The following is a 72,089-nucleotide window of genomic DNA, read 5'->3' as shown; positions in this document are numbered from 1 at the left end:
CCTATTTGGTTATAGAAAAAATGGGTACCTGTGATGCACTCTTGACCTTGGTGCATCAGGTTCAAGCCTGGCGGGCTTTTTTTATTTCGTTCCCTTCAACTCTTTCCCACACTGGAAAAAAAAGAAAAATAATATATATATATATATATATATATATATATATATATATATATATATATATATATATATATATATATATATATATATATATATAGCTTGTAGTGGGTGAAAATCCATTATCACGGGACACATGGCAAGCTCAATACCAGGGTTGCTAGACATTAACTTCCCCAGGTTTTCCTAGAGCCCCATTTATCGACCAGGCCGAAAAGGAGGATGACCATCTGGGTGGTCCACATGCTGACTGCCTAGGCCGGGATTCAAACCCAGGCCCGTAGATTCGTAGCTAGCCGTGTTAACCATTAGACCTCGAAGGCGCACCAGCCAACCAATTAAGCAGTTTTGTGATTAATTAAGATACGATAAAGTTTCATCTAGAAGTTATGTAAAAACTGCAGATTTGTGAATGAGTAGGGCGGATGGTGAATAACTGTAGTCTCGGGAGCTACTCTGAAGAGGCTGATTGACCTCTTGTATACACTATGCAGTCTGCTTATGTCCTTGGGAGTCCTTTATTCAGAACAGAGTATATTTCAAATGAAGATCCTAACAACGTCAGTTTCGCAGCCTTCCTCTGAGGGAAGTTTAAGAGTGCTCGTTTTAGTGAGCGAGAGCAGGATGGGTGGGCTGGATGGTGTGGGAGAAACAATTTGGTCGGAAGCGGCGGCTGGAGAGAGAGGCGGCCGCGTTCCGTAACTAACGTGATGAGGATGCTGAGCTGGCCAGCTGATGCCTCCCCTCCTTGTTCCCATTCGCTAACTTTTCCCTTCAAGCCTCTTCTTTGTGAGAGAAGGAAATAAATGGAGGTTTATAAGAATACGCGAAACGCAGCGATAGCATTTTGTGTTGTGTGTTGTGTTGTGCAGAACACAAGACATATGAGACATGGAACAGTAAGTATAGCAAATACATCATGGGAACAAAAGCAGAAAAATGCATAGCAAGAAGACTGGAGCAAAACTAAGAGACGGGTTCGTTTGGAAATACAAAATTGAAGCGGGTTTAACGAATTTCATTTTGCAGTTCATTCATTGTTGGCGAGGTAGTGGCATACAGGGGATGGAAATTCATAATAAGAATAACATTGTAATAAAAGTACTAGCCTTTTATAGTAATAACAGCACCGCTTCTGCAGCACCCAGGTTTCTCCCAAAACAAAAATAGGGGCTGTACTCGGCTTCATTCTGTCTATTCACGAGCGCAGATGTGGCACATGCTCATTACTAGCTCGTGATTGGGTGAAAATCAACGTGTTTTATATCGTTGGATACTTGAGCTAATTATTAGTTTTTTTGCTTCAATGATATAATACATTATTGAAGAAATATAAGACATGAATGAGATGAACCCTCACACCTTCTTATAATATACCCGAAAAATAATGATTTTCATCGGCGCTATCCCATACTAGGACACAAAAGACAAGCCTGTATCACAGCGTCTAATGGGCCGTATTGGCTTTCCGTGCAGCGCCGTACTCGGCGACTCGGAGAAACACAATGGAAGTATTGTTTTGACTTAACTCGGTTCCTCTTTTCTATTTCGGGAAAAAATAATATTGGTTACCGTTTGGAGCCAAATGTCCAAAGGTGGTACCTGCTGGTAGAAAAAAAATGTATTTACCCTTTGCTGGTAAGGTTAAGGTTTGCGTCTGTGTGTGGTGTGTGTGACCACTGAGGGGCGAATGTATCGCAGGCCGCAGCCTCCTCCTGAGCGGCTTAAAACAGGCAAAACACAGCTGGGAGGTTTCGTATTATCGCCCAGGGCTTTATCTTGCTCTCCTGCAGCTTAAGAATAATTTAACTTGCTGTTAAATAATTGTTAGTTAAAATACCCGCAGCTATTTTGACTTCTGGTCCTAAGATAAGTGATTTACAGACGCCCTCTCGCTGGAGGCAGCGCCGAACACCGAAACGGTTGTAAACAAAGTCTCCCCGGCCAGGCAGTGCACTTTGTCTCCCGACCTTCTAGAGTTGCCATCGGCGCCTTCAGATCCCCTCCCACCCTGGCTCGCCAGGCAGAGGCAGGTCTTCCTTCACTAGACCACAAGCGCAACACCAAGACGGTCACCACCTATCACAAAGTGACATCCTCTACTCACCCTCGCCGCTGTCCTATCCGAACACCGACGTGACCCGCTCCTTGCCACTCCAAACATAACGCCACACTGCCCGTGGTGCCCCATTCAGGCTGACACACCAGAATACTTCCTGCTGCACTGCCCAAGATTTCTCTCCCTCCGCACCAGCCTCAAAGTATCCCTAACCAGAATCCACATTTACAAACCAACTCTAGAGGACCTGCTGGGAAGCAACACCCTCAGGCCCAGTACTGCCTTCCAAGCTTTCAAGTGTACACAGACCTTCCTGCAGACGTCTGGCCAGCTTGACAGGGTGTAGCGCCTGTCCCAGGACATATTTTAACTACAGCGACACCCGCAAGCAACCTGTTTTGCTAGGGCTTTAGAAGCTGTGGTTCCATGGCCTTACCAACCCCCTCAACCATTGAAGAAGTTTGTTTTGCGACAATGCCTGTGCAGGTGTTCTTATTTAAGCTGCAGGCGGTTAATTCAGGTGCTTCAAGTCAGGAGAACCCTGTTGTCTACATACCCTTCCCAGCCAGCAAGTACTACCCAGACAAGCACTACCTGTGGGTGAGGCTGTGTGGTCTTGCAACCCGCGTGGCGGCTCCTATGTTTAAGCAAGCCCAAAAGTTTGTATGTAGAAAACACTTCGTTGGAGGTAATGAAAAGCGCTAAATTTAAGTATGGTAGCAACATAAATAAAATAAAGTTCGTGGTTACACATTGGAGCCCTTACTGTGTCTCACCACTTTTAAACAAGCATCAGCTAATCTTGAAATAAGGGAAGCCCATTGTCAACTCGGCCCATTGTCAACTCGGCCCATTGCCAACTCGGCCCACTGTCAACTCGGCCCATTGCCAACTCGCCCCATGACCAAGTCGGACCATTGCATACCAACTCGGCCCATTGCGTATTCAACACAACGAAACACCTGCTAGAAATTACAATATTTAATGAAATTTAATGTCTTCTCTTCAAATGCACAATGCCTATTTACACGGTACAGTAAGCTGCAGTCAGTTGCTAAAACCAAAAGTAATAAAAATAGAATAGAAGAGAATAGAATAGTTTATTGTTGAAAATTACAACATAGGAGGAGGACATATCATGCCTGTCCAACCCCTAGTCAATACAAGAGATATGTATAACACATACGCCATACCTTCCCATCTGAGAGGAGACACACTTGCAAAGTTACTAGTTTGGCCTCGTCACTGAGTAATTTTATGAGTAAGTAAAAGCTGAGTTGTCCTTTGCGCGCCTTCCTATTTAGCCTATTATGCCAACCTTCCAAATCGTTATTTGTACGGATGCTTCTACCAAATACGCACCACGCTCTGGGAGGCCAAATGTCAGAATGGATCCAGGTGTTTTTTTATATAGTCTAGAAGACTTATGAGGGCATGAGAGTCGTTTGCTTTAGTGTAAAATCTTATGAAGAGTTCTTCAATATGCTCTGAAGGGACATAAGGCAATGCCAGGACTTTCCTGAGATATTTATGCGTTCCAACATCATTTGTGTAAAGTACTTGTAGGCCTATTTCTTGAATTTTCCGCCACACTGCCTGCCCCCAATGAAAGCTGCATCCTCGAATTATAACATCTGGCAGGATTTCGGGAATCGCATTCCAAATGCTTGCCTCGAAATCAATAGTAATTACTGAGTCGGTAATCGTGAATGGTCCGAGTTGGCAATGGGCCGAGATGGACGCACACCTTATTAACGCGGCAATATCTCGTCCTCTACTCAACCAACTGCTCGTCTGTCATATCTGTATGCTAGTAACCTTCACACCTCCCAGAAGTCAATAGAAAAGAGTTTAGAAAGTGAAACAAATGTGAAAGACTATGGAATGTGCTTGGGAACCTGCATTGCCACGGGTGGTGCAAACCCGTGGCTCACCACTGTAGCTTACTCTGCTGCCGGTGATTCTAGAATGATGTACTGCATATTTATCATTGAAAATAAACTTGCCCGATCTAAACTAACCTAACCTGACCTAACATACCTACGGGCTTTGTTGCCCACGGCCACGTGGACACCCACACACTTTCCGTGGCTATTTTCAGTTATTTTGATCTCTACACTCTTTCCCAAATTTCTGGGAGGTTTGAAGATACATGTACAATACATATATGACAACAAAAGAGTAGTCTGTCAAGTAGGAGATGAGATATCAGCACATCAGGTTAGGTTAGTTTAGATCTAGTTGGGTTATATTAGTTTAGATTTATTTTGTTAACTTTAATTGATTACTATAAATATGTGTGATTCGCTTCACACTGAGCCTTTGTTATCATTGGAGGGGAATATGAAGTGCATCATATATATTTTTCATAAACAAACTTAACAAATCTATATTAATATAATTTTACCTAACTATATATAACCTGACAGTACCTAACCTAATCCCCCTCCCCAACTGCGAAATTAAGACGTGCCTTCCTACTCAACTTTTTAAGTGATGTTGAAATAATTACTGGAAGGGTTCTTCAAGACCCTCAAGGTTGGAGTATGTTACATGGGTATAAATTGTCAATACTGTCTGTTGATCGTGATGCTACCTAGGCTGATTTGAATATGATCCATGTTATAAACAAATTATCAAAACTTACATATAAGCACTTGCAGAGCCAGACGTCATTTTTTGTACCTACAATGAGATGAATTATAGTTATTTGAAAGGTTATAAATCGTTCGAGTATGATCTGACAATACAGTTTGATACAAGCTTGTCTTTCGTGTGCTTTTGTTTGGTATATTAAGTTCGCCGTCACCTGAACTCCTCTGTTCTCGAGATACAGTCTGAGTTCTGGAACCGAATACTGGGAACAAATATGATCCATAGGTATGTGCAAGACGCCGTGGGCGAGGCGTCCACGTGCGTGGCCTTTTTTTCTTCTTTCTATTGGGGTGTTTTAGAGGGCTAGTTATGCTGTGGGACCACGGCATCCAGAGCCCCCTCAGCCGTCTTCAGCATCTCACTCACACAGCTCTTCTGGACAGAGTGGAGTCTAAGGATGGTATTATAAGACACTTTCGCTTCTCACACCAACTATTTCTAAAGGTCAAAGAAGGGGTCAGTCGGGTTCTAATGAATGTTTCTTTAGGTTCACGGTACAGAGGAAGGGTCAAACTACCACCAGGGTCATAAAATTACTCCTGGAAATGCCCCAAACTCTTACGAAAGCCTTGTCAAATATGTGAACTTGGGCGCCGAAATGTCTAGTAATACGCCCCTAAGGCTCTTCGTCTCATCAGCTCTCCTCCTCTTACTGATAGTCTTCTACCTCTTAAATTCCACTGCCATGTTGCCTCTCTTTCTATCTTCTATCGATATTTTCACACTGACTGCTTTTCTGAACTTGCTAACTGCATGCCTTCCCCCCTCCCGCGGCCCCGCTGCACACGACTTTCTACTCAAGTTCACCCCTCTACTGTCCAAATCCCTTTTGCAAGAGTTTACCAGCATCTTCACTCTTTCATCCCTTACGTTGGTAAACTCTGGAACAATCTTCCTTCATCTGTATTTCCTCCTGCCTACGACTTGAACTCTTTCAAGAGGAGGGTTTCAGGACACCTCTCCTCCCGAAATTGACTTCTCTTTCGGCCACTCCTCTCTAATCTTTTTAGGAGCAGTGAGTAGCGGGCTTTTTTTTTCATTATTGTTTTCTTTTTTTGAGCCCTTGAACGGTTTCCTTTGCTGCAAAAAAAAAGTTTGTTTACATTCGTCGCTGCTTCTTGTTCTTTTGAACTGTATCGCACACGAGGGGCCTCTGGCGGCAAAGAGGCGAACTGATAGCCAATACGGTCCATTAAATCAAACGCGGACGAACAGGGGCTTAAAATGTATGCTTTATCTCATTTTAGGTATAAAACATTCATTTGGCTTTATAAGTAAAAATAAAAGATAGTTTAGTAAATTAGTGCATGTTATATTCGAAATGGCGCAAACTTTTGTTGAATATTGGTCTACGGTAGGCAATTGGCTTGTTCGCAGTATTACGTGTAAATGCCCATTAACACCAGAATTTAATCTTTTCTCAACTTCAATGGTTAGAAGGGGGCTTAGGTATTTTTATTTCAGCGCCATTCGACATCGATTGCCATAGCAATGTAAGATAATATTAAAGACATGTCCATATAATATGATTTGTACATACTTGGGCATAATGCAGCCACATTCTTATACTGATGAAAAAAAAATTGGTGTAACAATCATGAAATATCTGCACTGGTCGTTCGATCTCTACAGTGGCAGAGCGGGTAGAAGTACAAGTCAGGCAGATCATTCGTCACACGAGGTAGTGTCAGCAGGATCAGTGATTTGTCTGTTCAGCCAACAAACATGATGGAAGCCCTTTTAAGAAATGTTTTTTTTTTATTGATCTGTTGAAAACAAACATTCCACTATGAACGAAGTCTTAAATTTTAGGCACATAGTACTTCCATTCGACACCTTCAATATAACTTTTATCCGTAAGGCAGCCATTATGCCTATTTACTAGTTCATTATTCATTCCAGTGATACATGTGCATTTGAAATGACACTATATATCCCAGTATGTCGCAAAGAAAACTAAAATGAACAGGGGTTGAAGGATGGGATTCCTGCCACTAGGATTTTTTTTCTTCTCACAGAGCAAGAAGAAAAACAGGAATCCTTGCGTCACATAATTGCAGAAAATGTGAAGGGCGCCAACCGCAGAATCATACCTTATTTATTATATATTCTCATTTTCTCTCTCTTTACGGGTGACCCCTTCCAGATGGTACGTCTCCGTGGTCTAGTGTCGGCGTGCCTGGCTACTACTCCGCGGACCCGGGTTCGAATCCCGGCCCGGGTAGTCGGCGTGCAGCTCACCCAGCTATGAGGTACATTCATCTTTGGCAGGTGTGATCACCGCTATAGCCATAGAGCCCACGAAGCTTGAGCTATTCTTTCAATTATCGTAAATTACCTGTGTTTCTCTGGGACTTGGAACAATTACACTTCAATACAATAAGTGACATTATTGTTAATAAAAATGTAGCTGATCATTCTCGTTGTTTTATTTATCTGTGAACGAGAGAAAATATAAATGCTGTCCGGTAGGGACTGGGGCAACTGGCTGCGACCACCAAGGCAAGTATAGAGAGGTATCGTCACTCATAGAACGTGAAGAACCAAATTTTGAAATGAGCTTTTTTATTAGGACCTCTCGGATGCTTTGTGATGTTGTAAACTACCACAATAAAATAAAATATGATGTGGATTTTTTGTTATATACCCTATGAAGCAATTGTTGGCGAATAAAAAATATAAATAGAAATGTTCACGGCATCTCATCCTGGACGATGATTGGCTGGCGTCTCATAAGCTCCGCCCCTTCCTCGAGCTTAATTAAGCCCCGCCCCATCCTCGTTGTCTTCCCAAACCGACGACTTCACACACCTCACTCCCACCCTGTTTCCTGACCCCAACATTCATTTTTACGAAAAACTGAGACCACCATCATCTTCCTGAGAAAATTTTGCATCACACTAGCATAAAATTGTAACAATAATGTAAAATTACACATACGAAAATCAGAGTTAAATGAAGTAGGGAATAAATATTTTCTTGCACTTATTTCCCTTCAACTCCTTAGTACTCAGCTGGTTTTCGTCGCATCACTTTTTTAAGCACAGATCCTAAATCTGCATGCTTTTCTGCTTCTGATGGTGTGTGGTACGTCCCGAGGTAAAAATATACATAGGGTCAAAATCGCCTCCAAACATAAGCCGTGCCGTGACGGTGTTCAGTCGCATTGGCATTTGTTTAGTCAAGTCAGACTGACCGCCGCGGACACATCTGTGATTGTGTTAATAAGACACGAATCTCCTGACGACTGACTCAGGTCGGGTTCATAAGATACGACTCTCTTAATTTTTAATCATTATGCTATTTTGCACCTTAGGTACACCTCCCAGCACACCTCTACAGCTGCCCCCTCCCCACACACACACCACAGGCACCTCCTCAGCACCTTAGGCACACCTCTACAGCTGCCCCCTCCCCACACACACACCACAGGCACCTCCTCAGCACCTTAGGTACACCTCTACAGCTGCCCCCTCCCCATACACACCCCACAGGCACCCCCTCAGCACCTTAGGTACACCTCTACAGCTGCCCCCTCCCCATACACACACCACAGGCACCCCCTCAGCACCTTAGGCACACCTCTACAGCTGCCCCCTCCCCACACACACACCACAGGCACCCCCTCAGCACCTTAGGCACACCTCCCAGCACACCTTTATTTCAATGTGTTCCTATATTTCACATCAAGAAAGAGTTATAGGATATAGTTTTCAAAAAGGGAATGCATATATTTTTATAATGTGAAAAAAAATATTTTCCTTATGTTTCTGTGAGTTTTATTATTGTAAGCCAGAGTGGGGTAAAAAGCCTACCCAGTGGGCGTTCTACTCCACATGCGGGGTAAGAAGCCCCCTTTATTAATTTTTTTTAAATTGTCATTATAATAAGGTGTAAATCATAATGAGTGGATATAATATATACCATAGATAGGCCTTAGCCTAAGCTTTCAACAAAACTTTTTTTCAAAATTCTATTGCAAAAAATGTGGCTACAACAGCCAATCTCTCTTAAGGGGGACAACTTACCCCACCTTCCCTGTCTCTATTATCACATTTACTGACATACAAGGGGTACAAGCTATATCTCTTTTATCACATTTACTGACATACAAAGGGTGCAGGAAGAAAACTTTCATATTTCAAGCAATTTTCAAATTCAAAACATACGTCATCATTTAATTAAAAAAAAAAAAAAAAAAAAAAAAAATATATATATATATATATATATATATATATATATATATATATATATATATATATATATATATATATATATATATATATATATATATCTAGATATAAACTTAGGTGGGACGGATCACAATAGACAGTTGACAAAAAACACGGTACCGTGCCGAAATTCATCCACCTTTTTTTGTAAACAAAGCGTGCGCATGCGCAATCAGGATAGGATGTCTTAGGATACGTGGATGTCAGATGACACCACACCACACCGGCAGAGCTAAACTACAATTAATCATCATTGATCATGATATCAAATAACAACAACAATCCTAATGATAATGATAATAACATAACTAACTAGTTTTATTCATCTTCCTCCTCTTCTTCGCGTCTGTGTTCACGGTCGAGAACACCCAGTCCGTACCCGAGAGCCCTACCCCACCGATGGGAATCACTTCCCTAGAAATTGGCACAATCGACGAACGGGATGTGAAAAAGTACCTAGACAAACTCGAGACAAACAAGTCCACCGGACCCGACGACTTGTCACCCAGGCTGCTCAAGGAACTCAAGCAGCAAATCCTCAAGGCACTCGCCGCCATCTACAATCTGTCACTACAACAAAACAAAGTCCCAAAAGACTGGAAACAAGCGAACGTAACACCGATCTACAAAAAGGGAGACAAAAGCGTGGCCCTAAACTACAGACCAATCAGCTTGACCTCAGTGGCGGGAAAAATCCTCGAGAAGATCATCAGAGACAAACTCGTTGGGTTCCTTGAAGACAACAACATCATTTCCGATGCTCAGCACGGTTTCAGGATCAAGCGCTCATGCTTAACCAATTTATTGGACTTCTTCCAAGGTATCTATGGAAACTGGGATAATCATATCCCCAGTGATGTTATATATCTAGACTTTCAGAAAGCCTTTGACAAAGTGCCACACGAAAGACTCCTCAAGAAGCTTTAGTCGGCGGGGTTACGCGACAATCTGACAGCGTGGATCAAAGACTGGCTCACTGGAAGAAAACAACGAGTTGTACTCAACGGACAGGCCTCCGAGTGGCTCCCGGTTACAAGTGGAGTGCCACAGGGGTCAGTGCTGGGACCCATACTCTTCATCATATATATATCAACGACCTAGAACAAGGATTAAAATCCAGTCTTTCAAAATTTGCCGACGACACAAAGATGGGTGGGAAGGCCCTCACGACGGCAGACTGTGAAATTATCCAGAGAGACCTGGACCAGATCACTCGGTGGTCAGAAAAATGGCAAATGTCCTTCAACACTACCATATGTAAAGTAATGCATATCGGATCCAGAAACAGCAATCACACATGCCACATGGGTGGCGAACCACTACATGTAGTGCAAGAGGAAAGAGACCTCGGGGTCACCATCAGCAGTGACTTGAAACAAACAAAACACTGCAAGTCCGCCTGTAAGAAAGCCAATACAATGCTTGGGTTCATAGCGAGGAACTTCGAATACAAGACGCCGGGAGTTCTGTTATTCTTGTATAATTCGCTGGTAAGGCCCCACCTGGAATACGCCGTGCAGTTCGGGTCTCCTAATTACAGGAAAGACATTGAATTACTTGAGAGAGTACAGCGCTGCGCCACGAAGATGATACCATCACTGAGGACGAAGCCCTATGAAGAGCGACTCGAGCGACTCAACCTCTTCACGTTGGAAAAGAGACGACTGCGGGGAGACATGATACAAGTCTTTAAGTACCTGAACAAGCTCAGCAACGTTGATCACTCCAAACTCTTCACGCTACAAACTAACCTGAGAACAAGAAACAACGGAAAAACAATTCAAGCTAAGCGATGCAATACCGACATCGGCAGGAGTTATTTCTCGAATAGAGTTGTTCGCCATTGGAATAACCTTCCTGCAGAAGTGGTTAGCGCAGAGACCATCAACTCCTTCAAGAAACGCATTGATCGCCACTTTGCTGCATCGGGAGTGAACTGAACGTACCCAAGAGTAGATACACAAGTGCTTTAATCCTTCCCTGCAAGCCACTCCTATGGCAAACGGATTGATTAAAGCACTGAACGCAGGCAGCCTAGAAATGAGCCAACAGGCTTTCTGCTGCCTGCTAGTCCATGTTTCCATGTTTCTTCGTACTTAATTAAGCCGCGAATTTTGGAAAATCATCCGCTTTGGTGCGAATCGCCATAAATCCCTTATTTCTGGGGCTACAGAAATGTTTTTGGTATCAATTGACGGCAAAATGAAAGGGCTATATTTTGTAAGAAGCAACCGGCTCAAAAACCGACTCGAAAGGGTAAAAAATCGAATAAATTCGCAAAAAATGACTCGGAAAAAACCCTATTTTTGAGTTCCCAACCTTGAAACCCACTCATTTTTTGAGAATTTCAAAATCCATAATTAACAAATAATTTAGCCCTACCAATGTGCTTTCCAATATGATGCATAACATTTCCTTACTCCCAGTAGTTTCGTTGCTAGAGCTCGAAACGTAAACCCTTTTGAGAGCAATTTTGACGAACTCCAGACACTTTGCCGTTTTTGTCTAGTGTGGCATTGCTATTGCCTCTAGATGGCTGTAATTTGGCATGTAGCCCCTCTTGGCAATGTAGTTTGTCCAGCTCGAAGGATTTTTTGATAGCTTTCATTTGCCACCAAGCACGCCTTCCTAGCTTCAGTGTTTTTTGCTCGAGCTTGACCAGAAGTCGTGACGAAAATTCACCGAATCTGACTCATTTCACGCGCCGCGACGAAAAGCCTTCCTGACGCCACAATAATTAATATATCTGTATAAAAAATCACATATGAACACTTCAATATGTTGACTATCTTGTATTAAAATCATTTTAAGAGATTTATATAAAAAAAGTTACTATTTTTGTATAATCATTTCACTATATAAATCAACCTATATTAAGCGCCTTATTATACATGTTATATTCTATTTTATTTAGTATTCAACTCTATTTCTTCCCATTTATGAATAATACATTTAATTTGCTTTCTTTTGATATCAAATATGTATGTATATATATATATATATATATATATATATATATATATATATATATATATATATATATATATATATATATATATATATATATATATATATATATATCACACACACTGGGTATCAAAAGAAACCAAATCAACTGTATTATTCATAAATGGGAAGAAATAGGGTTGAATATTAAAAAAATATGTATTTTTTTTTTTTTTTTTTTACAAAGGAGACAGCTCAAGGGCACAAAAAGTAAACATTAATAAAAATAAAAAAATACTCACTGCGCTGCCTAAAAAAAATCCAAAAGAGGTGGCCGAAAGATAAGTCAGTTTCGGGAGGAAGGTGTCCTGATACCTCCTCTTGAAAGAGTTCAAGTCGTAGGCAGGAGGAAATACAGATGAAGGAAGATTGTTCCAGAGTTTACCAGCGTGAGGGATGAAAGAGTGAAGATGCTGGTTAACTCTTGCATAAGGGGTTTGGACAGTATAGGGATGAGCATGAGTAGAAAGTCGAGTGCAGCGGGGCCGCGGGAATATCGATAGAAGATAGAAAGAGAGGCAACATTGCGGCGGAATTTAAGAGGTAGAAGACTATCAGTATGAGGAGGAGAGCTGATGAGACGAAGAGCCTTTGCCTCCACTCTGTCCAGAAGAGCTGTGTGAGTGGAGCCCCCCCACACATGAGATGCATACTCCATACGAGGGCGGACAAGGCCCCTGTATATGGACAGCAACTGTGCAGGGGAGAAGAACTGGCGGAGACGGTACAGAACGCCCAGCCTCGAGGAAGCTGATTTAGTAAGAGATGAGATATGAAGTTTCCAGTTGAGATTTTGAGTTAAGGATAGACCGAGGATGTTTAGTGTTGAGGAAGGTGATAGCTGGGTGTTGTCAAAGAATAGGGGATAGTTGTTTGGAAGATTGTGTCGAGTGGATAGGTGGAGAAACTGTGTTTTTGAGGCGTTGAAGGACACCAGGTTCTTCTTGCCCCAATCGGAAATAATAGTAAGGTCTGAGGCTAAGCGTCCTGCAGCCTCCAGCCTTGAGTCGTTAAGTTCCTGAAGGGTGGGTCTTCTATTAAAAGAAGTTGAATAATGCAGAGTGGAATCATCGGCGTAGGAATGGATAGGACAGTTCGTTTTGGAAAGAAGATCATCAATGAACAACAGAAAAAGAAGTGAAATGATTATATAAAAATAGTAACTTTTTTATATAGACATCTTAAAATGATTTTAATACAAGATAGTCAACACATTGAAGTGTTCTTATATGAATGCTTATGCAGATATATTAATTTTTGTGGCGTCAGGAAGGTTTTTCGTCGCGGTGCGTGAAATGAGTCACAATCGGCGAATTTTCGTCGCGATTCTGGTCAAGCTCGATCAAAAACTACTGAAGCTAGGAAGGCGTGTTTGGTGGCAAATGAAACCTCTATTAATACTGATTAATAATCAGAAAAAAATGGAAAGTACTAAACAAATAAAAAAAGTTATAAACAACAAACTAGGACGTGTCCAAATCGCGGCAAAAGGGCCGAAAAACAGGCTATTTTGTGACGGCTCGACGACAAAATTTGAATCGAGCTATCAAAGAATCCTTCTACCTGGTCAAATTACACTGCCAAGAGGGGATACATGCCAAATTACACCCTTCTAGAGGCAATAGCAATGCCACACTAGACAAAAACGTCAAAGTGTCTGGAGTTCGTCAAAATCGCTCTCAAAAGGGTTTACGTTTCGAGCTCTAGCGACGAAACTACTGAAAGTAGGGAAATGTTATGCATCATATTGAAAAACACATTGGTAGGGCTAAAGTATTTGTTAATTATGGTTTTTTGAAATTCTAAAAAAATGAGTGGGTTTCAAGGTTGGGAACTCAAAAATAGTGTTTTCTCCGAGTCGTTTTTTGCGAATTTATTCGACTGTTTACCCTTTCGAGTCGTTTTTTTTTAGCCCGGTCGCATTATTCTGAACTGTATACTGGCTCGGTCCCATACCCACAACCAGCCAATCAACAGTCAGATGTGTCAGGCAGACCGAGCCAGTCACGACGCAGCAAAGGCTTTGAGAATGACGTCAAAAAGTTTCAATGTAACAAATACATGAAATTAATATATTGTTGCCTTATTATTAACAACATTGTCTGATTAGCAATAGTCCAAAAAGGAGTAGTTGAAAAATACTGTTTAAAGCATTTTCTTGAGCTTGAAGCCAAAGACATCTGTTATCATGATGAAGGATGTAAAGTTGCCATTTGCCACTTTTGCTGTGAGGTATGCAATGCGCCGCTACTCTACCAAAGAGGCAAAGACGATACAATTATCATTCTTGCTCTCTACTACTGTATATAATTAGTCAATGCAGTAGTACTTGTCGTGCTATGCAATGATTTTGGATCAACAACTCTACATTGACATTTTATATGGTTATGAGCATAGTAGCATGTATGATTTTGATGTAGACTGGAATGTCCACATGCAGCAAGGGAGAGAGAGAGAGAGAGAGAGAGAGAGAGAGAGAGAGAGAGAATCATGGAAACATACCACGCCACACTACAAGTTTTACTTTTATGCTTCGTAGCCAACTCATGTCACGTAAAACATACTTGTCTTTATTCATCATTGGACAGGAGAAAGATTGCAGATTATGACTGTGTTGAAAACAACTCAAACTGACTAGTAAAAATAAAGGAAACAATGCGAGTTGAAGTCAAAGACGAGTTATAAAGGTTTATACCCCTTTTTATTCCATGCCAATTTTCCATATAATTATTAAGGGTAGGCGGTGGCTGAGTGGTAGCGTGCTGGGCCCACATTCATCGCGTGATGGACGACGCGAGTTCGAATCCCCTCGCTACCACCTCGGATTTTTCAGTCACCGCCGAGTGGCTTAAAACTACCCACATGCTGTCCTGAAGACCAGCCATCAACCCGGACTCTAGAGGAAACGGTCCAAGTGAATCAAGAACGAGTTCTGGGGGCAAGAGCCAAGAGAAGATGGCGCCACTATAAAACACCTGCCTGCGCCAATACGGGCTGGGGCCGACTACCATCCAGGCCCCTTCAAGCAAGCCTACTGGCGCTGTAGGCGTAGACGTAAAAAAAAAAAAGCTACTGTAAAAACAAACTGTGCCACTTGATAAAGAAAATTCTCCTGAATATGATTGTGTTAACAGATTGGAATAGGCTTAGCAGTCACGTGGTGAGTGCCAATACAATTGTCACATTCAAAAATAGATTAGATAAATTCATGGACAGCGATATTAGGTGGGGTTAGATACATGGGAGCTTAGGTTCAAAGGAGCTGCCTCGTACAGGCCTACCGGCCTCTTGCAGACTCCTACGTTCTTATGTTCTTATGATTATCGATACATTAGGAAGGAAGGGAGGTAAGCCAGTTTTTATACGAACTTATTAAGTTGTAATATTAAGCTAGAATGTGCTTTTGCGCTACGAAGCCACTCGTCCATCGCCTACAATTTTGTATAAAAGCTTGCTTACCACCTTTCTCCTTTCTAACTTACCATAAATCTATTGATACCTTCATCTTCCGGAGAATTTTCTTTGTCAGGTAGCATCGTTTCTTTTCACAGTAGTTTAATAATTCTATGAAAAAATCGGCATGGAATATAAAGCTTTTGGTGGAGTGGGAGAGTGGAGGTGGGGGTGTCCGAAGCGGCCTAACTTCCTTGCTCAGCCTGGAGGTTACAGTATTATTGTGTCCGAGTGCACATGGCAACTTTGCATCCTTCATCATCATTTTAACAGTCATGTCTTTGGCTTCAAGCTTAAGGAAATGCATTAAAAAATATTTTTCAACTACTTCTTTTTAGACTATTGCTACGCACACCCTGTTGTTAATAATAAGGCAAAAATATATTGATTTCATATATTTGTTACATAGAAACTTTATGACGTCATTGTCCAAGCTTCTCCTGCGTCGTGACTGGCTCGGTCTGGCTGACACATCTGACTGTTGATTGGCTGGTTGTGGGTATGGGACCGAGCCAGTATACAGCTCAGAATAATGCAGCCCGGTCGCTTATTACAAAATATAGCCCTTTCATTTTGCCGTCGATTGATACCAAAAAACATTTCTTTAGCCCCAGAAATAAGGGAGTTATGGCGATTCGCACCAAAGCGGTTGATTTTCCAAAATTCGCGGCTTAATGACAGGGCTGGGGCAAGTTTTCGGCCCATTGTGTAGGGTTTACTGGAGTAGAAGATGTTCAAGTTGTGTTGTTATTGTTGTTGTCGCTATCAGTCATGGATGAGTTCGTACATGCATCGCACGTGTGTGTGTGTGAGAGTGTGTGCTCCCAAGGTGACGCAACGCATCATAACAGCACACGCACATCCGGCTGCTAGGTCCTCCCTGCCGCCTACCTGCGTTTGTTGCTGTGCCAGGCATGACAACGCGGTGGGAATCCTCCGGCGAGGACGGCTGCGCGGATCCTACTGTTATCTTAGGCGTTACAGAGGTGATGGTGGTAGTGGATGTAGTAGAAGTAGTAGTAGTAGTTGTAGTAGTAGTAATAGTAGTAGTAGTAGTAGTGTTTCGATTGTTTTTGCAGTATAGTAGTTTGCAGCAGTAGTATAAGTTGTAGTGGTAGTAGTAGTTGTAGTAGTTGTAGTATAATTATAGTAGCAGCAGCAGCAGCATTAGTAGTAGTAGCAGTCGTAGTAGTAGTAGTAGTAGTAGTAGTAGTAGTAGATGTTTAGTAAAGTTTGTAATATTAAATAAAGATGGTTGTCGGCCACAGTCATTGGCAGGGTGGGGCCAATGAATTGCTTTGTGAAAGGATATGAGAAAATATACCGCTCACAACGCAACTCTAATAGATGGAGGCCCGTAGTAGTAGTAGTAGTAATAGTAGTAGTAGTAGCAGTAGTAGTCGTAAAAATAGCAGTACTATCAGTGCTGGTAGAAGAATCGCTAGTTTTTGCAGCTGCAGTGATCATACAAGTCGAGCAAGTGATTGGAAGTAAAATAATTTATAATAATATTAATGATGATGATGGCAATAATAATGATAATAACAATATGAGAGTAATAATAATAATAATAATAATAATAATAAAAAGCATGATAATAATAATAATAATAATAATAATAATAATAATAATAATAATAATAATAATAATAATAACAATAATAACAATAAAATATAATCATAATAATAATTGAAAAATGAAATTAAGAAAACGTTAGAATTTGGTTATATAAACACTTCGTATCATTTTTTTTTTTTTTTTTTGTGTGTGTGTGTGTCCTTGACGAGACATGGTGTGTAGACGGACATCCTTGTTCGCTGAGGGTAAAGGAAATGCATCAGTCCTGTTTCTTATTTATATAGATTCTCTCAGTTTCATTGAAATAACATTCTACATTATACCGTACACACATGTAACGAAACTTATCTTACTATCACAGAGAACAGCCTTTAATCGTAAAGAGTTTGTCAAGTATTATATATATATATATATATATATATATATATATATATATATATATATATATATATATATATATATATATATATATATATATATGATGCATTTTTGGGGAAAATAGTGTGTGTGTGTGTGTGTGTGTGTGTGTGTGTGTGTGTGTGTGTGCTTTATACAAGTCTGAGTAAAGATTTTAATATCACGTATATTATTTGTGTATTACTTGTATACACTTTTCTGTAAAGCGAATTAATTTACGGAAGTATATCATTCACTAACTGTGTGTGTGTGTGTGTGTGTGTGTGTGTGTGTGTGTGTGTGTGTGTGTGTGTATTAGGGCCATGGGGGATGAGTGTGAACTCCTAAAGAACCTAGTAAACATAGTTGTTGATGCGCCGGCAAGCCCCTCCAGTGACGCTGAGGGTGCCTGCGTAGCAGCCAGCTGTGAGGCTCCGGGGCAGCGCAGTGACAGAGGGCACCACGAACTCGGACCGACAGCCACCCAAGTGGGAAAGGCCCGAACCGGAGGTGCAGGAACTAGTGACTGCCCGGGTAAAGATGGTCCTGATATCGAGGAGAAAACAGTCTACAATCGTGTTGTTTTCGTGGAACTGCAGTCTGTCCTCGGGACAGTAACCCACGTAGCCTTTGCGTACACACTTGCCGGTCGTCGGATTCTTCACGAAATCGTCCACTTGGCAGTAGTTTGGCATGCACTCCACACTGCCGTTTTCATTGAGATCCAGATAGAAACCAAAGTCACAGGGGCCTTTCCCCTGGCGCGCGTAGCACTGGCCGTCCCACGGGTAGAAGAAGTGGTCATTCTCGCAGTCACAGAACGTGGACCCTGTCTGGTCAACGTACAGGACCTGCCCCCCACCACACACGGTGGGGTCCGTCAGGTTGACGCATCGCCCTTGGTGCTCCAGCTGTCCCGACGGGCATGGTACTGGGCGGCACTCGGGCTGGCACTTTGCCACCATCACTACCCACTCCCCCACTGGACACCGCCCACGAGACAGGAGCTCCCAGGTACTTCCCTCGTAGGTATACGTTAAGTCGGGCTTCACCCCACAGTCGTTGGCATCCCCTGCTGGCATGACGTCGCGAGTCACTCTAGGAAACCACACGGCGCCTACATTCGTGATTTTGGAGGATGAGGCGTCTCCATGATCTTGGTCTCCTCCATCATCAGACGGTCCACGGACATCATGGCCAACGGCAGGGGCAGGTGGAGTCTCCCCCGGAAAGAAGATGCGTGAAGCACTCCTGGGGCTGGGCGGCGCGGGACCACTGCCTGGGAACACGAAGCGGGCGCTGCGGTGGTGTCCATATCGTCGGAAGGTGAGGGGTTTGCTAAGGGCACCTGTTTCAAGTCCAAATTCGTTTTGATTGTGTCCAAAATACAGCCTCCTGGCGGTGGGAGAAGCCTCGCCGTGCACTGCCAGGTAAGTGAGGACCAGCAGCAGGAGCGGAGACATGGTTGGCAGTTGGTTTTGGGCGGGACTGACGGTACACCTCACTACGCTCGCGTCGCCACACTAGTACACGGCCGTAGCCTGCTAGGCTTTTATGTATACCTGGACCTCTTCTTGCGTCAGATCCTGAGAGTTGCCAACAGTCATTAGAGGGCGGGTAGCAAACGCTGGCCATGACAGCACTTCTTAATCGTAATGAAGTTCAATTGAATATAATGAGATAGTGACTCACGATATGCCACCACGATGTGTACAGATGCCTCAAGCCTTTTGTTCCTTTCTCCTGGGAAGTTTGTTGGCGGCGATGCTCTTACTTGTGGCAGCACCACCGGGAGTCCCGACGTCCCGCTGCAAGAACTGGCTGGCCAGGTGTTATTTGTTGGCTGTTTCGGAAATGGTCGAGGGCGGACCGTTGCCTGGGGGGTCGCTGAGGGCGCGGCCTAGTCCTTTCCGTCGATGATAAAATTATAACATCACGCTAAGGCAACCAGCCAACATGGAATCCCCAGGAATAGTCCAAACATGTTGATGACACATCTTGACTGTTCGTGCTTGTGTGATGCGTCAGGCTTGAATGCGAGGCCTCGATGTGCTTATTGAGGTTGCTCACTTACTGGAAAGGATGCACACAAGTATCATCATCCTTCATTAGATGACTAGAACAAAGGCTTCTCCCACTGTTTCCCGTCTCTCTCTCTCTCTCTCTCTCTCTCTCTCTCTCTCTCTCTCTCTCTCTCTCTCTCTCTCTCTCTCTCTCTCTCGTGTTGGTTTACCTCTACCCCATCTAGTTCCGGCAAATGCACTAATTTCATTCTTAAGCCTGGTTCTGTGTCTGCCCTGGCCTCTACAAGGCTGGAACTTTGGTTGTGCGTCTGTCATCGGTTCTACCCAAACCAGTTCTTACTTTGCATTGTATTAAAGGCACAAAGCAAAGGGTGAAAGGAAGCAGCCTGTCGGGGAGGTAAGGATGCATGCCCGTTTTTTTCTATGGTAAACAGTTCAAGGGCAATACACAAAAAAATAACAAAAAAGAAAAAACCCGTAAATCCCTGCCCCTGCAAAGCAAACAGAAGGAGAGGCCAGAAGAGAGGTCAGTTTCGGATGGAAAGGTTCTCGATACTTCCCACTTGAAAGAGTTCGTCACAAAACCATAAACGAGTAAATGAAAATATAACAAATGACATGAAGAAGATATTCATTACACAACCTTACCGAAACCAAACCAACGTCGCTACCACCCATCACCATCCCTGCTACTGCCACCGCCGCCACCTGCTGCCATGGACCAAGACCGTCACTATGGAGGTAAATATATAATGTCCCCATGACCACCACACCACCTTCAGTGTCACCATCACCACAATAAATCACCAGCATCACCACTACCGCACACCCAGCCACCACCACCACCACCACTATGATATCAACAACAATGACTAATGGGACTACTACTACTACTACTACTACTACTACTACTACTACTACTACTACTACTACTACTACTACTACTACTACTCCCATTACTACTAGTCTACTACTACTACTACTACTACTACTACTACTACTACTACTCCCATTACTACTAGTCTACTACTACTACTACCACTACTACTACTAGTCTACTACTACTACATAAATGATACCTCCACCCATGTTTATTTTCCCGACACATAATCATGGAGGGCTCCATAGCTTGGGGGTCATTAGCCCCAACTCTGTTCGCCAATGACTGTGGCATCCAACCATATCACTACTACTACTACAAAAATATTGTTTCCTTTTTTGTGTGCCCTTGTGCTGTCTCCTTTGCTGTAAAAAAAAAAAAAAAAAAAAAAACCCTGCTGCATCACCACCGCCGCCGTCATCAGGCTGGGTGCGGGGCGAGGAGCAGCACACAGAGACAAGCGACACAAACACTCAGCTACAAGGCCACCCGGAAATATAACTCAAGGTCATTTCCTTCCTCCTCTTGCTGCCCGTCTTCCCTTGCATGGCATAACGCCCGCACAAAGTCCCTTCATAAAGAGCTCCATGTCAAGGCTGCTGCACCCCCGGACGTTCACTGCTGCCTTACTCTTGCGTGTGTAGTGGATGTTTAATTCACTACACTAGAGAGAGAGAGAGAGAGAGAGAGAGAGAGAGAGAGAGAGAGAGAGAGAGAGAGAGAGAGAGAAGCCTATCAGTTCATCTCACATTTCTAGGCCTTTTGGTTCGAACTGTGGTATGCTATGGCGAAAAATATACGTATGTGGAGAAGGATTTAGGCTTCCTCGAATCTAACCTATAACGCTTGAATTTGAAAGACACATTAGTTCAATGAAATGATATTAAAGTGTACCAAAATAAAGGCTTCACCCAAACAAGTGAAGAATATAAACTTCATTTCCCCTAAATTGTTAAATCTTCCTCTCTGATAGGTTTCTCTAGTTCAATCTGGTACCACTGTAAAAATTGACGTGGCAACCTTGAATTGAGACCTATATTGACCTTTGCTCTCTAAAACCCGAAAATCTGAGGTATGGTAGTAATAGATCATAGCGGTTAGTAATAGTCGGGTATGCCTATTATCAAAAGTGAATAATGTGGCAACAGAACAGGACCAGGTGAAATGGGTTCAGGCAAGCTCTGGGCAAGGGGCTGAGGCGACTATGAGCACTCCATTAGGTGAAGTCCAGCCCTGTCTCCGCTACATCCATGGGCGACAAAACCCATGAAATTGTCTCCTCATCGTCGGGCATGTTTCGAGGTTTCAAACAATCAGAATACGTACACTGTTAACGTCATGAGATTGAGGGGAGCCACAATGTCTATCCTAAGTTATCAACACGGTCAGAAATATGCTTCAAAGTAGAAAATATAGAGAACAGCGCTAGACGACCGCAGCGCTCAGTTGTGGTATTATTGTTATTATTATTATTATTATTACTATTATTATTATTATTACTATTATTATTATTATTATTATTATTATTATTATTATTATTATTATTGTCTTTATTATTTGTAGTAGTAGTAGTAGTAGTAGTAGTAGTAGTAGTAGTAGTAGTACCGTATAGTGGGGTAACTGGGCATAATTTTTTTAACTTTATTGTTGTAAATAAAAGATTTGATGAAGAAGTATCGAAATAGTGAGACATCTTTTTAATATTTATTGCTTGGGCTACATTTCGTACATGATAGAAATTAATTTTGAAATCATCGAGTGGAAACAGTTAGACAAAACACGCACTTGCCCGTTTACCCTAAGCCCATTTCCTTAGGGCCTAAGGAAATTGGGAAATGGCAAATTACTTTTTTTTTCAGCATATCTATTGCGCTTCAACCAATAAGTGTTGTAGAACATAACTGAAAATACTTTTTTGTGTTTTATTCATGATACTAAATTGACATTGTAAGAAATATTCAATAAAATGTACTGGTGTTGAAAATTACAAAAAATGATGTTCGTATATATCATAAATGAGCCTCTTTGAATATTCTTGACTTAATTCTCATTGGAAAAGTCCTGTTAGCATGCCTGTTAATATACTCACCGTGTGATCATAGCAGACACTTCAGAAACATGGAAACACAGTATATCACTAAATACCACAGGGTTGTGTCAACACGACAATACAGTTCACTTTCGTTTGAAAGATGTCTTCATTCCGTGGTTCCTTGAAATAAAAGTACTCAGTTCCGGAGACATTATTGTCGCGCCTAAAATATCTGACAGTGTACTCCCCGTTCTCCTCATCACTTTCCCCTTTCCCAACGTAATGAAAAATCAGAAAGAGCTCTCCTGCCAGGAAATATGACGAGAACAAGTTACTCTCCTCTATTCTCAATGTTTTGCATTCTTCTGGTTCTTCCAGTCTGTGGCCAAACGCAAATAAATAAATAAATAAATAAAATAAAATAAAAATAAACAAATAAATAAATAAAATAAATGAAAATAAATAAATAAATAAATAAATTTCTAAGCAGCTTGGCGTCATCTGCAAACATTCATGTAACTTTTTACTTTTTCTGGCATATCATTTATATATATTAAAAACATTATTATGCGCTAATATTGCACCCTGTGGAACTTCACTTGTGACCGTTCTCCATTCTGATATTTCATCTTTCAACACGGTTCTCATTTTTGTTTGTTCGGTAATTTTTCATCCATCCTGTAATTTTTCTCCCCAATCCTCCTCTATTTTCTAATTTCCGCAGCAGTCTTTTGTGTGGAACTTTATCAAATACCTTTCTTAGGTCAAAAAATATTCAGTCCGCCCATCCGTCTCTCTCCTGCACTATATCTATTACACTGGGGAACACAGAAATTGGTGCCTTAGATATCATATCATTTTTTAGATAAAGTCTGGTCGCTGATTCTAAATATGTCATCATTTTTTCTCCATGAGCTCTAGTTTCTGAGATATGAAACACCTCTAACTGTTACGCATGCAGCCGTTAGGGCACTAGGGTTAGGGTCTACAGATTATTACACTTCCATTTTTGATTAATAAAATACATTCTTATATATAAAATTAATTTATTTTTGATCAAATTACATCAACGAATCACATAATAGTGAATCAAGCATAGAAAATCATGTACTCAGACATGTCACAAAAGTGGCGTTTCAAAGATTTCTTGCGGTGGTCTGCCCCATGACAATCACGTTGAATAGACCAGCAGTAATCTGCCATTATGTGGATATCCCAGTGTCCCCGGTATCTTTCTCCCATTGTTCTTAAATCTTGGTGGAATCGTTCACCCTGTTCCTCACTTAGGTCACCAAGGTTTTCCAGAAATCGATGCAAGTGACTGTGGAGGTAATGCAATTTGATGCTCATTTTACAGCCAAGTTGACGGAAGAATGTTAACATGCTCTCCACTAGTTCAGAGTAGTTATCTGCTTTATAGTTCCTAATAAAATTCTCTACAACCTGAGTGAATGAAGAGCATGCATGCATCTGCTTCAGCATTGTTCATTGAAGCTTTGAAAATTGGATCTTTATAAGTGTCCTGATTTGTGGTCCGTCAAAAATACCTGCCTTTAGCTTCTCCATGCTCAGTGCTGGAAATTTTCTGCATATGTAGTCAAAACAGCTTCCTTCTTTCTTCAGAGCTTTTATAAACTGTTTCATTAAACCTAGTTTAATGTGCAACGGTGGTAAAATTTTCCTATTTCTATCAACCAGTGTTTCTGTGATTACATTATTTTCTCCGACCACCATGCTTTCTCTTTGAGGCCATTGTTTTCTCAGCCAATGCTCATCTTTAGCCCTGCTGTCCCAGAGACAGATAAAGCAAGGATACTTGGTGTACCCACTTTGATGACCCCCCAAAAAAAATTCACCATCTTCAGATCAACACAGATTAACCAATTGTGATCGTGGTGTGATATCTTCTGTAGGACCATGGTGATTGTTTTTTGCTCTTCAGCCAACTTAGCCTCAAATACACTGCCGAATTTTGCTTCACGAATGTGCGCGAATATGCAAGTCATCCTGTGTCGTGGACAAGTCCGGCATCTTTCTTTCACGACCGCCACGAAAGTTTCATGTTGCATGAAAAATTCGCGGCCGTTCGCCGAATGTGCACGAATGCTAAATGGACGCCGAATTGTCGCCGAAATGTCGTCGACATGTCCCAGATAATTCGGCGTCCAATTCGCGGTGTTCGGCGAATTGTCGCCGAATTTTGACCGTTGAAATTTTAATTTTGTTGGCGAATTTGTCGCCGACATGTCGCCGACTATTCGGGGACATGTCTCCGACATGTCGCCGAATGGCCAAGACTATTCGGGGACATGTCCCCGAATATTCGGCGAACATTCGGCGAATTAATCAAGACACGGCAATCGGGTCGCGGTGGGAGGTGTACTGTACACGGGGGTCTATCTATCTACACTGTCTGTCTGTCTGTCTATCTATCTATCTATCTATCTATCTATCTATCTATCTATCTATCTATCTATCTATCTATCTATATATATATATATATATATATATATATATATATATATATATATATATATATATATATATATATATATATATATATATGAAATAAAATAATATAATAATAAATAGTAAACAAGAAAATATGAAAAACAAGAAGAATCATGAATTTATAAAATAGGTATGAAACTAACATTTTCATTTATTTTATAATTTATTTATTATTCATTACTTTATTTATTTCTTAATATCATTATTCTACCATTATTTAACCTTTGTTTCATTTTAAGTTATTTAAATTCATTTCTTCTTTCAGTTACTGGTTTGTTTATTAATATTACGTAAACATTCATTCATTCTAAAATATTTATAGGAGGGCAAAACAAAAACAAGTCTCATTTATAAATTTTATTACACATACTATCATACATATTACCACATATTATCACACACGGTATTTACTCGCCCACAACAAGTTGCGAGAGACGAGGTGGGCTCTTCAGCTGCCGGTGAAGAAGTGTGTTGCACCCCGGATTTCCGTGCTTTTATATGCCACATGGGCATCAGATGATCAGCTGTCAGAAATCTTGGCACTGTCGAGGAATCGTCCCCAACATGTCGCCGACACTTCGGGGACATACGAAGACAATTCGAAGACTTGTCGCCAATTATTCCGCGACAAAAAAGCCGTTAGAATTTCAGATTTTGAACTCGGCGACATGTACGCCGAATAGTCGGCGACATGTTTCCGAATTGTCCTCGAATTGTCTTGAGCATACGCCGACATGTCGCCGTGGTCACAAACTGTAAGAATCTTGGTCATGTCGGCGAACTGGTCGCCGAATTTTTTCACGAACTGATTCGGCGACAAGTTCGTGGCCAAAATTCGGCAGTGTATTTGGGTCTTTAGTTGAGTGACCAATTGGAATTGATCCATATTTGTTGCCATTGTGCAACAGCACACACTTTAGGCTCCGTTTCGAAGTGTCTATGAACAGCCGCCGTTGAATTATAACATATTTTGATAGACCCATTTTCATTAGCAGGCCTTGAACATTGTTACAAAAAACAAAATAATTTTCCTCAGAGAAGAAGGGGAGTAAATCTTTCTCTGTTGCGACAGTATGTTATTTTGGTTCCCTGTTGCAATAAGTTCTTTTCTGCTAATCTTGGTGCCATAAATTCTGCTGACTTCTTTGAGAGATTTAGTTCCCTAATGAGGTCATTAAGCTCAAACTGACTAAATAGTTGTGCACCTGATGAGGTTCCTTCAAAATCACTGTCACAATGCCTATGAGTACTGTCTACAGCTGAAGTTGAAGACTCATCTTCGGAGAGCTCTTCCATAAAGGAACGATGGGATAGGTGTTAGATCTGAGTGTGCAACGGGCCGTTTTGCTGAGTCTAGGTCAGGAATCAGGATACGTCCATTTACTTCGATTACGTCCATTAATGCCCTTTATGTTAACCCGACAGAAGTAAGTCTTTATTGTGGTTCCTCTGTTCTCTCCAGACCACAGTGATGCCAAACTTGAGGCAATTCCTTTTACCATTTGTCCACTGTCGAAGGTGTTCGACACAAGTTTTACAAACAGTGTGTGGCGCCCATGTCTTATCTCGATCCCCTAGTTTTATTATGAAATAGCTTGAGTAAGTCCTTTTCACAAAGTCAGATATGGAAAGTAAAGAGGCGTCACCATCCTGTACATAGCATTATTAATGTAAGTGTTGGTAATGCCACAGTGCGTTATCATCACTAGTTTGATAAAATAAAATAAAAGAACCAATTCTTTTATATGCACTGTGCTAATACCTCTATACGATAACGCACACTGACATGCCCACGAGAGGTCCTCTTTTTTTTTTTTTTTACGTTGTTGCCTATTGCGCCGGTAGGCATCTTCCCGGTGGGGCCTGATGGTCGGCCCAAGGCTTCTTCCAGGTGGGGCCTGATGGTCGGCCCAGCCCGTTCTGGCGCAGGCGAGTGTTTATAGTGGCGCCATCTTGTATTGGCTCATGCTGCCCCCCCGGAACTCGTACTTGATTCGCTTGGACGGCTTCCTCTAGAGTCCGGGTTGATGGGTGGTCTTCAGGACAGCATGTGGGTAGTTTTAAGCCACTCGGCGGTGACCGAAAAATCCGAGTGGTAGCGTGAGGATTCGAACCCGCGTCGTCCATCACGCGGCGAATGTGGGTCCAGTACGCTATCACTTCGGCCACCGCCTACCCATTTACTAATAAGTGATTAAATAAAAAAAAAACTAGAGCTGCTACAAAGAAATGGATGTTATATTCGTATTCAGTGAACTGAATACACCCCAAATAAGGTCTAACATCTGAGGCACCAAAATTTTTCTTTTAATTTGTTCCCCAGTGTTACTCTTGAGTAAAAACATATTAGATTTGTGACAAGATTTGCCTTGTCTGAATCCAAATAGATTTTCATTGATTATTTTCTCTCTTTCTAGATGGTCCTCCCACTGTCTTTTAATTACCTTCTCACACAGCTTGCACATGACGCTTGTTAGAGAAGCCGATTTATAGTTCAGAGGCTTTTTTTTGTTTCCGCTCTTATATAATGGGACCACATGTGCCCTTTTCCACTGTGCTGGGGCTTCCCCGGTCTTGATTGAACAACTTATAATATCTTGAATTGGTTCTATTAACTGTTCACTGCACTCTTTCAATATTTGACCTAATATTTCGTCTGGACCGATCGCCTTCTTACCATCTAGTGATTTCAATAGCCCAGCATCTACTCCTCTCTATCCACTTTCATGTTATCCATTCTCTTGAGACTTCCCTCTTCGTTCTTCTTCAAATTCCGTACGTGTGTTTGTGTGTGTGTGTGTGTGTGTGTGTGTGTGTGTGTGTGTGTGTGTGTGTGTGTGTGTGTGTGTGTGTGTAGTAATGTTAATAATAATCAACGGTTTGTTGAGAATAAAGAGGCAGCCTTGCGGATGAAAATATACAAACATACAGAGCAAAGGTAACAAATCACAAGGTAACAATCAACAAAAGAGCTGACACACACAAGGGGCAATATGTACTGTGAGGTACAGATTGGGAAACCATCTAAGTTTGCGATGGGGAGGGCGTTTTGATGATGTTGACTATGGTGGGGATGGTACTATTCTTGTATCTCTCTGTTCTTCCCCTTACGAGAATTAAGCGGTTGACATGCCTCATTGACCTTTGAGGAAGAGGGGCTGGGGGAGGGAGGAGGGTGCGGTGGGAGGGGTGGGCGAGGAGCCGCTGTCCAAACCTCTCAACTGTCTTGACAAATTGGTCACCTAACTTGGGCAGGCCCAGGGCTTGAAGTGCCTCCTCGTAGGTAGTGCAGGTTGTGCCGGTATTGTCTTGCATGCCCTCTTCTGCACTCTCTCTGGGTTGTCGTGAGATTGGGTGACCAGGCAGGTGAGGCGTACGTGAGCTTTGGGAGGATGAAGGCTTTGTAGATATGAATGAGCTCACAGGGAGGAACGCCCAGAGATTTTAGTCGCCTGAGGAGGCAGAGGCGGTAAGTAGCAGCTCTGGTGACAGTGGTGACGTGAGCCTTCCAGTTGAGTTCGTTGATAATGGTTACGCCAAGGAGCTTGGTTGTCTGCACCACCTGGCTGTTCTTGGCCGAGGGTGATTGTGGTTATTGTGTGTGTGCGTGCCTGCGTGTGTGTGTGTGTGTGTGTGTGTGTGTGTGTGTGTGTGTGTGTGTGTGTTTGGGCCACAGGGTGCGGCGTTAACAACCTCCATATACTCTGTAGGCGCCAATATATTTCAGGCTCTGAAGCTGGGCATCACGTACTCTTCTCGAAATCTTCCGAAGCGGTCACGGCCCGAACCGGGGCGGCAGGGGCGAGTGACTGCCGGGCCAAAGATGGTCCTGACATCGACGAGAACACATTTTGAAATCTCTTTGTTTTCGTGGAACTGCAGTCTGTCCTCGGGGCAGTAACCCACGTAGCCTTTGCGTACACACCCTCCAGTCGTTCGATTCTTCACGAAATCGTCCACTTGGCAGAAGTTTGGCACGCAATCCACACTGCCGTTTTCGTCGAGATCCAGGTAGAAGCCAAAGTCACAGGGGCCTCTCTCCTGGCGCGCGTAGCACTGGCCGTCCCACGGGTAGTAGAAGTAGTCATTAACGCAGTCACAGAACGTGGAGCCTGTCTGGTCAACGTACAGGACTTGCCCCCCGTCACACACGGTGCGGTCCGTCAGGTTGACGCATTGCCCTTGGTGCTCCAGCATTCCCAGCGGGCATGTTAGTGGGCGGCACTCGGGCTGGTACTCTGCCACCATCACTACCCACTCCCCCACTGGACACCGCCCACGAGACAGGATCGTCGTAGGTATACTTTAAGTCGGGCCCCACCCCACAAGTGCTGGCATCCCCTGCTGGTATGATGTCGAGTGGCACGCCAGCCCTCCGTGGGCGAGCAGCCGGGTGGCCCTTCCGCAGCGGCGAGGTTGACCCGCCTGGTCATCCTCGCTTTGGGCTCCCCCGCTGCGGTCAAGTTGACTGGTCGGTTGCTCGCCCGTGTACTGCTACGGTCTGCTATTGGGCGCCTGCCAGGGGGGCCCGTGCCTCCGTCGCTGCTCGACGGCTGTTACTCGTGTCTGTGGCGGGGGCGGGGGCGTCCCCACCCCCGTCACGAGTTTTTAATTGCTCGTTCCCCCTCACAGGGCCGCCTTTAGGCCAAAGGCCCTGTCCCCTATTAGGGGGTAAATCTTTAAAAGGAAAGGCATGATGTCGCGTGTCTCTCCAGGAAACATCACGGCGCCTATATTCGTGATATTGGAGGACGAGGCGTCTCCATGACCTTGGTTTCCTCCATCATCAGTCGGTGCAGGGACATCATGGCCAGCGGCAGGGGCAGGTGGAGTCTTCCCGGAAAGAAGATGCGAGAAGCACCCCTTGGGCTGAGCGAACCAAGTTTGTGTTGATTGAGTCCAAAATACAGCCTCCTGGGAGAAGGCGGGAGAAGCCTCGCCATGCACAGCCATATAAGTGAGGAACAGCAGCAGGAGCGGAGACATGATTGGTGGATTTGCTTTTGGGCGGGACTGACGGTACACATCACCACGCGCGCGTCGCCACACTAGTACTGTGCCATACCCTGTTTAGCTTTTATGTACACCTGGATCTCTTCTTTAGCTAAATCCTGAGAGTTGCCAACGGTGCGTAGTCATGTTTCCTGCACAACTACAACAATTGGAGTACTGCCACATTTCCCACACATAGTTCGTCATATTTCCTGCACAAAAACAAATATCCAGCACACTTCCTAAAATATGAGTACTCAGTATATATCCTATACAAAACGGTGTGTCCGGCGTAACTCTTACATTTATACGGTCATTTCTGCTATAATTCTGCGATCACGTGGAATGTACAAAAAGTGAAGTGCAAACAAATGCCATTTTTTTTTTTTAGAGTAAACAGCTGCCTTACACAAGGCAGAGTACAAAACGTTGGAAATTATGAATGTTGGATTTTTCTTTTTTTTAAAACGTAAGTATATGAAATGAAAGTGTAAAACAAGTTAAAATTGAATTTAGAGAGCACATACATTTTAAAGGAACTTTTTCAGTGCCTACTTCAAGCCAGTCATGACAGCCCGGGAAGCGAGACATTTTACAGGGTTGTAATCTGCTGCTGCCACAGGAGTAACTATGCAATCTGCAATCGCGAGGGCAGCAGAACCACTGTCCTGTGCAGGATAACTGAAGTGGAGTAGGACCCCAAAATGCCATCCCTCCTTAGTTAGGGATATGTTAGTGTCGCCCTTCCTTGCCTCAAACGCAGTGGTTCCCAACCAGGGCTCCGTGGAGGAGTTTCAAGGGGTCCATAGTGATTCTAATTATTTTTAAATTTATTATATTAAAAAAAAACCTACTGAACGGAACGTCTTCTGCTTTAATATTAATAGGCCTACAGCTTAATCAGCATAACAATGCAAGGCATTTTACATGAATGTATTAAACTTTGCAGAAAAATCTATTTTTTTCTGGGTTATCCTATTTCGTTGTAGGGGTCCACAGGTGAAAAAGTGACCGTCAGGGGGAACGGGACAAGAAAGGTTGGGAACCACTGCTCTAGACCATGTGCAGGACTGTAACAAAACCAGATGAAGTTATCAGAAGGTTAGCGAATGGAGGGTTAACGGATGGCTGTGGCAGCAGGGGAGGGCAAGCTGTGTCGACTCGGAGACCCGCGCGAATATAATTATGGGGTTAAGACGGGAGGGAGCGCAGGGGATTAGGTACTCGAATTTTTGGGGGGGATTCCGAAATTTGTCTCTGGTCCATCCGGGAGATTCAGCTGCCGGTCATGGCATGGTCAGGGGTGCGGGTGTGGCTGTGATACTACTTCAAACTAGGAAATTATTAATAAGTAACACGGTAATAGTTTAGTACTGATGTTATGTGAGTGTGTCTGTGGTATACAGTCTACGTTAAATAATTACAAATATAGGAGGAATCATATTGAAAAATCCGTTCTGTGAAGCACTAGCCGATCTACATCCATGCTGACGGGCTTTAACACCCAAAAAGTGGAGCTGGAGAGAGGAACGCGTTAACACAACACACGCAACACAACAGCTCGGCGAAACACAGGAACGTCTTAACACAGCCAACCCTGAACACAGCAGGAACGGGCAGCGAGCAGTGCGGCAGGGGTGGTGGTGGTTCAAGTGTTGACCTGACCGGGTGACGTTGCGTTGAAGTGAGCCGCTGCAGAAGCAATTAATACGTGTTCTCATTCTGAACTGAACGGACGATAAGCGGTTGATAAAAAAGGAGGAAAGGAAAATAAATGGAAAGAGGAGGAGGAGAAAGAGAAGAAGGAGAAGGAACAGAGGAAGGGAGAAGAACAAAAACAAGAAAAAAAGATGAGAAAGTTCAAAGGCACAGGAACTCGCTAGATAATGTGGGAAGCTTCACACACACACACACACACACACATTAATTAAGAACATAAGAACATACGAACATAGGGAAACTGCAAGAGGCTGAGTGGCCTACACAGGGCAGCTCCAGAATCCCCCCCCACTACTCACGATGGATGAGGTGTAGTTTCAGGGGTTACAGGTAGAGGCGGAATCCTCGTTTTACCTTCGGTTCGGGCGTACGTTCCTTGTCTCCTAACTGCACCCACACCTCACTACCACCTGTCATCCTCGTCCATGTAGCTATCCAGTCTACTCTTAAAACAAGCCATCGTCCCTGCACTAACTATATGTGATTGCTGATTCTATTCCATTCCCCCACCACCCTATTACTAAACCAATACTTGTCTATTTCTCTCCTAAATCTATACTTTTTCTATAAATCCATTACTGCGTGTTTTATCCTGCTGGCTATTTCTCAGTACTTTACTTATATCGCCTTTGTTATAACCCTTGACCCATTTGAATACTTCTATCAGATCTCCCCGCACTCCTCGTTTTTCTAGTGAACGTAAGTCGAGATGTTTCAGCTATCTTGATATGGGAGGTTCCTCAGCCCCTGAATCATCTTGGTCATCCTCCTCTGAACTGATTCTAGCAAGTTGATGTCCATTCTGTAGTGTGGGCACCAAAACTGGACAGCATACTCCAAGTGTGGCCTAACTAACGCTATAAATAGAGTCTGAGGCTGACCTTTGCACTCCTGTTGGTTACCGTCCTGTTAATAAAGCCTAAGCCGTGTCCACACTATCGAGCATGCTCGACGGGCAAACAGTGATACCAGATCCCGTTCCAATACATAAGCAAGGAGGGTGAGTGGCAGGCACGAAGGTGACGTCAGAAGCGAGGAGACTGCGGGCAAACGAGCGGGCAACTGTCTGTGAGTGAGTTTGAAGGAAACACCAGAAACTGTTTCGACTGGTATGATGCGAAACACAAAGTTTCCTCGGAATTAAGTAGGAATCTATCTCACATTCAAAGTGTTATGTGCATATCAGCATGTCTAGCGGTCCTTCTACAAGTGTACCTGAAGCAGTTGTATGACTTCCCAACTCTCCTCTTCTCCTCAACCAGTCCTTGCACCACACACGCCTCTGAGCTCTGGCTTGTTTTTGCTTTTTCATACACACGCCAAGAATTATCCCACAAGGCTATTTTCTTCCTCTCGACGGTGTTCGGCATGGTGAGACAGATCCCGCACCCCACTCTTCAGCAGGGTCAGAGTGAAACTGAACCATGAACCTGTATTTGACACCACTCATCAGTTTACAACTTTGCCCGCCAGTCTAGATAGGAGTAGATATTGTAGGCTAAACTACATCTGGTAGCACAGTTTGTTGCCAGATCCCTGCCTGTAGTTTTCCCGCTTCTGACGTAATCAACCCTCATTCTCACTACCTATTGTGATCTGGTATCACTGTTTGCCCGTCGAGCATGCTCGATAGTGTGGACACTGCTTAATACCCTGTTAGCCCTATTCTTCGCACTAATATATTGCTTCCTTAATTTTAGGTCAGTTCACTAACACCCCCAAATCCCTTTCACACACTGATCTGCCTATCGCTGTAGTGAGAGTCTATACTATACCCGTGTAATGGGTTGCGTGATCCTACACTAAATACGCTACACATGTTAAAATTAATCTGCCATTTCTCTGACCAATCTGACAGTTTGTCGAGATCCTCCTGCAGTGCTCTAGCATCCTCCCGTCCTAATAGTGCGTCCTATTTTGGTGTCATCTGCAAATTTACCAATGTCACTATGTCAAGGTTCCAGAGTTGGGTGCTGTAATCGGAAGGGATAACAAACAAGATAAATGGTTAGACACCAGTTTACTTTAAATAAAGTAGAAACCCCAAAACGGCCACACAATCTGAAGTCTCCAACACGAAGGCTTCAGCACGCCGGACTCAGCAATGGCCTGTTGCACGGCTGCTTCCTCTTCTAGGCGTCAATATTAGTATTGGGACCATACCATCATATTGACAGATATAATCCATCCACGAGGCTCATGGGTTTATTAAAGGAAAGTCGTCCAGAGTGGCAATGACGAGGCAGCACAGCTTCGTCCTTGAAGTGGTGTAGACGTGGTAGAGAGGGGAGAACGGGCGTCAGGTTCACAACAGTAACACGGGAGTCCAAGGCGTGGAGGGGTAAGGCACCCAGAACAAGCCCACGGTATCCGAGTTAACCCGAGTTAGAGCAGGGCTTGGAACCGAAGTAGAATCAAGTGTTCAGAGCGAGGCCCGGCCGCTGTCTGACGAGTAAGGCGTTGGCCCCCACCAAGTCGCCTCCCTTGCGGGTTGAGAAGCCTCGGTGGTTCAGTCGACCGAGGCTTCGATCGGCGTCAGGCGAACGAGTAGCGCGAGTGTAGCAGGTGGTTCGCTGCGCCTCGGTAGTTGAACGGCTTCGAACGGCAAGATGCAGGCGGGCGGCAGGAGTGCCCCGGTCGTTCGCCTGCTAAGTTGGTAGTTGCCCTCACACACTAGTTATCCCATTGTCTATGTCATTGATGTAAATAATGAATAAAAGCGGGCCTAAAACTGAACCTTGAGGAACCCCACTGGTAACATTACCCCATTCGGATTTTTTACCGTTAATGGTAGCCATCTGTTTCCTGTCGCTAATCCACACCTTAATCCAATCAAATACCTTCCCTCTTATTCCATGAGCCCTGACTTTATTTAACAGTCTCTAGTGAGGCACCTTATCGAAGGCTTTACTAAAATCAAGATAAACTACATCATAGCTCTCATCATTGTCAGCTGCCTCGTATACTCTATTGTAAAAGGATAAAAGATTAGTGAGGCATGACTTTCCTTTAATAAACCCATGCTGTGAGTCGTGATCAAATTATGTCTGTCAATATGGTCCCTAATACTATCAGCTATTACTGACTCAAGCATTTTACCTATAACTGACGTCAAACTAATCGGCCTATAGTTTTGCATTGAAGATTTGTCACCCTTCTTAAATATTGGAATAACGTGTGCCGGCCTCCATGAAACAGGCACCACCCCTGTGTCTAGTGACTTCCTAAATACTTCTGTTAACTGCCCACTGATTTCAGTTTTACATTCCTTTAATACCCTGGGGAAAAGTTCATCTGGCCCTGGCGCCTTAGTGACTAAGTCTATCTATCTGTCTAATCACGAGCTCCCTACTTATGTTGATGTCGGTTAATCCTTCTACCTCTTCTCCCCTGTAGATCTGTTCTCCCTGAGGTATATCATCTAATCTTTCTTTGGTAAATACAGTTAAGAAATATCTATTTAACGCCTCGCTCATTTCCTCATCTCTATCAATCAGTGATTCTCCTGACTTAAGCGGCCCTATCTTATCCCTAACCTTGGTCTTATAAAGCTGAAAGAAGCCCTTTGGATTGGTCTTTGCTTCCCTGGCAATTCTAATCTCATAATTACGTTTTGCCATTCGCGTGTTCTTTACTGTTCAAGCTAAATCGTTGTAACTATCCCTTAGGTGAGTTTCCCCCCTTTTGATTCTAACATATAGTCCTCTTTTCCTTCCTATTTCAGTTTTTAGCCTGTCTGTCATCCATCGCGGGTAATTACCTGTTGACCTGACTTCCCTGTGAGGTATAAACTGTTGCTGCCCTAGTTTAATCTCCCTGACCAGACTATTGTACTCACCCTCCAAGCTACTGACCTGACTAGTGACCTCACCAGAGATTAACGCCCCTCCCTGCTCTGGGTCCTGACCTACTTCTGATCTTACTCCCCTAAGCCTTTGCAGCTGCTTTCTTAACCCCTCGTAGTCCGCCTTCCTGAAGTCAGGTATTAATGTGTTGTTACTGCAGACTCTGTCCTTCCATTTAATATTAAATCTAATTTCCTTATGATCACTGTTACCTAATGAATCCCCAACCTCAATGTTGCTTATTATGCCCTCTTTATTAGTTAACAACAAACCCAAAGTATTTTCTTCCCTCGTTGGTGTTCTAATTAACTGCTAAAGGAAAATATCCTGTATCACATCTAACAAATCCTGTGCCTCTTGGTCTCCGGATAAAGTATCCCACTCTATGTTCCTATAATTGAAATCCCCAATTACACACACATTTCTATATCTTGACGCCCTACTAATTTCCTGTAAAAGGGGTTGGCTACTGTCCCTGGTAAGGTTGGGCGGTCTGTAAAGTACTCCTATGACAAGCTTCTCCTTCCTACCTATTGTTTCTACCCAGAGGGATTCTGTATTGCTATCTACCTTGATTGAGTTGTTAATGACACACTTAAGATTGTCCCTGACGAAGAGTGCGACCCCACCCCCCTTCCTGCCTATTCGATCTTGGTGGAATAACTTATACCCTTCAATCTCTAATTATGGGAGAAAGTGTCTGTCTGCAGTGTTTATCCATGACTGTGATCGCTATCATATCAAATTTCCCTACGTAAACCTTTCCCCTCAATAAATCTATTTTATTCCTAATACTTCTACTGTTTGTATAGTACACATTTAGATCTACCCCTTGCCTTACCCTGCAGCTGCTATTATTATTACTACATTTAATGCTCCCACTAGGTATTGCCATCTTAGGCCCCTTCTTACTTACCCTAAAAAACCCTGCAGGGCCCCCAATCCACGTTGAAGGGCATCAGACAAGATCTGAACCCCCTCCCATGAAAGGTGAACCCCGTCCCTCTGGTATAGGTGGTTCTTGCCAAAGAAACGGTCCCAGGCGTCGACAAATGTCCATCCATTGGCTTTGCAATAATCTGCCAACCTGCAGTTTAATGCAATAGCCCTGGACAGCCAAATGCCACCAACCCGCCGCCTTGGCAGAACCCCACACACCACAGGAACCCCGCCCTTGGACGTAACTCTTCGGAGAGCCTCCCTATAGCGACGCAGAAGCTGCTCGCTGCTTAACCTGCCTATGTCGTTCCCTCCCACGCTCAGACAGACGATGGGTTTGACTCCCTTGCCTGACATGCACGTCTCTACCCTATCGCTAACATCCCTAATCCCCTCCCCTGGAAAACACACCCTGGTCCTACGCTTCCTATCTTTAGCACAGAAGGCCCTATCTAAAAACCTGACCTGGCTATCCCCAACAACCAAAATGTTAAATCTGGGCAGGAATTTGTCAACTGCCCTCCTCTCCTTCACCTGCTCCTCCACTCCTTCCTCCACCCTCGGCTCAGAGAGAGCCTGGAAGGAGTTGCGGCACTCCACACCCACAGGATTGGACCTCTTCAACCTTAGGCGGCTGCCATGGCTCTGAACTACCTGGCAGCCCCCATCTTGTGGCGGTGTACTATGTACAGTCGCGATATGAAGTGATGTCGCCGCTCTCAGAATGTTTCGTACGGGAGCATTTGAAGGTAACGGAAGTGATGTGTATTTATTGTTTATGTTATAATGTTCCCTTTTAATGATAATCTATAATACGTTGTGATGTAAAACACGGTAAAATAACGTAGTAGTACCTGAATTACGATTATACATTCATTTGTTTTAAAAAATGCGACTGCGAATGTCATGTGTTGTCTTCAGTACTGAAGACAACCTTGAAATGATTTAGTTCACGTCGTGTGCTTATCTTTGCAAAACAGTTGCTATACGTCGTTCAGATTTAGGCGATATATATATATATATATATATATATATATATATATATATATATATATATATATATATATATATATATATATATATATATATATATTCTTCTGGGTCATTCCATGAACTATCTTCTGCAGTTATTAATACAGTTGCGATACACACGCACAGTAGGACACGAAGCGAATGGACAGTTACTGGCATTGCGTTTTATTGATTAAGAAACGATCAAATAATATGGTTTCACATTAAACACCTTTTATTCACTATTCACACAGCTTCTTGTCATAAGCATGGGCACTGAAATATATAGTTGCTAGCATTGCTCAGTAACAATGATGAATGAAGAATGCCTTCATAGGTAGGGTTGCCATATCTGAACTATCAAAATTCCGGACGCCTCTACGAACACTCGACCAAAGCCTAATGTTTGGCAACGCTGCGATTACCCGCCCGCAGCCACGGCCACCACCTCCATTTCAAAGCCATATATTCTTATTTCCCCACCTTCCTCGATTATTCTATGGCACTTATAAGCTGAGGACATGTTCCATTGATCACCTCCAAGCATTAGAAGTTTACATGAAGCTTTTGTCATCGTTATATTGACCAAGAAAGGCAATGATGTTTGCGATCGGCGGCAAAGAGTGAGCTTGGAGTTACAAAACACGACTATTCTGTAGCTATTTATTCTTATTTTTCCATCTCCGACTATCCATCGGTAGTTATAGGCTGTGGGCATCTTTCTTTGATCACTATCATGCATTAGAAGTCCACGGAAAGCTTTTGTTATCGTTATGTTGACCACGAAAGGCAAAGAGTGAGTCAGGGGTTTAGTAAAGTGGTGCGCGGGGGATGACGTCACCATCAAACGAGAGTATAAATGAAATAAATTACGCCATCCTAGTTTAGGATATCGACTAATTATGCATGTCTTATATATTGGGCATATGTTAGATTTATTGTTGTCAACAATGATCATGAAAAGATAATTTTACTTTCTGTTTGAGTAATATGTCGATATTTGGACTTCATTTGACTTGTTCCTTGGTGAACGAAAACACTTTGTGTCAAAATATTTCGACAACTCTTCGTAAGATATCATTGAATATTTTTTTCTATCTTTTTTTCTAGCTTGTAAAATGTATTTATTTAAATTATGATGAAGATACAGGAAAATAATGGTACTCTTGATAATATATAACGATACTTGCGTGATCGAAAATAAACGTACACGACGACATCGCTTCATATCGCGACTGTACAGTCGCGGACAAAAGTCCTGCAGAGCTTCCAACCCCAGCGTGAGTCCGAGACACCTACAGCTGAGGTTCGAATAAACGTGTGCCATCTCTTGGATTGGTGCTCCGTTTGTTCGAACCTCAGGTGTCTCGGACCCACGCTGGGGTTGGAAGCGACGCAGGACTTTCGTCCGCGACTGTACATCGCCTGTCTGAGGACCTGATGAACGAAGGACTCGATTTTCCTTCCTCATGGCCTCCACAGTCCTCTCTTAACTCTTCTATTCTCTCCAAGAGAGAATTCACCAACTCAACTGTACCCACACCGGCCACGCCTCCACCCTTCACTGCACCACCGTCACTCATCCCACCAGACATGGTTAACCCAAGAGCTTGCCAGAGCACGTCTTAACACTTTGAAGACCTGAGGTGAACTGTTGAGACCTGAGGGGTAGGGGCACTGTTCCAATTTTCATAAATTCAATTTTGATTAATGCTTGCAATCACAATGCTATGGATTAGCCTAGCTTAGCAGTCATGAGCAGGGTTCCCAGATTTCTATGTTGAAATTATCGTACACACCCGTCAAAAATTATCGTATTTTGAGCTAGATTATCGTACACCAACATTCACCTGTCTACTTGTTGTCAGTCTTGCAGAATATCACTAAATATACCACTGGAACATCAGACAACAATAACATTGTTATATTTGATATGGGGTTCTGAAAATTAAAAGTATTGCATGTTACGAGAATCTATATCGTGTACTCACCACTTTATAAGTCGATGGCTGAGTCCCCATGGATTTGTGGGTAGCTTTGGTCACTTTCTTTAGCCGTACGATATAGCACTTTTGAAGTCATACTTCTTATCATGCTCCTGGATGGTTCGAATGAGGTGCAGTTTCCTTGGCTTGTTACGGATTGTTTAGCTAAGATAATGTCTCTCACTGATTCTGTTTTTAGTTTATTTCTGTCTTTAGATTTCATTCTATTAATGTCTGAGAAACATCTTTCGCAATCTGCATTTGCATGGGGCAGTGAGAGGCATCCTAGTGCAAAGTCAGTCAACAAAATCACTGAATGACTTCCTTATGGCTGAAAAAAGTCTAGTACCAGTGGCACCTTCATTTGCAGCCTCGGGGTTATCACTACTGAAAACTGGCACTAGGTCCCAAAGCTTGCTAACTACAGCATTTTCTTCTGCATATCGCACCATTATACACAAGTTCTGAGATACTGAAATGTCTGTTGATTCATCCACTAGAATGCTGAACTTGGTTTTCTTCAATTTATCTGCCAAGTCCTGCTTATGACACTTAGCCATAACATTACCACATATGTTTTGACACTTCGTTCTTTTTATTTTTACCTCTTTGGCAATTGCTGAGTCAGGAAAACATTCTTTTATAACATCAGATAAATGATCAGCTGTTCTAAAACTTAAGTTGTGTTCAACCATCATCGCTGTTAGCTTGATTTCAGCAGCTTTAACTGAATCTCCCTTGCTAGATTGTGCACTGGTAAACGCCTCTGCTATAGTTTTTGTTGAACTAGATGTTGCACACATATTCTGATGCTTCACGCTTTTCTCATGAAGCTTTATTGTTGTTAACTGCGCAGTAATTTCAACACCACATGTTTTACACTGTGCTTTACAAGAGTCTTTCCTGGATGGTCTTAACCATGGAAATTTTTTTCCCAAACACTGTACTTCTGCTCACGCCTTGGTTTTTTTTCTTGCTTTCACTATCTACGGCACTGCTACTGCGTTTTTCTGCCATCTTTTGAAAAATGACAAGTTTAACAACGACACAACCGCTCGTCTGAGGCTCCCTATGAAGACTAGCGACGTATTCCTCCCCCGTCGGCGACGGGCCGTCGCCCACAGCAATCAAACGATACAAGAACTGATCACGTACAGAACGTGTAGCTAGTGCGATCCTCTTTCCCTCCTCCAGCCACTCACCAACTCACCCCCCCCCTCTCCCTCTCTCAACACCCACCCTACTCTCTCTCTCAATACGTGTAGTGCGATCCTCCCTCCCTCCTCCAGCCACTCACCAACTCCCCTCCACCTCTCTCTCTCTCCGGGCCAGGAATTATTGCACGAAATATATAAATTATTGCACAAAACTGCGGATTATCGTACTATCGTATGCACTATATTTTTTTTTTATCTTACAGTAAGCTATATTATTGTATTTGTACGATAATTATCGTACGTCTGGGAACGCTGGCTCAGGGGAACTGTTCCAATTTTCATAAATTCAATTTTGATAAATGCTTGCAATCACAATGCTATGGATTAGCCTAGCTTAGCAGTCATGAGTTGCATTTTATGGGTGCTTTGAGCAATTCTGCTGGCCCTGCTGTCGCTGCCCAGACCTGTAGTTTCCAGAATGCCATAAAAAATGTGACCATCAACAAAATATCAATTGCACCTAATCTGGTCAAAATAATTCTTAGCCCTGACCCGACATTCCATCCTCCCATCGTTCCTTACCCCACAGGTCATTTCTCTTTCCGCCTACCATAAATTTTTACTTAGCTTAAGACTATTCACCCTGCCCTCCTACCCTATCCTCTTACCCTACACGTTTTTTTCTCACGTCGACCCCCAACGCCCCGCCCTCGCCACCTCCTTATCTCCTCTTCCCTTACTTCGTACTTACTTCGAACAAAAACAAGAAAAAAAAAGATGAGAAAGTTCAGAAGCACAGGAACTCGCTAGATAATGTGGGAAGCTTCACACACACACACACACACACACACACACACACACACACACACACATTAATTCATTCCATCCTCCCATCGTTCCTTACCCCACAAGTCATTTCTCTTTCTGCCTACCATAAATTTTTACTTAGCTAAACACTATTCACCCTGCCCTCCTACCCTATCCTTTTACCCTACAAAAAAAATTCTCACGTCGACCCCCGGCACCTCCTTATCTCCTCTTCACTTACATCGTCCTCAGCAAGTTAGCAGGAGCGACGTTAAGGGAGAAAAAAATACACTGACGTTCTCCTAGCAAGAATTCCTCACCGTGGGAGCAAGATGTGGAGGAGAATTTTCCGTGTATTTATTTATAGGAGAGAGAGAGAGAGAGAGAGAGAGAGAGAGAGAGAGAGAGAGAGAGAGAGAGAGAGAGAGAGAGAGAGAGGAGGAGGAGGGGAGGGTTCTGTGAGATGCGACGACACATTGCAGCAACAGAAAACAATTTGTAGAGGCAACAGGAGAAGGAGTTTAATAATTGATTCAAGAAAACGGAGGCAATGTGAGGTAAGCAGTGAGAGCTAGATGATTGTCGCTTTTCCTTGCACATATGGTTTACTATTTGCCTTTCCTGGGCTATAAAACAAAGTCATAGTCCTGCTAAGTGACACAGAAGACCAACTAGAGCTAAATCATAACTGTGAAACTGTAATGGATCACGTATATGAAGGGAGAAAATATTGTCTCAGTAAGGGATATTATAAGAGTTGAAGTAGGCAATGGAAGTAAAGAAAGGAAATAATATATGAAGAGAAGTAATGCGGTGAAAGTTTGCGATATTTAAGGAGCTGAGGAAAGAGTGAGATGTACAGAGGAGAAAATCAAGATGGAAGAGATGAAATGTTCCGGTAGTGCTAATAAACGATACGGAAGGTTAGTAGAAGTGAGTGGAGAGAAGCGAACTGAGAAGTAAAGACACAATAATTGATGAGTAGTCATGATATCTGTGGAGAGAGAGAGAGAGAGAGAGAGAGAGAGAGAGAGAGAGAGAGAGAGAGAGAGAGAGAGAGAGAGAGAGAGAGAATGGTAAGCAAAGAAAGGAAAATTAAGATATGAAGAGAAGGAACGTCGTGTTATAAAGTCTGTTTCATTCCGTCTGGCCACCAACAAGGCGGGAATTTTGATGTATATGGCACCTGCGCATTTTTAGTTCGTGTATGCGTGAAAATCAACTGTTGTGATAGACATTCAAGCTTATTTTTCAATAATATATTTGAATATTTATGTATACAAAAAACAGCTCTGTCGTTTGCATCGATAATCTAACATACAAGCACACGAAAAGACAAGATTGTATCAAATAACAGAATCACATCATGCTCGAACGATCTGTGGTTTTTCAAATTCTTAGATTGATAGCTCATTTCAGGTATATTAAAAACATCTGGCTCTGCAAGTGCAAATAAAGGGTATCTTAATAATTAACTGCATGTAAATAACGATTAAAAACATAAATAACATGAAAGAGTATAACTGTTGAATGCGATGCTTGGCTATTTCGAATATTAGGCTACCCATGTTATTTACATGCAACACGTCAAAATTCCTTATGAATAGACACTTGCAGAATCGTATGTCACTTAATTTATGTAGCCTATACCTGAATGAGATGAAATATGAGTATCTGAAAGGCTAGATCATTCGAGTATGATCAGACTATACTGTTTGATAAACAAGTTGTTCTTTCGTGTGCTTGTATGGTAATTATCGATGAAAATCTTCTGTGTGCAGTTCATATACGATGGCTATACACAAACATTTAAATATATCACTGAAAATATAAAGTTGATCTTCACGCAATCACGAACTCACAATGCGCAGGTGCCACATCTACGTTCGCGAGTGGCCAGACGGAATGAAACGGACTATAGTAAGTGATTAATGTATGTACCGGCCAAAGAATAGAAAGAAAAGAAAGAAAAAAAGTACGAGTAATAGGACCATGCAGGAGTTTGTCTGGGCTTGAGCTCAAGGCAAGAGACTCAGGCCGATCTCCCGTCTCCGTCGCTTCTGAGAATAAACAACAAGACGCCAGATCAAGTCAACCTCGCGTGACCTTTGGTGTCAGACGGTCCGAGGCGAAGCTTTCACCGACCCGCATTTCCTCCTTTCCCTTCCGTCATGTCCACCGCGCAGAATCAGCTTTCGTGTGGAGACCACACTGTGGACGCTCATCTTCAAATGCTTGCCAGTAGTCCACTCCTAGACGACAGTCTTTCGAAATGCTCTCCACCTCTCGATGTAATGTTAGTCTGCTCCATCATGCTTCACCTGATGCTATAACTTCATCTCTCCACTTTGTCCACTATCTGCTCTAACGTTGCGACATTGTTTTCAATCCGTTTTCAGTATTACCAGCGGCACCCGTGAGCATTCCACGGTAAATGTGCATTACACAGCACCAGGAGTGTACTATGGAGTTACACAATTAGACTTTTGTTGAAACGTACATTTTTATGTGCTTCATAATGTTTACAACTATTTTTTTTTCCCGCTGACTCATGTCCCTCGATCCTCTGTTGTGCTCTGTTTCTCATTTGTTCCAGATAGTTGTCTGTCTTTATTCCATGTCGTCTATCACGATTAATGCTCTTATTTTGTTCAATGTGTCTTCTTCTTGGCTCATCCAGCATGTGTTGCCCTCTCTCTTGTGTCCATGGTCGGTTGGTTCATCTCTCCTTGCGCTGCCGCATCCTCATGCTCGGGAGTGATTTCCCTCCGCTGGCTGATTATTTCTTCTCGCTGCTGTGCTCTCAGACGCTCTCTCCTTCTTCGCTGCCTCTCTCCAACTAATTCCAAGCCCTCTGTCTGTTTTAAAAATCTGCCATAGTATTCAGTCAGGGTGTAAACAAAACACTAAAGTTTCAATATCCGGTGTAAAAATTGTAAGAGAGCGGAAATACAGCCTGTGGCTCTTCTGACTGTCGTCAGTGTCTATGTAACCGAGTGTACCGTATGGTGGAAGCGCAAACTGTGTGCTATGGAACTAACTATATAGCATTGGTATATAGCTATTGCTAATCAATGAACTAACTACTTCCAAGCGAATTTATAATAACCCCTAATAATTATAATATTGCGACGACACGACCTTCGCCTCGGGCTGTACTGTGTTAGAATCCATACATCAGGTGCCTGTTGTTATATATCACAATATCCATTTCATTTGAATAAAAGAAAATAAGAAATTTTGGGCAAAGTTGCTATTGGGAAACTGACATTATTATAACCATATAAGCTGGTTAATTAATAAATTATATATATATATATATATATATATATATATATATATATATATATATATATATATATATATATATATATATATATATATATATATTCTTTCGGATTCTGTCCCTCTCTCTGTTCCTTTATCTCCAGTTTCCTTTCCGGCCGTTCTGTCTCTGCGGTGGTAGACGGTCACTGCTCTTCCCCTAAACCTATCAAAAGTGCCGTTCCACAGGGCTCTGTCCTATCACCCACTCTCTTCCTGTTATTCATCAATGATCTTCTTTCCATAACAAACTGTCCTGTCCACTCATACGCCGACGACTCCACTCTGCATTATTCAACTTCTTTCAGTAGAAGACCATCACAACAGGAAGTACACGACTCCAGACTGGAGGCTGTAGAACGCTTAACCTCAGACCTTGCTATCATTTCCGATTGGGGCAGAAGGAACCTTGTGTCCTTCAATGCCTCAAAAACTCAATTTCTCCACCTATCAACTCGACACAATCTTCCAAACACCTATCCTCTATTCTTCGACTACACTCAGCTGTCACCTTCTTCAATACTAAACATCCTCGGTCTATCCTTAACTCAAAATCACAACTGGAAACTTCATACCTCCTCTCTTGCTAAATCAGCTTCCTTGAGGTTGGGCGTTCTGCATCGTCTCCGCCAGTTCTTCTCCCCCGCGCAGTTGCTATCCATATACAGGGGCCTTGTCCGCCCTCGTATGGAGTATGCATCTCACGTGTGGGGGGGCTCCGCTCATACAGCTCTTCTGGACAGAGTGGAGTCTAAGGCTCTTCGTCTCATCAGCTCTCCTCCTCCTATTGATAGCCTTCAACCTCTTAAATTCAGCCGCGATATTGCCTCTCTTTCTATCTTCTATCGATATTTCCACGCTGACTGCTCTTCTGAACTTGCTAACTGCATGCCTCCCCCCACCTCCCGCGGCCCCGCTGCACACGACTTTCTACATGCTCATCCCTACACTGTCCAAACCCCTTATGCAAGAGTTAACCAGCATCTTCACTCTTTCATCCCTCACGCTGGTAAACTCTGGAACAATCTTCCTTCATCTGTATTTCCTCCTGCCTACGACTTGAACTCTTTCAAGAGGAGGGTATCAGGACACCTCTCCTCCCGAAATTGATCTTTCTTTCGGCCACCTCTTTTAATTATTTTTTGGGAGCAGCAATTAGCGGGCTTTTTTCCTACTATTGTTTTCTTTTTTGGTGTGTGCCCTTGAGCTGCCTCCTTTGTTGTAATATATATATATATATATATATATATATAGATATATATATATATATATATATATATATATATATATATATATATTTATGTTGTTGCCTAGTGCGCCGGTAGGCATCTTCCCGGTGGGGCCTGATGGTCGGCCCAAGGCTTCTTCCAGGTGGGGCCTGATGGTCGGCCCAGCCCGTTCTGGCGCAGGCGAGTGTTTATAGTGGCGCCATCTTGCATTGACTCATGCTGCCCCCCCGGAACTCGTTCTTGAATCGCTTGGACGGCTTCCTCTAGAGTCCGGGTTGATGGGTGGTCTTCAGGACAGCATGTGGGTAGTTTTAAGCCACTCGGCGGTGACTGAAAAATCTGAGTGGTAGCGTGAGGATTCAAACTCGCGTCGTCCATCACGCGGTGAATGTGGGTCCAGTACACTACCAGTTCGGCCACCGCCTACCCTAAAATATATATATAAAATATATATATATATATATATATATATATATATATATATATATATATATATATATATATATTGATAATCGGCTATCATATTATATAGATCATATGATACTTAAATAGTGCCTATTTGAATAGATTTAGCTTATATTTAGAGCGTGATCATAATATATATATATATATATATATATATATATATATATATATATATATATATATATATATATATATATATATATATATATATATATATATGTAGGTATAGGGGGTGAGAGAGAGAGAGAGAGAGCGAGAGAGCGAGAGAGAGAGAGAGAGATAGGCTATTATATTATTAGGTTTATAGCATACTTTAAATAGTACTTATTGATAAAAAAAAAAACTTAGCTTATCTTTCCAGCGTGATGATCTTAATAATAACCTAGTAGTAAGATGAAGTTGGAGGGATGCTGCTGCTTGATTGATTATTGATTAAATCGATTAAATATTTCCTCTTCAGGTAAATGTGTTTCCACTTTTTTTTTTAAAGTGATGTAGGGCGTTCTGGTCAATTATTTAATTCCTTATTTCCTTTTCAGGTAAAAGTGTATTTATAAATATTTTTTTTGGAATTATTAAGATGTGTATTTGGTAATGGGCTATTATTAAACTCACATATTTCCTTTCAGGGAAAAGTGTATATATAAATATTTTTGGTTATTAAAATGTGTATTTGGTAATAGCCTATTATTAAGATCACACGTCACTTTGAACAGTACCTATTTCATATAGATTTAGGGCCGCTTTCACAGTCACTTTGTTTGTTTTGATCGTTACCAATGGCGGCGATCGACGCTATAGTTTTCCACGTGAAACTGACCTATTGGGTAGCTGCGGCTGTAAAGGAGGCGAGAGGTGTTGATTATGTGTGGTAAGGTGCGGGGCTAGGCTAACCCCGCAGCCGCCACTACCCCATCGGCCAGTTTTAGATGGAAATACTATAGCGGCGATCGGCGCCATTGGTAACGATCAAAACAAACAAAACGACTGTGAAAGCGGCCCTTAGCTTAGCTCTAGAGTCTAGAGTCTAGACTCAAGACTCTAGGGCAGGGGTTCCCAAACTTTTTGTTCCTCAGTACCCTTAGACTCTTTTTATAGGTTCCCATGTACCCCTAACACTAAAAATTAAGCTTGATAGTAAAAAAGGACATTTAAATATTTTGATATTTTAAGTTTATTAGAGTCTTCATGTTTAGATTACATAGGCATCTTAAATGATGAAAACAGAAATAAAGCAATTACTAAGGTAACTGATATTTTGATCCAGCACATACAATACATACCTTTTTATTATTATTATCCAAAACATTAATGAACAAAACTCGGTCTTACAACAAGGATATGGAGAGTTAGTAACGAGAAACGTTTTCACACTTTCACTAGCTGCGAGTGTAAACAGGACTGAGTCTGAGTCACTCAGTGAGGCGTGAGCCGCCAGGCACTGACTCAGGCCGCGCCGGGTAAATTATGTGGGTCCCGGACCGCAGTCCATTGCTGAGCCGCGTGCACTATGACTCATGAGCGCGGACGAATTAAAAATAACTGCCGCCCTGTGTTTCTTATTTTATAATAATGAAATGTACTGCTCTTTAGCGCTGTCTTATATACTAATCAACACAAAGAAAATGAGAAAAGTGCAATCTGAGTGCAGATTACAACACCATGTATTGTGCAAGTAATTGTTTCCTTCAGACCAAATGTACCCCCTGAAACGTGCAAATGTACCCCTGGGGGTACATGTACCCCAGTTTGGGAACCCCTGCTCTAGGGCATAACAGTTTTCTGTTTACGTACGTACGTATGAACTCGGCAGACGGAAGTTAGGAGGGATACGTAGCGATATGACCAACCCCAGTCCATCTCTTCTTGTTAATCATAAAAATAAATTCTGTACCTTTTGTTGCCTAATCCACTACATTCACTCATGTCTCTTCATATTATACCACAACCTTTTCTTGCCCATTCCTTTTGGGGCGCTCCTTAGCTTTATCTCTGAAAAAAAAATAATGAGGCGCCAAGTTTCTGTACCGTATTTTTTTATTTTTTATTTTTTTTTACGTCGCGGCCTATTGCGCCGGTAGGCTTCTTCCCGGTGAGGCCTGACGGTCGGCCCAAGGCTTCTTCCCGGTGGGGCCTGATGGTCGGCCCAGCCCGTTCTGGCGCAGGCGAGTGTTTATAGTGGCGCCATCTTGTGTTGGCTCATGCTGCCCCCCCGGAACTCATCTTTGGAGAGGTTATCTAGAGCCCAGATTGATGGGTGGTCTTCAGGCCAGAATGTGGGTAGTCTTATGCCACTCGGTGGTGACTAAAAAAACTCAGCTGTGCGACGGTCAGGATTCGAACCCGCTTCCCTCTTGGAGCTCCTGAACGCGGGGCCGTCACGCTAACCATTCAGCCACCGCCTCCTCCAAAAATACTACGATTGGCAGGATATAATTATTACGTGTACATACTCTCATTGTCAGGCAACTATTCATGATTTTGCTATATATAACAATCGCACTCTATCCTATTCCTATTGTCTTTTCGATGTATTCTAATGTAGTTTGCGTTTACATTAATTAAATTGTTCTTTTGTTCCAGGTAGGTACCTATGTGTATTTCTTTATCCTCTCAACTGTTTTATTTCCGATCATTATTTGGTATCATGCCAACTGATTATTAAACATTACCTTAGTTTTCTTCACAATAAACATTCAGATCTACCTTCAGTCACTTTCTCTCTCTCTCTCTCTCTCTCTCTCTCTCTCTCTCTCTCTCTCTCTCTCTCTCTCTCTTCCTAGTGTACTGAATTAAACAGCCACTACACACACAAGAGTAAGGCAATAGTGAGCGTCCTCGACATGGAGCTCTTTATGAAGGGACTTTGTGCAGGCGTTTATGCCATGCAGATTAAGACGGGCAGCAAGATGAGGAAGGAAATTAAATGACCTTGACTTATATTTCCGGGTGGCCTGGCAGCTGCGTGTGTGTGTCTCCTGTCTCAATGTTCCGCTCCTCGCCCCGCACCCAGCCTGATGACGGCGGTGGTGGTGATGGTGGTTGTTTGTTGTTGTTAATATTGCCTCTTTTGAGGTAAAGAGATACGGGCTAACCTATGAGCCCGTCAATGAAGAGCAATAATACATGGGAACTTTTTTTTGTTCTGCATCCAAATTCCAATGCGACTGACGTAGCTGAGCAGTGTTCCCACAATGTCCCCAGACTTGGGCTGAAAATTCCCAAATTTGGACCAAAATTCCCCAAAAGATTTTCCTTACCTATAATGTTTAAAAAAAAATACTTTCGTGTTTTCCGAATTTTTATGCTTTTATTTCTTAATCAGTTACACTTAGCGTTGCAAAAGTCTTATTAACACACATCCAAACGCTGTGAAAGACTTCACTAGATACTAGAGAAAATGAATCAACCACCACATCATATAACGATCCAAATGGAAACGACATCATTACCACAACAAAAATCAGAGACTAACGTCATGTATCGCCACCTTCAGTCCCTACAGTGAAATCATTACAAAAAATGTAGACAGTTGATGCAATATATACCTACAGAGAAACTTCAGCACAAGGCAGCCCACAGCCCTAATCACTCTTAAAAGTTATGATTATTCCTTACATCAAAATGTAAATATTGCTTACAGCTGTGGTCCCTTTACAGCCAAAGCCATACACCACAATATGCATGCAAAGGCCATTCACCTCATGCATAAAAAGAAACTCTGCTCAACATATTGAAAAAAAAAAAATAGATTACTGGCAGTTGTTAGCAACATACAAATTATAGAGATACAAAGTAATATATATATATATATATATATATATATATATATATATATATATATATATATATATATGGTAAGTCTTTGTACTAATTACTCTATCAAAGACAGAGGCCATCAGCTACCTACACACTGAAGTGTGCACTATTTCACTTTCCTACACACACACACACACACACACACACACACACACTGCCCTAGGTACAAAACTAAAAACATTCGAAGTTCGAACACATTAGATTATCAAGACTAAAGTTTAGCACAACCACCATCCCACAACATCATCATGGACCAACTACAATACCTCATGCAATCGCAGGTGCCACCGACGTTGTGGCCTTGTCTCAGAGGGAAACGTGAAGCTACATATCCTCCTGACTCCTGAGAGTAGCAGGCTGAGACAGACGCACATTCAAATATGTCAGCTGACCGCTGTACACACTGTCGTGACTCGCGCCACGGGCGGTACATACATACTTCAAATGAAACACACCAATCAAAGAAAACGGTTTACAAAATAATAAAGTAGACTTTTTTTCCGCTGCCAGATTTTATTCTCCTATAATTTTGGTTATATTTTTGCCAGTAGAACATAATAGATACCACTTAAACAACATTCACTCGAAAATTCCATAAAGATTCCCGATAAGTACTTGATATTCCCCAGAAATCCCCAGATTTTGTCAAATCCCTAGATTTGTCCCCAAATAAGTTAAAAAGTCCCAATTTCGGAACAAATCCCCAAAAGTGGGAACGCTGTAGCTGAGTTTGAACTGGCTTTGTGGATGACTTAGTGGACGGTCCGAGACAGGGAGGGGAGGGGACAAAGGTGTGGCGTTCGGGCCGTAGCTATCTTAAAATATGTTATTTTTCATACTCTTTTCGGTATGTGATTACCCAAAGATGATAGTTAGACTTTAGTCACATTACATGTCCAACATAAAAAAACGTTATGTATCATCGTAGCAATCAGTAGCTAAAACGTTGGGAACTATGGCAACAGCGATCAGCTGTGCGGGCAGGCAGACAGACAGACAGACAGTTTACTGTCAACCGTCACTGGTCGGTCACTCACGCGAGGAGGGAAAGTGTGCTGCTTTTTTTTTGTAATTTTGTTAAGTTGTCACGCTCATCTCAATGCCGTATACATACAGCACCGTGGAATGTGCAGACATGGTGTTCACTATACGAGCACTGTTACGGGTAACGGGAGTGCCATGGCTGCTTTATAATACTCAAGAGAATACCTAAGCAGTATGTCCTTCCCTCACACACACAATAAATATTTCTCATGGGACACCTTGTATATAAATATAAATAGAACCAACAATCCACAACCATTCTGCAGTCAAATTTTCCCCTATTTTTGTACTTAATTTCATCCCGGGATTTCCCGGGATATGCAAAAATATCCCGGGTTTATTATACCTTGAAAATTGTCCGGGATACCGGGAAACAAATCCTAGACTGACTGGGCATCGGAGCAGATAGTGGAGAAGAGGTTCATGGTCCTCTTCAAGGCAGTGCTCACAAGATTCAGGGCTGTGATAAATTTGTGATGCACACAGAAATCCGAGCCGCAGCCAGGGCCCTCACATACCTAACTGCCGCCCCAGGGCTAAGTTCCTAGTGCCGCCCCCCCCTTCCACCCAAACACCCAGCCCCAACCCACCAGTTCCAAATCCACCCCCTTTTTAAAGCACTTTGCTGCCCATGGCCCTGTATATGGAAACGTAACTATACTGTAAGGCTTAGTTACAGGATATCGAAATATATAATAACATATTAATTACACTGGTGGAAAAGTATTTTATATTCAGTGACTTACAAAATTACAAAGTAAACAGCTCTTAATTTTTGCTTCATAAATACACTTTAACATCAATGAAGACTATGAAGTAAAAGAAAATATATTTATTTCAAAACAAAATTCCATCAGCAGAACAGAAACATTCAACCGTAACATAATAAATTTTATCATCTTCACAAGATTTATTTACATATCAGAATTAAGAAGAAAATAAATACATATATAATTTTCATTATTTGGTAGAAAATGGAATATACTGCATATATATATATATATATATATATATATATATATATATATATATATATATATATATATATATATATATATATATATATATATATATATATATATATATATATATATATATATATATATATATATATATATATATATATATATATATATATATATATATATATATATATATATATATATATATATATATATATATATATATATATATATACATTTAGCAAAGTAATTTTCTTGCTTTGCTTATGGCAAATTCATGAATTACATTTTCAAAATTCATTGCCATCAGTGTTTCAGACTCAATGCTGAGGAGTGCCAAATTTGAAAGTCTCTCCTGGCTCATAGTATTCCTCAGGTATGTCTTAATGAGCTTCAATTTGCTGAAGGATCTTTCACATGAAGCAACTGATACCCCTACAGTCAACAACAACCTAAGTGCCACTCGGAGGTTAGCGAATCCTTCACCATATTTCATAATAAAACTAAGGAGTTCTGGGGCTGTTTCTATGTTTCTGTTCCTTACCAAGAACTTTACATCTTGTATCTCTTGCAATAGTTCTGATGCTTTCAGGTCTTCATCATATTTTTGCTCCATGCCTTTGCACACTGCATCAACCTCTTCTTCGTTTTTGCCAAATAATTCTTCAGGGCGCAGGAGAACTCCAAAACGACCATCTATCTCCTGAAGTCGTGCACTACGTGACTGCACTTCTTCAACAAGTCTGTCCACAGCAACAAGAAGTTTTCGTTTCATGTCAGTCTGAGGGGTGAGTGGTTCATCTCTGGCCAATTCCCCAGGCATACACTTTTTTCGCCTCACTCGTTTTATTTCTACTTCTACTTCCCACTTGTTGCACAGTTCTAAACTTTTGGTGAGTGCTTCCTGGGCACTGGTATCCCGGTTCTCTTGTAACCATGTGGCTAGTGCTTGAAGATCTTCATATGCATCCTTGACAGTCATCTCAGGGCACTGGAGGCGTTTTTGAACAACATCAACTTTTCTTAAAACTGGGGTCCAAAATGACAGAAATGCTAGAAACTGAAAATTAAGAATTCCTGTCAAAAGTGCCTCACTGTCTGCCCGTGACTCTGCTGTGAATTTATTTGATGAGGATATGCTTTCTAGGACCTCTAGTACTCCATCCAGTTCATTCTGAAGGGCATGGGTGGCCTCGGCCCTAGAACTCCATCTAGTGTCAGTGCTACTTTTGAGAGTTACAGCAGTAACTTTTTTTAGTGTGTCCCATCTTGCAGTGCTTCGACTGAAGAAATTGAAAACCTGGTTGAGAATGTTGAAAAAGGTCATTGAACCTACATCAGATTTAACTGCGTCTACACCTGCTAAGTTTAGACTATGATTATTGCAGTTAATAAACACTATTTTTTTGTTTTTCTCACATAGTCGACGTTGAACGCCTGTGTGTCTCCCAATCATGACACTGGCATTGTCAAAACAAGGTGCGGTGCTGTCCTGGGAGGGAGGACTAAAGGCTCTTGTTTGGTGGCTGTTGTGTAAAAAGTGGCGAAACGAGAGCATGTGGCAACGTGATCCCTCAAGTCAAGTGAGATGGACCGAAAGGCTGCTGCATTGACCTGAGATTTTATCTGAGCCAGACTGAGATGAGTGGTGATATCTGGATCTGTGCGCTGCGTTGGACTACGAGCAAGGCCTACGGGAGGCCTAGGCGATGGGGGGGGCTGACCTGAGCCAGTCATCAAGGTGAGGGTAAGGTAGTCCGCACTCCTCAGTTTCTTCCCAGGTCAGGTCGGGGTCACTGCGCGCTACTCTCCAGCCATCCCTTCCCTCAAAACAGTGTCTCTTAGTGGTTTATTTTTGCTATCAATGTTATTTGGTTATGCCTAACACGTGTGCAGTTCCGAATTGCAAAGGAAACTTCAGAAACGGCCCAAAAGTGCACGTGTTTTCCTTCCCGAAAGATGAGGAACTCTCCCAAAAATGGCTGCGCGCTATCACGAGGGACGGCTACACATCAGACAAGCACAGCAGGGTAAGTCCTTCTCATTTTCTTTTAACTTCATTCTTATATTTTAGGGACAATATATATATATATATATATATATATATATATATATATATATATATATATATATATATATATATATATATATATATATATATATATGTATGGACCTGATGGCTTATGGACCTGATGGAGTGCCTCCTATTGTCCTTAAAAACTGTGCTTCTGTGCTGACACCCTGCCTGGTCAAACTCTTTCGTCTCTGCCTATCAACATCTATCTTTCCTTCCTGCTGGAAGTATGCCTTTGTACAGCCTGTGCCTAAGAAGGGTGACCGTTCCAATCCCTCAAACTACCGCCCTATAGCTTTACTTTCCTGTCTATCTAAAGCTTTTGAATCAATCCTTAACCGGAAGATTCAAAATGGATTCTGCAAGGGGCATTCTACTGGCGATCTACTTGCTCTCTTAACTGACTCTTGGTCATCCTCTCTTAGCCGTTTCGGTGAAACTTTCTCTGTTGCGCTAGACATATCGAAAGCCTTCGATTGAGTCTGGCACCAGTCTTCGCATTCTAAACTGCCCTCTTTCGGATTTTATCCCTCTCTCTGTTCCTTTATCTCCAGTTTCCTTTCCGGCCTTCTATCTCTGCGGTGGTAGACGGTCACTGCTCTTCCCCTAAACCTATCAACAGTGCCGTTCCACAGGGCTCTGTCCTATCACCCACTCTCTCCCTGTTATTCATCAATGATCTTCTTTCCATAACAAACTGTCCTGTCCACTCATACGCCGACGACTCCACTCTGCATTATTCAACTACTTTCAATAGAAGACCCTCTCAACAGGAAGTACACGACTCCAGACTGGAGGCTGCAGAACGCTTAACCTCAGACCTTGCTATCATTTCCGATTGGGGCAGAAGGAACCTTGTGTCCTTCAATGCCTCAAAAACTCAATTTCTCCACCTATCAACTCAACACAATTTTCCAAACACCTATCCCTTATTCTTCGACAGCACTCAACTGTCACCGTCTTCAACACTAAACATCCTCGGTCTATCCTTAACTCAAAATCTCAACTGGAAACTTCATATCTCCTCTCTCGCTAAATCAGCTTCCTCAAGGTTGGGCGTTCTGTATCGTCTCCGCCAGTTCTTCTCCCCCGCGCAGCTGCTATCCATATACAAGGGCCTTGTCCGCCCTCGTATGGAGTATGCATCTCACTTGTGGGGGGGCTCCACTAACACAGCTCTTCTGGACAGAGTGGAGTCTATGGCTCTTCGTCTCATCAGCACTCCTCCTCCTACTGATAGTCTTCTACCTCAAATTCCGCCGCGATGTTGCCTCTTTTTATGTTCTATCTATATTTCCACGCTGACTGCTCTTCTGAACTTGCTAACTGCATGCCTCCCCCCCTCCCGCGGCCCCGCTGCACACGACTTTCTACTCATGCTCATCCCTATACTGTCCAAACCCCTTATGCAAGAGTTAACCAGCATCTTCACTCTTTCATCCCTCACGCTGGTAAACTCTGAAACAATCTTCCTTCATCTGTATTTCCTCCTGCCTACGACTTGAAGTCTTTCAAAAGGAGGGTATCAGGACACCTCTCCTCCCGAAATTGACCTTTCTTTCGGCCACCTCTTTTGATTCTTTTTTGGGAGCAGCGAGTAGCGGGCTTTTTTTTTTTTTTTTTGTGTGTGCCCTTGAGCTGTCTCCTTATATATATATATATATATATATATATATATATATATATATATATATATATATATATATATATATATATATATATATATATATATATATATATATATATATATATATATATATATATATATATATATATATATATATATATATATATATATATATATATATATATATATATATATATATAGAGAGAGAGAGAGAGAGAGAGAGAGAGAGAGAGAGAGAGAGAGAGAGAGAGAGAGAGAGAGAGAGATTACATAGATTTATAGAAAATCAAAATCAGACAGACCCCATGGTCCAGACTTGGTGGTCTGTCCCTAAACCTAAGTGATTTTACATTAATCAGAAGACTCCAAAACGTTGCATTTCTACTCTAGTTGATATTAAGTTGAAGGAAGTGACGGTCGAGCTTATTTTTGAAGGAGTCAATCGTGTTACACTGGACCACTGACGGTGGGAGCTTATTCCATTCTCGCACTACAACGTTGGTGAAGAAAAATTTGGTGCAGTCTGAATTTACTTGTCTACATCTGAGTTTTACGCCATTGTTCCTCGTGCGCAAAGTGTCATCGATCATAAACAATGTTGATCTGTCTACATTCGTGAAACCATTAAGTATTTTAAAACATGCGATCAGTTTTCCTCGGAGGCGACGTTTCTCAAGAGAGAACATGTTAAGGGTAGAAAGCCTTTCTTCGTAGGATTTGTTGCGCAAGGAAGGGATAATTTTCGTTGCCCGACGCTGAACACCTTCTAATTTAGCAATATCCTTTGCATGGTGGGAGACCAAACTGTACCGCATATTCCAAGTGGGGTCTGACTAAACTGTTGTAGAGCGAGTATTACATCTTTATTCTTAAATAAAAGTTTCTTTTAATGAAGCCCAACATTCTGTTCGCTTTATTTGCTGCATCGATGCATTGCTGTGAGAATTTGAGGTTTGACGCGATTTTGACCCCCAAGTCCTTGACGCATTGAACGCTTTGAGTTTAACGCCGCGCATTTCGTAATCAAACTTTTTATTCCTCGTTCCAACTTGAAGGACCTGGCACTTGTCTACGTTAAAGGGCATCTCCATCTATCCGACCAAGTTGAAATTTTGTGCAAATCCTCTTGAGGCTTTGCCTGTCTTCGTCAGTGAGAACCGAGTTGCCAATCTTTGTGTCGTCTGCAAATTTACTAATGCGGTTATTGAGTCCAACATCCACGTCGTTGATGTAAATAATGAAGAGCACTGGGCCAAGAACCGAGCCCTGAGGGACGCCACTAGTGACAGGCGCCCACTCTGAGTTAAATCCGTCAATCACTACTCTTTGTTGTCTGTTGCTCAACCAATTCGCGATCCATTGGTTTACCTGACCGTCAATACCTATTTGTTTTAATTTGTAAAGTAATTTATGATGCGGGACTTTATCAAACGCTTTCTGGAAATCAAGATAGACTACGTCCAGTGATTTGGTTACGTCATAAACAGTGAAGAGGTCGTTATAAAAGGTTAATAGATTTGATAGGCAGGATCTTTTGTTTCGGAAGCCATGTTGTGAGTCCCCAATTAATGAGTGGCTTTCAAGGTAACTCACAATTTTGTCTCTAATTATGCCCTCAAGTAGCTTACCTACAACCGAAGTTAGACTAATGGGCCTGTAATTACCTGGTACTTTTTGTCTCCTTTCTTAAAATCGGTGTCACGTTAGCCTTTTTCCAATCTGAAGGGACAATTCCTTGTCGCAAAGACATCTTGAATACGGTTGTGAGGTATGAGTGTATTTAGCTATTTTTTTCGTTCAGCAGAGTTGGATGTACTTTATCAGGTCCAGGACTTTTTTTTGTTTTAAGTGATTTGAGGGCTTTAAGGACTTCTTCGGGTTTTATTTCAAAGTTAGACAATGCATGCTCAGGATTTACATTAGTACTGGTGGTGGTGGTGGTGGTGGGAGGACTGTTATTATTAAACACCGAGGAAAAGTAATTATTTAATAGGTTTGCAACGTGTTGGCTGTCAGTCACTAGTGCACCGTCGCTGTTTATTAAAGGTCCAATTCCACTTCTGATCGCCTTTCTGTTGTTTATGTAACTGAAGAAGGATTTCGGATTATTTTACAGTTGGCTGCAATATTTTCTTCATCTCTACGCTTTGCCAGATGCCCTACCCTTTTTACTCGTCGCCTTTGTTCATTGTAACTTCTAATGTTTTCGGGAGTGCTTTGATCTTTCTTTAACCTGTAAGACCATTTTCTCTCCTTGCCTGAGTGTTTAATTTCGCTATTAAACCAAGGTGGACTTTATTAGTGTTAATTCGCTTCTCGCACAAGGGGACAAATGTGTCCTGCTGAGTGAGTAAGTGATTTTAAAGTTTAGCCAGGCGTCCTCTGCATTGCCGTCATCTGATAGTTGCATATCTATTAGTTTTCGTCGGATTTCTACGAAGTTGGCTCTTTGAAATTGGGCACCTTAACTTTATTTTCAGTCACCGATGTTTGAGCTCTAATGTCAACGCGCACTAGTTTATGATCGCAGGAACCGAGGTGTTCTCCTACCGTGACATTACTGACTAGGTTATCTTGGGTCGCTATAACAAGGTCAAGTATGTTATTTTGTCGAGTTGGTTCAGAAACCATTTGGCTTAGATAATTTTCCTCTAGAAATTCGATCATTCTATGGGACTCACCTTCTGTACCCGACAGTGTCGCCCAGTCGATATGGGGGAGGTTAAAGTCTCCTAGTATCAGTGAGTCGCTGTTATTAAGTGACTGCCTTAAGACGCTGTACATTTCAAGATCGCCATCAAGTGATTGCCCCGGAGGCCTGTAAGTGACAGATATATTTAAATTGACTTTTGCAATGTTTACTCGCACGCACAAATGTTCAACGTTACTGTTTCTTGGTGTTTTGTCAGTAGGTTGCAAGTAGCTTTTGACAATAAGGGCGACACCACCCCCTCTACGGTTTACACGATCATTGTTGAAGAATCTGTAGCCATCTATGTTATATTCGGAACTTAAATCAATATTAGTGGTGTCGATAAATGTTTCGGTTATAACAATTACGTCAAAGTTTTCTGTCAGAGCAAGACATCGCAGTTCATCAAATTTGTTTCTTAGGCTACGCGCATTGAAACTAAGGACTCTTAGGTTATCTTGAAGCTTGGTAATAGAGGTACTGGAGGGTTCAATGTTACGAGTCTGTTGCGGTGTGAGGTGTCTATTTACACGGGCGGGATGGAAGGACGTGGCTGAGAGTCGTTTTTTGTTGTTCGGGCGTTACGTACGGCGTTGTTGAGGAGCCTTCCAAATCTGGCTGCCCCGATGGGGGACAGGTGTATGCCGTCCCTTTGGAAAAGTCTACTCTGGCCGTAGAAATCGTTCCAGGCGTTAAAGAATTCGACGTCAAGCTCTCCGCAGAGAGTCTGCAGGCGGTTGTTGAGGCTGAAGGCCTTACTGTAGAAGTCGCCCTCATCCCATGTCCGTGGTAGAATTCCTGAAATCAAAATATGATGGGATTTATTCTTATACTGCTGGATGAGCCTACGGTACTTGTCCAGCAGTTCCTCAGACCTGGTCGTGGTGACGTCGTTTGTACCTGTGTGGAGAACAAAGAGTGAGTCATTAGAGGCCTCAGCGGAGACCTCGTCCAGTGCAGCTGTGATGTCGTCAACACCAGCTCCAGGATAACAGTAGTTACGCCTACGACGGGGGACTCTGCCACAGAATTCAACCACCTGATGGCGAATCATAGAGTCACCGACCAAGAAGGTGCTCTGTTCCTCGTCCTCCTCCTCCAGTATGGCAAATCTGTTGTAGCAATGAGTAGGATAAATGGCTCTAGGGGCGGGTCTGGCTCCTCCTCTCACGGGGGTGAAGCATTCAGCGTCAGCTCTACCGGTTCCCTGTGACGTGCCTTCTTCGGAAGGTGGCTGGGCATCGAGTGCAGGTGAGGAGGGTGATGAGGCGTCAATTGCAGGAGGGGCGACGATGTTGGCCTGGATAAACTCCTGCAAGGTATCGACAGTACTTGTTAGTTCGGTGATCTTCTTCTCGCCAGCCGTCAGCCTTTCGTCCTGTTGAAGGAGTCTCGTTTCCATCTGCTGAGTCAACAGGCAGATCTTGCAGACGGTCGATCGTCCTGAGAAGAAATGACCAGAGAAGTTTCCTGTGCAAGTCGAACATTTCTTTAGCGCCATCTTGGTAAGGAGGAGGTATCTATATATTTGCTTTGCTTTTTCTTTTTCGTAGGGCAGAGACGCGTGCGTGAATAAGCGAGAATAAGTGAGAGAGAGAGAGAGAGAGAGAGAGAGAGAGAGAGAGAGAGAGAGAGAGAGAGAGAGAGAGAGAGAGAGAGAGAGAGAGATGGGAAGGCGTAGGAGGGAGATAGGGATGGAGGGAGGAAGAGGGCGAAGGAAAGGGGGGGAGAGAGAGAGGGTGGGAACGAGATAGGGAGTGAGGAAGGAGAGACAGAGAGGGGCAAGTGGGGGGTAGTAATGAGAGAGAGAGAGAGAGGAGGGCAATGGAGGGAGGCGACAGCCGAGGAGGAGCGAAACGCGAGAGGGAGGGAGGGAGGATTACTGGTCTCTGGGGAATAATCTGGTCAAGTCAGGTCAGGTAGGTCTGAACACCTGCGTAGGAAGTGGCGTCGGAGTGGAATCTGGAAATATATAAAGAATGTGGCGGAAAGAGTGTAACACTGTGTTTTGTGTATAGGTGTATATATGTTTTACAGGGCGCTACTGCGAGAGGGTAGATACAGGCGGAGAGAGGTAGTAAAAATAAGGGCAACACTTAATCCTGTCCAATGAAGCACGTGGTCGCACAGCAAACAGCACACCTCTGCGGGCAGCTAACTCGGTTGACAATAAGCAATACGCAGCACGACGCGAAATAGCACACGGCACACAGCACAGCAAGATCTACAGTACAGTTCAGTACAGCACACGAGGGTGGAATCGCAAGCGAGAGGTCACGGAAGTGGGAGCGCGTGCGGTTTGACCTCTCGGGGTGAGGGCAAGGCGCTGACTGCGTGAGGGCAAGGCGCATATATATGTGGTTTTATATATATCTGTATATCTATATCAATCTCTATTTTTAACCATCTATCTATCTATCTATTACTTTTATAAACTCAATTTTTCTATATATTATATACATACATTATTTTTGGAAGGTGTGTGAGGTGCATTTTAGGCCCGAGGACATCATGCGAGAGGCAACGCACTTCGACGAGAAGACTGGAAGGAAACTTAGCGCTAGCTTGATGAAGATTCGCCTCCAGGATGGTGCTGTTCCTTCCCAGTTACCTAACTGCCCTGACTATTTATCGGGACCTGCACATGTTAGAGAAGGCCCCGACATCTAGAGAACGAGTAGGGAGCAATCTGCAATACAGGTGGGAATGGAGAGACGTAAAACAGATGAAGAAAACCATAGGAAGAGTAGAGAATTTAGTAATTTAGCTGAACTGAAGAAAAAGTTAACTGACATAGATAAATACTGGACAGTAATTGATGATGAAGGTATTATACATATATGCCATGTTATGCATTCACCACAGCCACAGGTTGTTATATCTGTAGTCTTCAAGCCTGACTGCTCCTTGCTTGCTTATGCACATGGCAATAAGGTTGAGAAGCTAGGAGCTTACCATATGCCTTCAAGGAATACAGACATTGACAAACTTGAAGAACTACTGAACAAATTGCGCATGTGTGACACTGAGCATCATGCCTCCAGTCAATACAAGATAACTGTTTTATTACAGCTGGTTATCTCACTTCTGTCCATACTTATTCAGGATGAAGGATTCCAGCATGTGCCCACGCTTAAATTTATATGTGAGCAGCTACAGTTGATGACTTTGACAATGTATGAATACTCATTAGAATTCTTGATATTCTCATCTTTGCTACATAACATTTCAAGGCAGGCCTATAGATTTCTCAGAGACAAGAAATTTGTTATTTTACCAAACTAACTATTAAAAGGATATTTATGTCTCACACTTTTAGCCCTGCTAGTGAGCTACATGACAGAAATTTCCTTCTATACATAAAACAAAAGTTCAAGATGCTAACACCTAATGATAAAACTGTTACACTTATGGTGGATGAAATCTATTTAAGACCTTTTTTTAGATTACAAAGGAGGGAACATTGTTGGTTCAGGCTTCTACAGTGATGCTATTGCAACAAGTGCATTTGTTTTCATGTTGAACAGTATTCGTTCTAAATTCAAAGATGTGGTCCACATGATTCCTGTTAAAACCATAAATGCTGAAACCTTGCATAACATCATGAAAAAAGTAATTTTGGGGTTAGAGAAAATAGGCTTCAATGTGATATCCATTGTAACAGACAACAATGCAATCAATGGCAAGGCTGTTGTCTATCAGCACCCAGCACAAAGCACAAGACCTCTTTTTTTATATTTATGACGCAGTGCACCTTTTGAAATGCATAAGAAACAATTGGCTTGGGCAGAAAGACACACAAAAATCAATGAGATTTCCAGATTTTCCCAATGAAAAATCACATGATAATGCCGTGAAGATAATGTATGCTCCTTTCAGTACATTACACAATTTCTATTCTTTAGAATAGGATTCATTACTAAAATTTTCATATAAGCTGAGCCTTAAAGCTTTGTCTCCGTCCAGTCTAGAGAGGCAAAATGTAACTTTGGTCCTGCAAATATTTAATGAATATGTTACACAAACCCTGCTAACTCTTGGGAAGCAACACTGCCTACCTTTCTTTGCTGATGTAGCAGAATACATCACAGTTATTCACAAATGGTGGGGGGTATTGAACGTACAAGCGCCCTTTAAAGGTTGTAGGCTAAAAGACACATTTTCCTATCCTCTAACAAACAATCCTGATGACCAAAGGTATCACTTTTTGAATAGTTTTCTTAACTGGTTGGATAAGTGGGATTCATTGCCAGAATCTAGTGGCAAACTTACAAAAGAAACATTTAGGGCTCTTAAACATACGACTTATGCAATCCTAGAATTAACTAATTATTGCATAAATGATCTCGGCATGAGTTACATACTGACAGCAAAATTTCAAACAGACAATCTTGAAGCACGGCTTGGACAATATCGACAGTTGGCAGGAGGTAATTATAACATATCTGTACGTCAAATAACTGAGTGCGAAAAGAAAATAAGAATGATGACAGTACTGAAGGAAGGTTTACCCATTCAAAACCAATGCATTATTTTAAAACATTTTGAAGAAACAGACTTCGAAGAAGCACAAGACAGTCAAAGACAGAAACTGGAGATTTGTCAGATGAATATTGAGGTATCAAAGGCTGATAATAAATACATTGATTTCCTCCCAGTTGCAGTTTACGCGGCTGGTTATTGCTGTTATGCTGTCAATAAGAAAATGAATTGTAGTGCATGCAAGGAAATGATTGTAAGTCATGAGGTTGGAAAAGAAATCCCTGCTAGTCACAGCTATATTGCTGGGATTTCCAGGGGTTCTCTTTTATATCCATCAAGCACTGCAGCAAATATGATTTTGTACAATTATATCGTCATCACCAAAGTAACTGGGATGGCTGTTTTTCACAGGGCTAACAGTCAGAGAAATCTAGCAACAGAGCTGACACTGATTGCTTTGGGTGATGATGATGCTCTGTTCCCTAATGATTTGTGTGACAATGGACATGACACTGAAAAATTAGCAAGATATTTAGTTTATGCTTCCACGAATGCCATACTCAATAACTATTGTTCCAAGGAAAATAACATTGTTGCTGCTAAGAAGTGCGATAAAAGCAAATGAAAAAAAAGGAAATTTCAGAAGAGGAGGAAATAATAATTGTACATAAACATTTAGGTAATATTGATACAAATAAAAATAATGATGTATATGTGAAGTGTTTCTTTACCATTAACATTTAAGTAATAAACTAAGTACGGTTCTTTTTTTTCTTGAAAATAAGCATTATATAAGACAGCATCATGTTTTCATCAACAAAGTACAGTATGTAACACCAAATGAATAAATGAAAAAGCAGTAAGAAGGGCAGTACTATAAGCCTTAATGTCATCAAGGGTAAGTCATTATATAGTGGGACACACGGAGGTGAAAAAAAGAAGACACAGCGCAAAGCGGGGAGAGGAGACAAGAGCGGAGCGCGGGACCGCACCTTGCTGACGTCACTCCCCATCGCCTAGGCCTCCGCTCTCGTAGACCTTGCCCCAGCCTGTTAGTGGCGCAGGCGAATTTTATTTATAGTGGCTGCCGTGATATGACTTGCTTGGCCCATGGTGCACCCCCGGTCTTGGCCGAAGTCGCTGAAGTTAGGGCTATTTGAAGGACTGGACAGCATGTGGTTAATCTTCCGCCACTTGGCGATGGTTTAAAATTGTCAGCGTGAATCGGTGGGACTGGAACCAGGGTCCCCGGGCTCACCACGCCCGCACGCTGACCATTCGGCCACCGCCTCCCCATTGGGTGAGGCGGGTGGTGTGAAGTTATAATGAAGAAGAGGGACGAGACGAGGTGGCAAAGGGCGAAGGGTGGATTTTGAGAGGCTTGGTGGGAGTTGTGTAGAGATGAAGTGTTGGGGTGTTGTGGGTAACTAGGTGGAAGGGGTGTTGAGGGCCGGGAAATTATACGAAGGAAGCAAAAGCTGGATTTGAGGGCTACAGGCTGGTTTTATGGGGAGTGAGGTATGAAAGGGAGGTGCCTGGGCATTTGGTGAAGGTGAATGGAGCGGTTGGCTGTGTATAGGATTGGAGACTGAGAGGGGATGATGTCTATATGGTGCAGGGGTGACTGGGAGGGGTTGAAGGGGACGACAAGTGGATGGTAAAAGTAGTAATAATGTTAGGGGAACTTATGTGGTGTGTTGGTCTTGTAGGGAGAGGGAAGGGGATGAATAAGATGGCGGAGTCAAGGGTTGATGGGGACGGATGTTGTGTTTGTGCTGGTGGGTGTTAATTAAGGGGGACGGGAAGGGACGGGGGCTGAGGTATGATTGCCAGTTGTGGATGTTGGGCCAAGGAACAAGGGCGTGATGGGACAGGCTGCCTATGGGTGTCAAGGGGAACTGCGGGTGTAGGGCTGTGGTGATGTCTTTGGTGGGTCGCGCCAACCTGGGGGCTTCAGTCCCGCTCTCTGTGTGTGGCTGACGTGCTGATCATTAATCTCAGAGTCTCGACCTTCCGATCTTCCTCCCCCTCGCCCTCCTTGCCCCATCCTCTCCCTCCTCCTTATCCTCCTCCTCTTTTTTTTATGTTTCCTCTTTCATTCATTTTCCTCCTTCTCCTCCTCCTTGTCCTCCTGCTCCTCCTCCTCCGCGTTCTCCTCGTCCTCCTCCTTCTCTACTACATTTTTTTTCCATCGTAACCCCATTTAGTTTATTGATTCTTTTCCTTTACATTTTCAACGCCATCGACTTATTCCATCTCTTTCTTCTCATCCTTCTCCCTTTCATCCCCTTCTTCCACCAAAAGTCGTCCTCCTCTTCTTCTTACATCTCCACGGAAGTCTTCGTCTTCTCATCCCCGTCTTACTACTACTCGTCCTCTTTCTCCCTGTACCCTTTTCTCCTTCTGAGGTTTCATAGTCGTTTTGATCATATTGTTTTGAAGTGCTTATTAAATGCACACATGGTAGTTTTTTTCCAGTATACCATCGTCCTGTATTGAAAAATAGAATGACTTTATGGTTCAAGTGGAGGTGACAAGAGTGTTATGAACAGCAGTAACTCTTTCGGAGGGGAATTCAACGGCTCAATAAATGATCGGTACCGTTTTTAATTTTTAATTTTTTTGGGTATATCAATATGGTAATCCTGACTTTCGTGTATTTCCAGTTTCATAAATGCAACTCGTATTCTTTCATGGTATGCAATATGATAATGTACTTTCATGTTCCTTGTGAAAATGGCACATAAGCTTATTTCTTTTTACTGCAGATTTACAAATTTGCTGTATATAAATTGTGGTTTAGTTAATTAATGTACAATTTAGTAGTTGTTACATTTTAATAATACGAGTCATGATTTTGTCATCTTGAGCTCAATAAATAGTCAGTACTTATTTGTACATTTTTTTTTTATATGGATAGTGAAGGAAAAAATATTTCCTAACTTCAAATCTTTTACGGATTTTGTTTAAGAAATTTAATAATATAATCTGAAATGAAGAAACTTGCTGGTATCACTGTCGTTTTCATCCATGTATATTAGTGTGTTTTATAATTAAAGGGTTGAGCAAAATATACGATTATGATAACGAGTAATAATATTAGTATTAAATTAATGTTTTTGCAGCAAACCTTTATCATTTATAATTCTTTTCACTTGCATATAAAAAAAAAAATTCTGCCTTTGACTATTTCGAGTCTCTTAGCTCAACGTATTTTCAGTCACCGCTAAATCATACCGTTCAGCGGCAGGACGCGGGACGGACGCCGCTTCTCTTTTTTAATTGAATTCCGGCCCGAAATTATTGCAGTACTTCGTCTCTCTTGCCCAGAGAGACGGGTATTTCCGCTTTTTTCTATTGTGTACAGTATTGTTAACTGTCTTGTATTTTATCCGGGTAATCTGACCTGTCACCAGATAACACCCATTCGTTATATCCGTACGATATATGCACGTAATTCTATACGTTATCCAATTAATGAATGAATGGATGGATGTGTGTGTGTGTGTGTGTGTGTGTGTGTGTGTGTGTGTGTGTGTGTGTGTGTATGTTTTCGTGTGTGTTTTGTGTCTATTTTTATATGTGTATGCGTATATGCACGTTTATATTTTGCAAGCTCAATCTTTATTGTTCGTGTGTTTGTTATAAATTTATGAACCCCGTGGAATTGGTCTCCGGGTGTTCATCTGCGTGTGATGATTGTTTGTGATTGAGCTGCATTGAACTCGCGACTCCCTCCCTCCCTCCCTTCCTTCCCTTCCGTGGCTGGCTGGGTAACTGCCTGACTTACTTTTAGACTGGTTGGCTGTCTGCTTTTCGTTTAACTGGTTCACTTGCTGGCCTGAAAGCTGACTGGCAGGGTGGTTGGTTGTGTGGCAGTTTGTATGGTTGCTATCCGTCTGGTTGTGGGTAGTGCAGTTGGTGGCTTCGGTTTGTTGGCTGTGGATGTTGGCTGCATGAATAGCTGAGCGCTTTGGCGATGTAAGGTTTTATTCGTTCCTTGTTGACTGGCTGAATGGTTAGTTGTCGAGCAGGCTATTGATATGCATGCAGTTTGATATCATGGATATGGTGGAAATTTATATCTTGATGACCTACTGACTAGATGTCTGGCTGCCTGAATGACTGGTCTGTTTGCTGGTTGACGTTCGGACTATGTGAACTTTTGCATGACTGGCAGTACGTACATATGGCTGTGCAAATGGATGTTTGGCTGTCTAGCTATTTGCCTGACTGACTGACTTTTTTTTTCGTCGGCTGGATGTCTGGCTTTTTAATTAGCTCTATTGCTGGCTGATTATATAGCAAAATCACTCGATGGGTTGTCGCAAAAGTGTCTGTCGGCCAAGGTGACTTTCTGGCTAGCTGGCTGGCTACTTGTATGGCTGTCTGGGTGAGTGATCGGCTGTCTGTATGTGTAACTGACTGGCTAACTTGTTGATTATCTTGCTTTCTGAGTACTTAAATGAGTGAATATGTGTGTGGCTAGAGGGTTGTCTGGCTCGACGTCGAGGTGGCTGCATATATATTTTGCTGGCACAGTGACTGGCTGGGTAGGTTGATAGGTGGGTGATTTTGCTGGTGATTTGCTGGTTTGTTGTATTTATGTATTTCTGGCTGGCAGGGTGACTGGATGGTGGTCGGGAGGCTAAATGTGTGGCTGGCTGGGTGGCCTCCTGGATCACGCGCGCTTACACCAGTTGCTCTCCGCCACCCCAAGTCGATACGAAACCCTCTGGCACTCTTCTCAGCTGATCGCGAGTGTACTGCCGTCCACCCCTGCCCAGGATGTCATACTGCCCCTATCCCTGTAACATCAAGCATGTGTAGACTATGGCATCCAGTCGTAAAGAAGAAACTGCATCTTTAGGACACGTAGCTCTGCTGTTATTGATCAGTTTACTCTTGTTGGATATTAGACGGTGAATTTAAAGTGGAAAAGTGTGTGCTTATCCACTTGATTTAGAAAGAAAAGTATTTTGTCGGGTGTTTTCTCAAGGAGAGTCTAGTGGGCATCCTAGTGAAGGTGATGTGTGGGATGCATCGTGCGGTTGGCAGTCTGGCGGTGAAACATGGCGGGGAACTTGTTATCTCAGTGGGCCGGCACCGTCAGGGAGGTGCCAGTACTATCCCAAAGGCCGTACCGATAGCGTGTTACCCCTCCGCGCTCCGGACCCACGTGGGCGTCGTCTTTTGCTTCCGCGATTAAGAAGCTACATTAGCCTCCCATCCTGAGATGTCGCCACCGCGGACTCTCCCTGTGTCTTCGTGAAGGGTGTCTTCGCTCTGTAGTCACGATCTGGATGTCCTTCTGCCGAAGTATCTGAAAATGTAATTTTTTTGTGTTTTCCCGAAAATTTGATGCGAATTCTAATTGATGTTTGAGGAATGGAAATTCATTCTACGTACGAAGGGAAATACGCATTGTTATAGAAAAACAATGTTTCTGCGTCGCACTCACCTCTAGACCGCCCCTTGTTTGATAAACCAAAAGGAAAAATGGTGTAATTCTTAGTTGTGAGAATTTTTTTTTTTCATGAATATTCCAGTAGTTCGACCCCACCGACAATGTCCCTTGGCTGTCAGTGTGTCATCGTGTGTTCCTGATCCTGAAACTCCTGCACTCCCCTAATATCTTTCCTGTCCCTCGGTTCCTGCCCCCTTATAGGTCTCTTCAAAGTGCAAGGGAAATGTAGGTCATTTCCCTCACTCACTGGATGAGTTTAAAAGGCCGCCTCGTCCCCTCCACTCCAGAATATTAAAGTAAAAGTTGACGCGAGTTGTGGGATAATAGAAAATACACCGCAGTAAGTAATTTTCGATCACCCACCGACATCACCACCTCCTCTTCATCCCCTCCAGCCAGCGTCAAAGTGAGTTTAATTGTCGTATAAAATTCTGGCTGAGCTCACATCTGCGAGGAACTGAGGAAAAAAAATTAAATCTCGCAAATTAAAGGTGCATGCGGCAAGCTCTCCTCTCCTCTCCTCTCCCTTTCACCTCTCACCTCACCTCCACCTAACCTCTGTTGTGGAAGCGTAGCCTACCGCCACCTTGCCTGCGGTATTGGAATATCGTGGATAAGAAAAAAAAAGTCCAAAGCAAAAATCACGTCTTGCTCTCTTTCGCATCCAAGGAAGTTCAGTAAAAAAATAAAGCCCCGCGAAGTTAAATGAACCTCAGCCACCGAAGAAAGTTTTTACGCACAATATCGCATTATAAGTAAAAATAATTAAGAAAGTAATGAGAAAAACAAACCGTAGAGAAACACACGAATAAATACTGTTTAGTGAAGCGTTTCAGTGACTTGTCGCCGCCGCGCTGGACTCGCACACCAAAAACATCACCACCACCACCACCATCTCTGTCGCCGCCGCCGCCAGCATCCCCGCCACCGCCACAGCTGATCGGGGTTTCCTCCTCATTGGTGCTCAAGAAGGAATCCTTTCCCTCACTCCATCCTTCTTCTAGATTCCTTCCATACCTTTCCTTCTTTTTTCCCTGCTCAGACACAGCCACTAAGGAAGTGAGACAAGCCACGCACACTCCTCCACATCCTTTTCCTTCTCCGCTTCCCTCTTCTATTCTCCCTCCTTCCACTCCACCTTCTAGTGTCCTGTTACCATTCAGTCTGAAGTGAAATTTCCCATCGTCCTCTTGGCGTGGCCGTGATGGCGTGGCCGGCGAAGGGGCGGCTGTGGGTCGTGCTGGCCCTGGTGACACTGGGCTGGCATGTTGTTCACCCCACGCGGCCCAGGGAGGAAATGATCCCCTTAGGTAAGTCATTGGTTCTTCTTCTGCCCTTAAAGTTTCAGCTCAGTGTACAACTTTTGCTCATCTTAGTGCATGCGGCGGAGGCGGCAGTGTTAGCAGCAGCGCCAGCAGGAGCGAAGTGACCTATTTATACAGTTTTTGTTGATAGTTTCACTCCTTCCCTCTCTTCCGCTTTCCTCCGCTCCCTTTGTTTCCTTAAGTGACCTAGTTATATAACATTTTTTTCATATTCTCTCTCTCTCTCTCGAACACACACACACACACACACACACACACACACACACAAACCATCTATCCTTCCTTATCCCCATCCTCTCCTCCTCCTCCTCTTCCTCCTCCTCCTCCTCCTTCTCCTTTTCCTCCTCCTCCCCTTCCTCCTCCTCCTCCTCCTCCTACCTCTCCTCCTCCTCCTCCACCTCCTCCTCCTCCTCCTCCTCGTCCTCGTCCTCTGCCACCTCACCGTGATTGTATTTGCATTTTGGTGTCATGCTCGCGCTGTTTTGCGAAGCCTCGACTTAATTCACTAAGTTTGTTCAACCTCTGAAATGGGATTTGCAATTGTATACGTGTGTGGAAATGTTGAATGTAAGTTTTAACTGGTGTCGGCGTGTGTGTGTATGTGTGTGTGTACGTGTGTGTGTGTGTGTGTGTGTGTGTGTGTGTGTGTGTGCGCCATGCGTGGTTTAATGCTTCGTTGGCGTTTGTGTGTCTATTAACTAAATCTTCTATGACTCTCTCTCTCTCTCTCTCTCTCTCAGCAAAGTCTTGTTTTACAAAATAATGGATTTGAGAGTCAGATGTTCATCCTTCACTCCTTCGTAAAGCTTCTCAATACTACTAAGACGCTCTGTGTGTGTGTGTGTGTGTGTGTGTGTGTGTGTGTGTGTGTGTGTGTGTGTGTGTCGGAAGTTCAGGTGGAAAGTCTACGTTTTATCATCGATGTTTTTCATTAAAAATTGGTCGGCATTGCCTTTTACGTCACATCGGAACGCCCATTCATTCTATTCTTGCCGCCTTGCCGTGCTTGCTTGCTGGGGTGCTGCAATGAATTTTCATAGCGTCGTTGCCGCCAGCTGCCGCTTTTGCCTACACGTCTGTGGTGCTTAAGGAATTGACGTGAGCAGAACAGCAAACTCTGGGCCGCGCTGAGGAATCTGGCTTCATCTCCATACTTAACGACATCCTTCTGAGCAAGATGAGGCGTCGGGGAATTTGCGTGTAAATGTTTAGTGCGTGTCACTTCGTTAAGTACAGCGACAATGAGCACGTTTTTTTTTATTCCTTTTATTCTTTCAAAAATGTTTCTTTTAACTTTGAAAAATACATTCATTGTTCAGTCACATTAGAGCATAACATGTTTCTAACATGCTGTACAAATGTATAGCATTTGGTTCATATTTCCTAAATGTTGCATAGACGAGATTTTGTTTCTTGTAGTGTCTGAAAAAAACAAAAGATTTTCGAACTTTTTTAGGTAATGCAGTAGTTCGCGATCAGAGTACTGGGTTTCATTGGAAGAGGCGTAAGCAACAGGACCGCTGAAGTCATCCTTAAGGTTTACCTAGCATTAGCCATACCTCGTCTCGATTATGCGGTTCAGTTTTGGTGATCTTACCAGTGAATGGATATCAAGATGTTAAAATCTATACAGAGGAGGTTGACAAAAAATATTCAAGGGGCAAGAAAATTGCTATATGAGGATAGATTTAAGCATTTAAATCTGCATTCTCTCGAAAGGCGAAGGTTACGAGGAGACTTGAGTGCAGTATATAAATGGATAAAGCGCTATAATAAAGGATGAGTTAATATGGTATTGGTTGTAAAAGAGCCGGGTAGGACAAGCAGCAATGGATTTAAGTTAGATCAATTCAGATTCAACAAAGACATAGGCAAGAATTGGTTAACCAATAGAGTCGTGTTTGAGTGGAACAGGCTTGGCAGTCATGTTGTGAGTACCAATACCATTGATACATTCAAGTAGAGGTTGTATAAATCTATGAATAGTGAAGGAAGGGGGGATTAGGTTTACAGGAGGTGCTTTGTACAGGCCAACCGGTCGTCTGCAGACTCATTACGCTCCTATGTTCTTATGTTCTTATGATATTTTATATATGATTTATACGAAATTGGATATAAATATATAAGTTATCATCAGCGAGGCCTTATGAGGTGCATGTGAGAGGCCATTAAAAAATAACTCAA

The 72,089-nt window shown here is 42.6% G+C and overlaps 2 protein-coding genes across 2 annotated transcripts; both read right to left on the bottom strand.

Moving 5' to 3' along the window:
- Positions 1–17,753: 17,753 nt before the first annotated feature.
- On the bottom strand, positions 17,754–18,956 carry LOC126998093 (uncharacterized). The gene has a single exon (XM_050859483.1). It carries the CDS (start codon positions 18,954–18,956, stop codon positions 17,847–17,849), a length of 1,110 nt encoding a protein of 369 aa, XP_050715440.1. The 3' UTR covers positions 17,754–17,846.
- An 8,932-nt stretch (positions 18,957–27,888) lies between these two features.
- On the bottom strand, positions 27,889–29,230 carry LOC126998759 (uncharacterized). Its single transcript, XM_050860784.1, has one exon. It carries the CDS (start codon positions 29,186–29,188, stop codon positions 28,664–28,666), a length of 525 nt encoding a protein of 174 aa, XP_050716741.1. The 5' UTR covers positions 29,189–29,230; the 3' UTR covers positions 27,889–28,663.
- Between the last annotated feature and the right edge of the window lie 42,859 nt (positions 29,231–72,089).

This window comes from Eriocheir sinensis, chromosome 2, assembly GCF_024679095.1.
Source record: "Eriocheir sinensis breed Jianghai 21 chromosome 2, ASM2467909v1, whole genome shotgun sequence".
NCBI lineage: Eukaryota > Metazoa > Arthropoda > Malacostraca > Decapoda > Varunidae > Eriocheir > Eriocheir sinensis.
This window is presented reverse-complemented; position numbering and strand designations above follow the sequence as displayed.

Coding starts and splice junctions, on each gene's coding strand:
- LOC126998759 (XM_050860784.1), bottom strand. CDS start 29,188: ATGGTGGCAGAGTACCAGCCCGAGTGCCGCCCACTAACATGCCCGCTG.
- LOC126998093 (XM_050859483.1), bottom strand. CDS start 18,956: ATGTCTCCGCTCCTGCTGCTGGTCCTCACTTACCTGGCAGTGCACGGC.